Here is a 71,428-nt window from a genome sequence, read left to right on the forward strand (position 1 = left end):
AAAACAAAAAGCAGCAACGCTGATCCCTTCTACGGGCTCCTACCCAGACTGAGCCCAACTCCAAAATCCAAACGTGGATGAGGAGTGGGCAGGGCTGCTTTATGAGGCAATCTCCACCATAGATGGTAGAAAAAAGTAGACAGTGCATGTGACTCCAAAACATGAGGCCTACCCGGAAGTGTCAAAAACTTGCAATATCACAGTGTCCACCAGGGGCTGGCTCCAAAAAGGCTGTGATTCAGTAGATTCCACTTCAAAATGAAACATCAATAAAACTGGATCGGCTGAGTTTCTATGGTTCAGAGTTGTTTTTTCATTGTCATCGTCTGGAAGACAGATTAGGTGTGCCATCTGAAAATATATTAATATTGAATTTTCTATAGAGAATTAAAGTTTTCATAATAAGGGGGCGTGGCTACTTGATTGACAGGTCTGCTCTGGAATGATTGAGAGATCCTTCCAGTGGCTTTCAGCATGTTTATATTAAGGAGCTGACATCAAGATTAAGTTCTCCTATAAGTGTTATTTTCCACAGTTACTCTGTTTGTTGACTAGTTTTAATTAATTGTTGATTCATTGTAACCATGACTAGTTCCTGAAATTAACTACTCAAAAAGACACCCAAAGGATTCTGTCATCCAGATTTTTCTGTAATTTCTGCATTTATATATAATATTAACAATAAATATGATGTGTTGCGTTCCCCCAAAACAAATCATTTTTTTCTGAGGCGTTGTGTTTTGAACATGAAGTTTCGAAAACTTTAAGCAGCACCAGGTTCTATTTCATCCTGTCAGACCTCCAGAGGCGGTGCATAAAGCCCTGAATGATCATCTTTGCACCCTCGCAGGTCGAGAATGTATACAAAAGTCACCTGTGACCTCCCGGTGACCTACGTGCACCTATATAAGTCACGTGACACCGGAAGCCAGTCCCTTTTTCTTTTCTCGCATCGCAGTGGTTCGAGATCAGGACTGGTGAGCGTATGGTCATATATCAGCGTTTTTCTACCGCTTGTTGCTCCCTGCAACAAGCGGTAGAAGTTGCAACATTGTTGCCCTTCAGAGGCTGCTCAAGCGGCTCAGTCGGCCAGCGTGTTTCTGCGTGGGTGCGGGTGCCAACGGCTGGTTTCAATTTCATCTAGTTTCTTCTTCCCCGGAGTGGTGAGTATTGTGTTTTCCAGCAGCTGTGTTCGGCTTGCGTGGGTTAATTGGTGGCTCCAGTACAGCGTGTGTTCGCATGTGTCTGTGACGCCGATGTGTGGCTACTTGCCTTTTCTTTTTAGGTGCGTTCACACCGGACGCGTTGCAAGCGTCATGGGCATCGCTTTTACATTCAGAGTCTATGGTGGACGAGCTTCGACGGACCTAATGCGCATCAGGCGCTTTTCGAACGTCGCTTTCCGAGCGTTTCAAGTGTTGGCGACATGCGTCACGCGTTGCAGGCGTCAACGCCTGAAGTTGGGAAAATTGAACTTTGGAAGCGTCAACGCGCGCATCATCCAATCACAGACGAGCACTCTGAGCGCTGATGCGGGCCAGAAGCTCGTCAAACTGGGCCCGAGAGAGGCGGAAGTACCGCTGAAAGCGAATTTCATCCTCACGCTGGCCCCGCTATCTGGGTCCGGCCCCGGAGGGTGTGAGAAACTCTGTGCTCGCCGGTGGGCCCGCCGCTGGGGTGGCGCGCTGCACCGGGGGGCCCGGGTTTCTGCCGCAGGACCTCCGGAACCGACTCGGTGCAACGCCCGGAGCGGGCCCGCTCCGTAGGACCGCTGGGTGAGACCGCGCGTCTCGGTCCTACTGCGGGTCGCCGGGGAGCCGGTCGGAGAGGCGGGGGCGGCCGACGGTGTGATCCGTGTCGCCCGCCGCCAAAGCCCAACCAGGCCTGGAGGCTGGGCCTCTGGGTCGGGGGAACAGCCGGCCACGGCGCTGGGCGCGGTGCGGGCGGGGGGCCCCCGTGGTGGGTCCAGGGTTCGTGTGTGCTCTGCTTCTCTCCCTGCTTCTCTGCTTCTGACACCTCCGTGCTGGAGCCGCTCACTGCGGCTGGCTCACATTTCGCCGAATTCGTCAGAACAAAATCATAAACGGTTGGTATTCGGACAAACAAACGACACACTCGGGCTGTAAACGACCACTTTGTCGCCTAATTTAAAAAAAAATCTCGATAAAGTTATACATTTGAAGAGTTTAGAGCTAAAGTGAAATCAGCTTTAGCAGATCGATTTCGGCACCCATTCCGCCATTGTCAACATGAAGACAGGACACAAGCTCCTCCCACTCCCGCCACTGAGCTGCCACGAGTCGCGAGCGTTGCAAGCGTCATGTGTAATTTGAACACGTGTCGAATTCCACACTTTACACGCGTCAACTTTGAGGAGTCAGTGACACCCGTGACGCTTGCAACGCGTCCGGTGTGAACGCACCATTTCACTTTCTCCACGTGTGGCGGTTTTTCACTTCTGCTCTGTGTTGTGGATTTCCCTGCGGCTGGTGCGTCTCTGCTCGGCGGTCTGCTGGGGGGTGGGGGGGCGTGTATGGCAGTGCCCCGCAGGTCTCAAGTCACGAGTGGCGTCTTCTGCCCGACCTGATTCGGCGTGCTGCCTGTCGGCTCTGGTCGTGCGTGGCGTTCTCTGCCCGACCCAACTGGATTGCAGCTTCGGGTGTGACGCCAAGATGGACACCCGAGCCTGTAGGGCCTGTCTGGTGCCTCTCCAGCAGGACGATGGTCATGATCTTTGCCCGTCCTGTTTGGGTATTGAGCATCTGTGCCAGGGACTTACGGAGCAGGCTTGCCCCAACTGCTTTATTATGCCCCGAGTGGTGCGCGTTTCCCGCCTTGCCGCTCTGGAGCCACCGACTGATGCGCTGTCTGATTTCATGCCAGCTGCTCAGCCAAAGCGCCCGGCTATGGGGACCCCGGCTGGGGCTGCCCGGAAGAGACGCAAAAAGGGTGAGTTCGACCCGACACTGGTTAACAAGGTGGAGGTTCTGTCTGCGGAGTTGGCACAGATGAAAGGTCTCCTCCTTAATATTCAGCCGCGGTCGGGCGGTGGTGATGCGGATGTTGAGTCAGTGCGGGACACTGTGTCCTTGTGTGAGGAGGACGTGGTCTCTGTGGCAGCGTCTGATTCTCTGTTTCGAACGGACGCTGAGGAGCTGGAGTCTAGGGCCTCGGAGTCTGGGTCTCTCACCTCCGTTGGTCTCCAGGAGTGTGACGAGGCCCTTGGCCCTCAGTGGTCCATGCTGCTCTCGCCCACCTGCATCTGGACATTCTACAGGTCCCGGAAGCATCAGATAGCACTTTCTTCAGGCACCAGAGGGCGCAGCAGGCTTGTGCTGTCCCTCCGTCCTCGGAATATGTCAAGCAGCTGCATGCCTGTTGGACTGATACCAAGGCGCTGTCGCGGTTAACATCTGACAGCAGGGCTCTGGCATCCATGCAGGGTGCACCTCAATATGGCCTGGGCCACATGCCCCCTGTGGAACCGGCCATTGCTTCTTTGATTGTGTCTCCTGAGGAGGCACTTCGGTCTGACCCTCGCTGCCCTAACTCACAGTGTCAGCTGACTGACGAGCTCCTGTGTAGGGCCTATGACACAGGTGTGCGTATGGGACGGATGGGTAATTCCCTGTCCCATTTCATGTTGGGTCTCTCGGCTGCGCTGGAGTCCTCGGCAGCCGGGGACCAGACACTGGGTCTGCTGGATGTGTCGCTGCAGATGTTCGCATTGATGTCGCGTGAGCTGCGTTGCCTTCTCTCCACGCTTACGCTTACATGCCGACAGGTTTGGCTGGCCCAGTCCCCGCTGTCGGAGGCGTGTTGGAGGACCCTAAGGAGCGTTCCAGTTGTTCCTGGTGAACTTTTTGGTGCGGCTGCCACTGAGACGCTTGAACGCACTGCCCAGGCCACTCAGACGAGGCACCGGCTTGTGGGCCTCCACAGACACCGTGCGCCGGCCCGTGGCGCCTCGACGGCGCGTCTGGAATCTGCTAGGCGGTCGGGGGTGTCGCCTGCTGTGGGAGCGCCCCCCCCCCGACAGCGTGCTGCATTTGCCCGGGAGCCACAGAGGTCCGAGAGGGTGCAGTCCTCGCGGTCTCCTCAGCCTGTGCCATCCGGCCAGCGTCCCCCCAGACCCTCCCTGGGTCGGGGGTCATGTAGGTGAGGCCGTGCGGCCGATGGTGGGATTGTTTACCCGGGGGCAGCTGGACTACTGGACCCACAGCACTTCGGGTGCCTGGGTGCTGGCCACACTGTCCCAGGGTTACCGCCTCCAATTCCACCGTCGGCCACCCGTACCCGGTCGGGTCGCGTGGACGGTCATCCACGACCCCGCGAGAGCACGGGTGCTGGATGCTGAAATCATGACCTTACTGGACAAGGGCGCTATTGTGCCCGTGGACCGCCAGCGGGATACGGGGGGCTTTTACTCTCGTTATTTTCTGGTGCCAAGGAAGACCGGCGATCTGTGCCTGGTTTTGGATTTGAGGGGTCTCAATGTTTTTCTGAAATGGCTTCCTTTTCGCATGCTGCGCACACACGAGATGTTGCAGGCGATTTCCCAGGGCGATTGGTTCACATCCATCAACCTGACGGACGCATACTTTCATGTGCCAATTGCGGCACAGCATCAGCGGTTCCTGCAGTTTGCGTTCAGGGGTTGCCACTACCAGTTTCGCGTCCTTCCATTTGGCCTCTCCCTGTCACCCAGGGTGTTGTTCCGTTGTGTCGCTGCTGTGCTGGCTCCGCTGCAGGCAACCGGGCTAAAGATCCTCCCGTACATTGACGATTGGCTGGTGTGCGCCCCCTCTCGGGCTCAGGCTGTACGAGACACCCAGGCTGTTTTAGATTATGCCACACGGCTGGGCCTGCGGGTGAACCTGGCCAAAAGCAGTCTCATGCCTGCGCAACGCACGGTGTTTCTAGGGGCGGAGTTGGGACCAACGGCCGCCCACATGGCTTCATCCGTGAAGTAACATAGTCGAGAATTGGGTTGACATTCCAAGAGGAAGCAGGGTTGGTTTTTTTCAATTGGGGTTACTCTGAGTGTTTTCAAAGTCCCCCAAACTGCAGAGGGGGTGACCTTGGCCACTTGGGAAGGTTGCACGAGTCCGAGACCCAGCACAGTGGTCCACCGTGAGGCGACGATGCATCTACTCGATTTTCAACCTTCTAGCTCAAAGTGTTTGTGAACTGCGATTAAAAAGGGACTAGCTTAACCTCTCAGGCCCTGATGGTTGACCTTTTGTATTTGTGAAGGTCGTACGCGTTTGCCACGCAGCACACTGGTGACACGTGATGACATGATGCGTGTATTCAATTTTCAGCCTTCTGGGTCAAAGCGTTCCCTCCTTTTTCAGATTCAAATAGGGGGACTTTTAACTGCTCCAAGTCAATTTGGGCTACTTTTTGAAAAATACCTCTTTTTGGGCCTCCCGAAGCCCCCCGTGACCCTGGAGACCCCGGGTTCAGACTGCTAGATGGCGTGGGGCCCCTCTGCGAGGATTTAGATGAAACAACTGACTCTGCATAACTTTTAGTATTTATTTTGGCCCGGATAAGCTCAGGGGAGAATGTTTCCCCTGCCCATCCCCCACTCAAGGCTCGAAAGTGAAAAGAAGCAGACTTCATTTTGGGCTACTTTAAAGCCTCACAGAAAGTAGCCTCAAATGACGAAGTAAAAATGGGCTACTCACAAAAGTAGCCCAAAAAGAAGGTGGGTACTTGTAATCGCATTCGACCCAAATGAAGGAGGTTAATTTGGGCCAATTTCTGTCTACAAAAAGTAGCCCAAAATGAAAATTTCGTGCCCCAGGTACTCTGTGGATGTAAATTTGGGCCACTTTGTCCATTGGAGAAGTACCCTTAAATGAAGCCTTCATTTATAGCTACTTTCTACATTGAAAAAGTAGCCCAAAATGAAGACATTTTTGTCTTCCATGAAACAAAGGCTTCAATTTGGGCTACTTTTGAAAATTTGAAAAGTAGCCTAAATTAACCCATTTGTGCCCAAATTTTTTTCAGAGTTATAAGGCATATCATTTTATCAGTTGAGTCCAGTTGAATCAAGTTATGTATTTATTATTTCCATTTTGTTCCTTTTTTTGAAAAAAATTGCATTTTTATGACTGGCAACAATTGTTGCCAGTGGGCACATACCTTGTCACTATGTCAAATGTCACCTATAATACAGGAATGACAATAACAACAAAATAATATAGTCAGAATAAACAATAACAATAAGATGGAGCCTCAGGTTCTCCCTGCATAAAATTCCCAACAACAAACAATTTAGAATGTTTTTTTTTATTCTCATTTTTTTTCACTCAACACCTCAGCAAACAGTTTTTTCTTAGAACGTCTAAAAACACATACTACATAAAATTTCTTGCCATACATTCCATCATCTTTCATACATGTTCTACTTCTTAAAGCACACCACATGTGGTGGAACATCACACTTTCCATGTGCTAATGATGTGCGCCGCCACAGTTCTTGCATTGTTTCTAGTGATGGGTAAATCAGGCCTCCTGAACCACTTTCCGTGGTTTCCATTTTCTGTGGTCACGAGTCTCTTGGTTTTAAAGTGGAGGCTGAAGGACTGACAATGAAGTGTGCTTTCACACAATTCTTGAACATACAGCACCATCTAGTGGCTTCAGACAGTACGGACAGTGGTTCATGAGGCCTCGTTTGCCTCTCACTAGTTGCACCTGCTGCTGTTGAAACTATCAAACCAGTTATCAGCAATGCCTTTGAAGATCTTCTACCCTGCCTAATTGGCTTTGTTCCATGGAGGAGGGTCTGGGCTGTCAGCCTCTGGAAGCAGAGGAGATCCTCCTGCCCACTTTTCCAGGACCTAAGTGAATGACAAAGCAAGCATGACAGATGTAAGAATGCACCATGTTTTAGTTCACATTTGATTTTATTGATGAATCATCAATATCATTCTTTCTCAAGCATCATATGTAGAATACTCGGGAAAAGCAATATCACAGTTTAGTTTTTGATGTTGGTCTGGATATCATCACTGTTGCTCCTGTCGACTGAAGAGCAGTAGCGATGATGACCTCTAGTCAAAGATCACAGACTCGACTGTGATATTGCTAAATAACATCCATCCTACCCCAGGGGTGGGGGTGGGGGGGCATTGGCTATTAAAAGTACTTGTGTGCCAAGAGAAGTGCACCTCCAACATCATCCAACAGCAACATTTTTTAACTTCAGTGAAACACAAGCTAATGTTAGCTAGCAACAAAATGATATATGATAACATATAAAAATCCGAAACACACAGGCCTTGAACACCTGTGACCTTATTTAGCTTGAAAGAGTATTCTAAGAGGACTAAAATGAGACACTGTACATCATTCTACAAATGTAAATAAGTAAATTAGGAGCAATCCTGCAGACAGTGTTTTCCTGTAGTTAGTGACAAGCTATGTGCCCATTGGCAACTTTTGTTGCCGCTCATAAAAATAAGCCCATGAACAAAAAAATATTTATCCTAGATACAATTTTTGGGTTCAGGGTTACTCTAGAGACTCGAATGATTAAATAATTATAAATATGGCTGTTGGAAAATCATTAGAAATGTTTGAAAATTACCTCTTTCCAGGAAGATTTGCGTTGGCCATGTCTTCAGCCGGAAGGAGCAGGAAGCAGATGATGTCATGTGACAGGAAACACTTCGAAATGATTTTTTTAAAAATGAAAACCTTTGTCTAAGTGGTCTACTAGCATTTAAGTGGGAAAAGTTGCATGAGTACCTTTGAGATTTTTTATTGTGAGTCAAAAATAACAGTGACAAACTTTGGCAACAATTGTTGCCAGTGGGGCAAAACGGGTTAAAGACATCAATCTGATCTCTCCCTGCAACAAAGAAGTTTTCATTTTGGACTACTTTATGTTTTTGAAAAGTAGCCCCAAACGACAAGCTTTCTTTTCCTGCCATTGCAAAAGAGGGATGAAAATTTGGGCTACTTTTCAAAATGGAAAAAGTTGCCTAAAATGAAGATTTTAATTTAGGCTACTTTTCAAATTTTCAAAAGTGGCCCAAATTGAAGACATTAATATGAGCTCCGCTTCAAGGAAAGGAAGTCTTCATTTCGGGGTACTTCCTGTGTATAAAAAGTAGCCCAAAATGAAGATTTCGTGCCCCTGGTACTCTGTGGAGGTAAATTTCGGCTACTTTGTCTATTGCGAAGGTACCCTTAAATGAAGCCTTCATTTATGGCTACTTTCCACATTGAAAAGGTAGCCTAAAATGAAGGCATCATTTTTTTATCTTCCATGAAACGAAGGCTTCAATTTGGGCTACTTTTGAAAATTGAAAAGTAGCCTAAATTGAAAACATCAATCTGATCTCTCCTTGCAACAAATGGAAGTTTTCATTTTGAGCTCCTTTTTGTTTTTGAAAAGTAGTCCAAAATGAAAAGCTGGCTTTTCCTGCCATTGAAAAAGAAGGAAGTAAATTTGGGCTACTTTTAAAAATTGGAAAAGTAGCCCAAATTGAAGTCTTCATTTTAGGGAACTTTTTCAATTAGAAAAGTAGCCCGAAATGAGAAGTAACCCAAAATGAAAACTTCAATTTGGTTAGGGTTAGAGAAGATGACTCCCATTGGAAGTCATTTTGGGGTACTTCTCAAGCTGACAAAGTAGCCCCAAATGAAGACATGATGTTTGGAGTTTTTGTGGCCTCAAGTCACCCAACAGAAGGAGGCAAATTTCGGTTACTCCTCAAATTCAAGAAGTAGCCGAAAATGAAGAGGTGACTTGGCTTCTTATCACCGTCAAAGGAGGAGGTAATTATGGGTTACTTTTTCAGTTTAAAAAGTATCCGAAAGTGAAGCAGGTAATTTCGGGGCACTTTCTAAATTGAAAAAGTAGCCAAAAATGAAGCGGTAAAACGTACTGAGCAGGATTACTATTGCAACAACACATCATCAGTAGGGTAAAACTAACCTGTCTCATGACGGTCTAAACCCAGCTCACGTTCCCTATTAGTGGGTGAACAATCCAACGCTTGGTGAATTCTGCTTCACAATATCTTAAGACAAGCTAGATTTTGAAATGCAAAATGTGTTGACTGAGAGCTAATAAGATGATGCGTTGCTCTGACTGCCAGAGAAGCAGGTCTGGGGACAAAAGTCCCCGAACCAAAGCAAGGCACCTCGTATGGTATCGCCCCACGACACCTGGTGTGCCTTGAGTTGCTTTGGGGCACTCTCCCATGGATCCTGTCCATAGTGCCCCAAATTGGGAAAAAGTACCCCTAGGGGCAAGGGAGCATCAGCGTCTACCCACCTGACCCGGTCGGGTCTGGGGACAAAGTTCTAAAGAGTCAACTGAAACGCCCCACTTGGAACCCCCTGCCCCCCCACGGGTCACCCCGAGACCTTTCAGGGCCTTCTGCACGACGGCGTGCAAAGACTCCCGAGTGGGAGGGGGAGTCCCCCAAATTGAAGGAAAGCACCCCTTACGGCGTCCCGGCATCGAAATGTGTGGAAAGTGCCCCAGTGTGAAGAAGAAGTCCCCCAAAGCGGAAAGAAGTGGCCTCTCCGGCGTCCCGGGTCGTCTCGGGAAACCTTCCCCCGAACTGAACCGAACCGAAAGTGCCCCAAAGTGAAGGGGGCGGTCCCTGGGCGGAGCCCGGCGGGGTAGCCCCTTTCGAAACGGGCACCTCGAAGCCTGCCTCCCTGTGGGCTCCCTTCCGTCTTGGAGGGAGGTGGTCCACACCGATGCGTCTCTCACAGGATGGGGCACGACGTGGCAGGGGCGTTCGGCTCAGGGGACGTGGGCCCCGACATTGCGCCTGGACCACATCAACGCGCTGGAGCTATTGGCAGTGCAGTTTGTGTTGGACCACTTCTTACCGGTACTGTGGCACAGACATGTGTTGGTGCATTCCGACAGCACCACTGTGGTTCACCACATCAACCACATGGGCGGGACGTGTTCTTGGAAGTCGGTGTCACTGACGCGGCAGCTTCTGTCCTGGACTGCCCAGCAGTTTCTCAGCTTGAGGGCTGCACACATTCCGGGCACACAGAACTTGGTGGCAGATCTTCTGTCTCGCCAGCGGCCCTGGGCCGGGGAGTGGCGGCTCCACCTGCAGGTGGTTAACCGCTTTTGGGTATTGTTGGGCAGGGCTGCGGTAGATTTGTTTGCGGCCAGGGACAACGCCCATTGTCCTCTGTGGTTTTCTCTCGAGGACGGTGGTCCACTTGGGCAGGATGCGCTGGCGCACGACTGGCCCTGGTCTCCCCTGTATACCTTCCCTCCCATTCCCCTGATCTTTCCAACTCTGATGAGGGTCCTTCACGGGGGTCACCGTCTCCTCCTGGTGGCTCCGTTTTGGCCGGGGAGGGTTTGGTTCCCGTTGCTGCACAGGCTCTGTTGCAGCTCTCCCGTTCCTCTGCCCTCCAGGTGGGATCTCCTGTCACAACTGGGGGGGGCGGTTGGTGCATCCCAGTCTGGAGCGCCTGCAGCTGTGGGTGTGGCCACTGCAGGGCCCGGAGTCTCCTCCGAGTTTGGGGGGGCAGTAGGATGCACTGTTTCCAGTGCTCGTGCCCCTGCTCCACGGTGCTTGTACTTGAATCGGTGGAAACTGTTTGAGGCCTGGTGCCGGGGACGGGGACTTGAGGCCGTTTATTGCCCGGTCGCCTCTGTCTTGGACTTCCTACAGGGCCTGTTGGATCGGGGTCGCTACGGTTGCTCGGTGGGCTCTGACAGGATGTGTCTCTGTTTTTGAAGGGCGCCAGGTGGCTCCATCCCCCGGCACGTCCCATTGCGCCATCGTGGGACCTGACAGTGATGTTGGAGGCCCTGAGGGCTGCTCCGTTTGAACAATTGGGACAGCGGATCTGAAATAGCTTTCTATTAAGACGGCCTTCCTTCTGGCCATGGCGTCAGGTAAGCGTGTTGGGGAACTGCAGGCGTTGTCTGTTCATGAGTCTTGCTTTAAGTGGAATGCTGAGGGCTCTGGTGTTACACTGTGGCCTGATGCCACTTCCCAAGGGGGCTACGGCCAGGGGCGAGATCCATCCCCCTCGAGCTGGCACGATTGGGGCCACCAACAGTGGACGAACCGTTGTGCCCGGTTCGTGCCTTGGTTGTGTATATCCTGGCCACGGCTTCAGTGTGCCGGTCTGGTTGCCTGTTTGTATGCTATGGCAGTCCTCGCAAGGGCCTGGCGCTGTCCAAACAGCGACTCGCTCACTGGGTGGTGGACGCTATTCAACAGGCTTATGTTTCACAGGGCCATCCCCCACCGGATGGTGTGTGGTGTCACTCGACCAGGGAGCTCTCCACCTCGTGGGCTGCGATGCCGGGGGTTCGCCTCCACGTCATCTGTGTGGCTGCATCGTGGACATTGCCGTCTACGTTTTCCCGGTTCTACCGCATGAATGTGGCAGTGCCTCATCCGCTTCAGGGGATCCTGGGGCAACAGTCATCATCTTGAGGTGAGAACTTGTTCTGTGGGGGTTGCTTTCGATTCCTCGAGACTTTGTTAGGTATGTGTCATCCAGTGCTTTATGAACCGCCCCTGGCGACCTGACAGGATGAAATAGAACATAAGTTACGTATGTAACTACGGTTCTATGAATCCTGGATGACTGCCAGAGTGTCAGGTCCCTCTGAGTCCTCGTGTGCTCGCGAGAAGTCTAAGACTTGCCACATCGAAGGACATCGAAGGATCAAAAAGCGATGTCGCTATGACATCATGAGAGAGCGTCTGGAGATGCACGAGGAGGAGGGATGTTAACCTGTTCGGAGCATGGCCCGGTGGGGCCGGCTCTGGTTCTGTGTACGGTGTGTGAGTGGGTGTGTGACTCGGGCTCAGTCTGTTCTGTTGGGTGACCTGCCGCGAGCTGTGGGTGCGTGCGTGTGGTGTGTGAATGGAGGCGGAGCTTCGAGTCTCTCGGAGTCCCGGGTCGCGGTCAGCGGAGCTGCTCCCCAAAGGGGGTGAGGGGCGTTGGTCCCGGTCCAGCTTCCCCGGCAGGGACAGCAGGAGAGAGAGAGAGGCGGAGAGAGAGAGAGAGAGACGGAGTTCTGGCGTCTCCCGACTGGCGGAGGTCCGTGTGTGGATCTACTGCACGGGGTGTGAGGCGAGATCACGCGAGAGGGGACGTAGGGGAAAAGGAAGAGAAAGGCGGGGGGGTGAGAGAATTGAGCAGGCGGGCGAGCGACGCGCGTGCGTGCTCCTGACGGAGGTCTACCGCGCTGGATCGAATCTCGAGTTAGTAAGAGCAGAGCTTGAAAGATGAGCCTGTCTTCCTATCTCACACGCACAGATGCACGGCTCGCCGGCATCTTGCGGGTCTGATCTGTGAGGAGGAAGCGCGTGCTCATGAACGTGCGCACGGGAGCACATGAGGAGAGAGAGAGAGAGAGAGATGGAGAAAGAAAGATACACAGTCACACGATAATGAACAGCTTCAGTCCGTTCGTTAATAAAAGCCAATGCATGAATTACACTCCCATCCGTCTGCCTAAAGCCTGCCCAAGGCTCACTTCTGTGTGGTTTAGAATTTAGCAGTTGAAGCTTGGCGTCTGTGTTGCGGTTGGCGAAATACGGTGATTTCGGTGGGGAGATCAAAGCCGTTGCTCTGATCTCGCTTGGGTTCTGTTGCGTCCAACAGAACCTCGGGCTCTTGGAGGGGTCCACGTGGAGGAAAAGAGGTGTCCGGTTCTCCGGTCCGGGCCCTCAGTTGGTTGTTGGTCGGCTGCGGGGGGAGAAGAACGGAGGAGCTCTGAGCTGTAGCGGTGCGGTCTGGCTGGTGTCTTCAGTCTACTCCAGGGGAGTCCCTGCCGTTCTGCTCCGCTGGGAAAAGGGGCTTCACCGGTGAAGGAGGGGAGATGGCCCCAAAACGTCCCGACCAGCGGGTCAGTTCTGTACCGGGTTTAGTCCGTGGGAGAGACGCACTGCGCACGTCCTACCTAGACAGAAACTTAAGTTGAACTGAAGATGGCGCGTTGTGACTCTGTTTGACTGGCGGGTGGAGCTCCCACCCCCAGGGTCTGTTTGGCCAATCAGATGGTGATCTGGGTCCTCCCTCCTCTGCTCTGGGGAGGAGCCTCACAAGCGCCCTCGTGAGGTTGGCGGTGGTATTGCACCCTTATCTGGTTTCTTTGTTCTGTGAGCCTGAGCACATGGTGAAAGAGGGCAGCCATTTCAGGTTCTGTGGGACAAGATGGCGGTGGCCTCCTGCTGGGGGAAGAAGTTCCTATCCTTTGTTCTAGAGAGCTTCAAAGTCTACTGTGTCTCTGTCACAGCAGGGGTCATGTCTCCTCTGTGAAGGGGGACAACATGACTCCGGGTCATGCCTTAGCTGGATCTGTCCATCAGTGCGTCCCCAACATCCCCCCTTTGGTCCGAAGAGTGGGATTCGGTTCACAGTCTTTGGAGCAACGTACGGGACGAAAAATCCACAGATCCTGTGAAGCATAATGTCCATAAACAGTCCAGAGATCAAACAGTTCAAGGTTCAAACAGTTCATGTCGAGACAGTTCATGTTCAAACAGTTCAAGGTTGAGAGGTAAGCACCTGGGCGGTAAGGCAGAGGGGAACCTGGGCAGGGCTCTACAATTCTTGTTCTAACTAGCTACATACACATACTCGCTTCATTTCAGACAGTTGGATCACATGTTCAAAATGGAAGAGTGAAGGTGTAGAGCAAAGAAAAGAACAAGAAAGGAAACTGGTTGTTAGCCCAAGGTTAGTAGGTTATTTCCGCCCCCCGGGGGGAGTAGGAATAACCCGTGGTTGGTATGCGCATTGCCTTACAACGCACGGTGGTATCAGAATCAGGGCTACAGTCTGGTCTGTAAATTTGGATGGTATTCACCTTATTCAGGAAGTGCTGCTGGATGGCGCCATTTTTGAGAGCAACTTCCGGTTGGCCGTCTTTGCGCTGCAACAACATTGAGTCCTCTCGCTACTTTCGCTACTTTTAACTGTTCTTTTTGGCGATTTGAACATGTTTAGCATCAATTGCGCTGTCCGTGGGAGCCACAACAACTGGGGAAAGATGAAGCTCTCTCTCTCTCGGTATTGTTTGGAGCACGGAAAGTCTAGATCTGAATGCTGCGGACCAGCTTTTAAACTCCACCCGCCTCGTCTAAAGAAGAAGACCTCCGCTGCTGGCTCAAGGCGCTCCATTTGAAAAAGCCCCCAAAGCATCCGGATGTGTTCTCCTGTCATTTTGTGGACCTACATCCCTCACCACTTCATCCCTCACCACTTCATCCCTCTCCAGAGAAACGGCCGGGGCTACAAGGCTGAGTTAAAGAAGCCACGACGGAAGCTGGAGAGACATGCAGGTAACTAATCATATGTTAAATAACAGCTGCTGCTGTTAGAGTTGGGATAATAAACACTGTAAATGATAGCGTAATGATTAGCCTTAGTTTGTGTAGATAATTGTCAAAAATATCAGGTCTCCTCATCGCTATGTAAACACCATAGACATTGAATAAAGTAAACACAGCGATTCTACCAAAGTTCTGTTTCCTCTAAAGACCCAGCTCTGCCATCAGTCAGGTTAAAGATCCTCTCTGTTGTTTTGAAGCGTTGTTATGACTGCGGTTTGGTCAGAATCAGTTTTTTATTGCTCCAGGAATTAGCATTAGCTTGTGTCAGGGTTAATAACAGTAAACCACAGGGGCTGTTTCACAAATGACAACAACCTCCGTTTGCATGTTGGATAACTAGACCGATGCAGAGTGATACAGCAGAGTGTCCTCCCAGGCAGAGACTCAGCCACAACTTCCACAAGCACAATGGTGACTTTGACATGATCTATGTAAAAAAAAAAAACACCCAATAATAGTAAAAGTCAAATATATTAATATTTTCTCATTTGTTCCAAATTAAATGAAGTGGACTTCTGTTGGCTTTTAGTGAAGATTATCTTACTAAAAAGATAAAACTTGAACTGCATTTTTATTGTGACATAAAATGTCATTATTGTCCCAAGAGTAACTGGATTACAGACGTACTGTTTTGTGCAAGCGTCCACACATCACTTTAGAAGATACACTCAACCTTTTAACACACCTTTTACGTCTATATATGTTGTTTCCATCCCAGCAGGTAGGAAACACGTGATCATTGACAGAACATTTGCAAAATATTTAACTGGGGAAAAATATATTTCATATTATTTGGGGACTTGTCTGATACGATGTTTTTGTAACATCATACCTGAAATATACCCATCATTCTTTTTCCTCAGATGCATCAACCAGTGCTTGGAGTGAAAGTCCTGCAGCCAGACGGCGAGCTCCAGGCTGAACCTTCTGCCTCCTGCCTTCCTCTGTCAGACCAGGACCGTGCTGGAAGTCCTGTTCTCTGCCAGCCATTCCAGGGTCATCCAGCGACAGTGTTCAGCACCATCCGAGCTGCATCCAACACTCTGACGCTCTGACCATCTCTCCCTCGTCCACACTGCTCTCCCTCTGGAGAAAGATTGTCATGTTTGAGCTGTAGCATTTTATTTAACTATCATGATGCTGCACCACCTGCTTCACCGTCTTCAGAGTGACTGTGGTTTGAATTCTGTGTTTGGATTGTCTGACAAACTGTCCACAACCTTTTGACCCAAAAAGGACAGTTTTGATTTCACTAGTTCACAATACGTTCCTAGATTTCTCAATAGTCCAGTTGATGTATTTTTTGGTAAACTGTATTCTCTTTTGCAAACGTCTGTTTTTCAATAGGTTCTTCTCGCCCCTAGTTTAATTTCACACAGGCTTTTCTAATTGTCACAGTATCAAAAGTTAATCCAGAGTGTCTGTGATGATCCTGGAGTTGATCATTGGTTCAGTCTTTTTCTTTCTGCCTCTTTTTTGATCCATCTGGATGGTAATGTTTGGTTTTCTTTCATTTTTTCTCTGGTTTTGCTCCCATTTTATATGACTGGAGTTTATTTTAGCTGAGCAGTTCATCATTTTCTGCACTTTTTGTGTTTTTCCTTCACAAATCTTCATTTGAATTTCATTCTGCTTAGAATGTTGGGCACTGCAATTTTTTTGCTCAGATTTTCAGGATGATTGATAAAATTTTATATGACCTGATCAGTGATAGTACTTATGAACTGTCACATGCTTTTTTGTTTACCTTCTATTTAAAGTAAAAAAATAAACCAATACTTTAATCAGATATGCAAAGGTGGGACAATTCAGTTAAATGTTTCAGGCAGTAGTATGTAATACACATAAATTACATTTTTATGGAGTACCTAGGAAAAATATGACACATTACAATTTTGAAGTAACTCACCCAACACTGCAGCATCATAATTTGGCACACCAGATTTAGATTGTGGATTGTGTTCAGCCACACTGTCTTTATTTAGCAGTAACTCATCAACTCAAACACACTTTACAAGACATTCCATTTTACACTGTGTGAATTGTAAAATAAGGAACATTAATTTTATTTGTCATGTAGAACTTTTGTTAACAAAATGTTTATTCTGTTATGCCGTATATGACCTTTGATATTTAAACTGTACCATCTGTTTATTGACTGTTCAAGAATTGTAATTTCAGTAAAATATCACTGCTTTCTGACTGTTTTGTGATCTTTCAATAATTCATTAATACACTACTACATTATGACAGGAAACAATTGACAACAAGGAATAGAGCACATTTAAATCAATAGCTTAGCTTTAAATTTCAGAAAAAGAAGTAGACTCATAAAAAGGCCTTCATTTGAAATACTATTTTTTTTTAATCAAATTTAATTAAACTATAAACAATTTCAAGTCCAAGTACCTTCCATTTGTAAAAGGGGCTGAAACAACTGATTAAATTAATCCAATCTATGGAAGTATTTATTAACTGTGGAGAATACGCTCACTCTTAATCATACCATCAGCTGAAACGGTTTATATCCAAAACTTTGGGAGGAGGAGCCATGAAAGAAAACCATCTCTACCTGACAAAACAAAAAATGTATGTATATTACCATTCTTGATGTGAAAAAACAGCGCCGACTTTACCGCTGTGCAAATACTGATAGGCTTCAGCGCCCTAATAGCCTCATAGCCGAGCCAGCCGCGTCAAGAAACAACATGAAATAGTGGAAAATATCGCCATAAACATGACCTGTGGCCACTTTTCTCATGTGATCCCCCCACTCTGTAATAAGTCGTGGATGAGGCAGACTCGATCCATTTGTGATTTTTAAAGAGGTTTTCGTTTATTCCTACATCATTTTCTCAGCTGTAAACAACGGCAGTAGCGTGTTACCGGAAGTGCTACTCAAAACAGGAAGTCCCGCCCCTTGGAAAATGGGCGGGGCTGAATAAGGTGAATACGCGGTGCGGGAACCACGGCCGTGATGGTGAGTGAGTGTTGGTGGTGTGTTTGGAAGTGTATGCGTGTGTCACCCTCCCAAACCCAACATTCAGTACGGACTTAGACATTACACTTTCTGCTTCATGCTAATTAGGATTTTTTTGTAAAACCCAACTCTTGGCTCTGTTGGCTAACAGAGAACGGACTGGCACTGCCGAGACTCTGCCAGAGGCACCTGTGAACGTTGGATAACTGTGGCGGTGTTAGTTCTGGAAATCTGCTCGACCGGGGTTAGTATGCTAAGCATGGTGGTGTTTCACCTATACTGAGGCTACTAACGGGGGGGAGCTTCTGATTTATGACTATTCACGCAGGTTGTTCTTAAGGGTACTTCACAGTCTTTTAGGCATGCAAGGTGTTATTAAAGCAAGGTGTAAGTTTACAGCGACTAGGGACCCTGAACGGTTACTCGACCCTCATTATTAGTCACTAGGTCAGATGGATGACGTGGGCAGGACTCGTGCATGCATGGTGTTAGTTGAACATGGCAGTCTACTGGACCCTGCTAGTGACCTCATTACTCTACCCGGGTTTGAGGTCCTCCCCCCTCGCCAGGCGGGGAGCTGACCTCTGGTACCCAAGGAGTGAATGGGTTGAAGAGTTTGATCTGGTTTGTGTGGACCCATTTGTATCCTGGGGGCTGTCTGGGCTTCGGGATTCTGATCCGGTCAGCCGCTGGCGCCAGTTTCCCCATGGTCTCAAATGGTCCTGACCACCCGGGGAGGAACGTTCTGTAGGTTCCTCCTGGCTGTGCGTGTCTGACGTAAAACACTTGGCCCGCCTCCTGGTGCTCTCTGCGGGGTGCCGTGCGATCCAAGTCGGCCTTCGCCCCTGGAATGCCGGCCTCCAAGTCTCCTTGGGCCCATGGTTCAGATGTGTTTACGCAGATTGGCCGCGCATTGATGTGTAGTGTGGGCGGTGGCCGCACTGACACCTTCAGGGTGGTACAGGAAGTGCAAGGGAGATGTCATTTCTGTGTCAGTCATCTCAAAGGGAGTAACTCCGGTGGAGTGGTGCAGTGTAGACCGGCTGGTCGTCAGCACCAGGGGGAGTTTCACGTCCCGGTCTTTACCACTTCTCCCAGCATGCTCTCTGTGCCTGCTGGTAATGGTTGGGTTGGTTCTTTCAACCTGACCTGATGACTGAGTGTGGTATGACAGGTGGAAGCGTACTTCCAACCCCCAGATGTCATATCGGGGTGTCATAACCTGTGACACAGAATGTGTGCCTCTGTCTGGGTCTCCAGATGGAGGGAGGCCCCAGCATCTGAACCGGCGGTTCAGGAATAGGGCTGCGGTCATGATGGTTGCGTCATTGGGTGCTGGAAGGCCTTCAACCCGCTTGGTGGAGGAGCAAGTAACGGTGAGGAGGTAGTTGTTACCTCTGGAGGATCTGGGGCCGAGCTCAATCCAGTCAACTTGCAGGTGAGACCACCGAAAGATGACCCCCCTCCCTAGGAGTGGAGCTCGGTTCCGTGGTCGTGAGGGTTGAAAGTGACAACAGATGAGGCGGCTTTGGGCATAAAGCTCGGTGTTGTGGGCCAGTATGCCCTGCTGGGGAGTTTGGAGGGTTGTGCGGGAGCCATGGTGGCCACTCACCGGGGAGCCGTGCGCGTGAGCTAACATGGCACCTCGGTGGTCAGTTGGGACTGCCCACCGGGCGGGTCCCTGACCGTTGGTGTGAACTAACAGGCCCCCCTCCCGTGTCAGGTATGACAGATCACGGGTGAAGGTCTGTAGTTCCCTTGGCCCGTCCTGCAGAACGTGTGGGACTCCATCCGTAGATGTGTTCTCCACACGCCATCGGAGGATTCCGAGCACGGGGTCCTGCTCCTGCATCGTGATCAGGTCGTCGTCGCCCTGGTTCCGTCCCAGGTGGAGGGTCTGCGCGTTGGCACCCCCTCGTGTCTCCCTGGCCTGACGGCGGCTGACGGCGTGGACCACACACGACTGCGGAGCAGGGAGCCACTCATGCTGGAATTCCTAGCGTGTTCCCTGTTCTACTCCCAGCTTGGCTAGGTGTTCTGCCTCATCATCTCCAGCTTTGTCCGGACCTGTGACATGGGAGTGACCTTTGACCTTCTCCGGGTCCACTGTCACTCCTTTGTTGGTCACAAGCTGGTTGCATGTCGAAAACAGTTCTGACTGTTCGACATTTTTGTTCCAGGCATTTCTCATGCCGTTCGCCATCCCGGTGGGGAGGGGCGAGGTGGAACTATGGCGGGCATAGTTCAGGATGGAACAAAATACCAGTTGTGTGATGGACAGTTTCACTGCCTGCTGCAGTGCTGTGAGCACCGCTGCGGTTTCAGCGTACTGACTGGTCTTAGGGCTCAGCTGGAAATGACTTGGCAGGTCACCGTTCTGACCGACCCAAACAATACCCACACCGGCCCTAAGCTGGCTGTCATGGTGGACTGAGCAGCTGTCGACATAGACTCGGGGAAGACCTTGACAGACGTCCTCGTCATGGCGATGATGAGGGGAAGAGAGGGTCTGAGTCGTGACAAGGAGAGGTTTGATGTTAGACTGTTCTGCACAGTCACAATGCTCACGCTCAACCAAGTTTCGGCCCGTGGACATGTTCCGGTTCTGAGCGTACGCGACTTCAATGTCATAGCCTTGAAGTGCCATCATTCCAGAGGCAATACGGCTGTTCGGAGAGCGAGCCAGGAGCTGGCTCGAGACGCGTTCGGTTTCGGCTGTATGGCCCTCAGAGGAGCGGCTCCTCATGAGGATGTCACCCACACAGATGAAGCTGCTGCTGGCGGCGGCGGCGGCGCTCAGGGCATTGTGGGGAAAGATGGTGAACTCCGATGGTGGGTTCAGGTAGCCAAATGGGCAACGGTTCCAGGCGTGCTGGCAGTTGCCGAAGGAAAAGTCGAGTCTGTACTAGTCAGCGGGGTGGACCACCATTTACCCATGGGTTTTAATGCTGGTCAGATTGGTGAGTTGTGGGTCAAGCTGCACTCTCGGTTGAGGTTCTTCTCCGGCGATCGGTCAAGGACTCTCTGCGCTGACTCGTAGGCAGCCGACCGAACTCTGCACTGCCGTGCAAAGGACGGTGGCAGGCTGAGGTCAGTGGGAACAGGCACTGGGTGGAGGTCAGTGACCCCACCGTTATGCGAGTCCCGGGCGAGGGTCGCTTGAAGATCGTGGAAAACACCTCTGAGCGTGTTTCTCCAGTTCCAAGCTGTGAGAACATCCGCTTCTGCAAGCTGTCACTCGATCGCTGGCTGGGAACCGGAGCAAGGCTTTCCAAGTGCCTGCTCAACCGGTTCACCGGGTGTACCTGTGTCTCCTGGCTGGGCTGCCAGGATGTACACAATCATGTCACCTGTCGTACCCGGGGTTGCATCATAAACTGCCTCCTGCTCGACGGCATCATGGCGGCTAACTGATCACCCTGGTCGGTACGGTGAAAGAAGCATCGCTGAGCATGCCGTCCTTGGTTAAGGACGGGGGTTGGTCACTGATGACTGGGACCACTGGCTCAAAATGGTGGAACGAACTGTTGGTTGGCACCCTCGGTGGTTGTTGTGCAGTCACTTGGATCACAACCCGCGTTGGATTCTGGACTAGCAGGTAGGCTGAACAACGGTTCAGCTCAAGAAGAGGTGTGCCACAGATCGTTAGATGAAGGTGACGAAAGCGGGGCAGCGGTTGGAGGAAGGCCTGTGTGTCAGGCATTTTCTGCCTCTGAATGAGTGTCAGGCGAGTGGGGACCCCTGCTGGTCGTGCCGGGGCTGTGACGTCTGTGTCGCGGGCCACATGATACGCCTGCGGGCTGGTTTGGCCGAACGCCAGCTGTTCTGGCTCCGCCGTCAGCGGCTGCAGGTCAGTGCTCGGTAGCGACCACAGATCTTGGTTCACAGCGTGCATTTGGGTCCCAAGACTGAGAAGGAGGTCCACCCTGGTGGGACCAAGGGGACATAGACCATGAATGATGCTCATACGGTGAATGGTTTCTTTCTGTCTGGTGCGCACGGACAGAACACGTACACCGATGGCCTTAATGGAGGTCTGGGTGGAGCCTGCTGAGAGTCGGTGGTGACTGGGTTGCACCTGCTTGAGAGGTGCGTCATGCGGGCACGAAAGTTTCAGCGGGTCCACATCAATGGCAGATTTCTTGGACCGGAGGACCAAGAGTGTCTCGGGAACCGAGGTTCCACTTACATGTACTCCTCCCGCACTGTGGGAGCTGTACAAAGGAGAGCTCACAGGTCTTAGTGAGCATAGGAGAGACGGGTGATCCTGAAAGTGGTTTTGGGTCTCAGCATGTGGTAGCTGGTGACCGAAAGGAGGTACGGTCAGCGATGTCCGCAAGCTGGATTCTGGGAGCGGCATGAGCATCGGTGCCGGACCTCGGGACTCAGTGACAGCGACTCTGCTGTTGGAAGCGGCCTGGTCCATTTCTGGACCAGGTGGAGTCGGACCGCTGATTTGGGCTCGCGGGTGCCCAAGATGGTGATCGATTAGCGGCGCTGGTTGGTCGAGGAGGTCGTGGCCGATGAGTCGTGGTGCTGTGTTCAGTGTGGTGACATCGGTGGGATGCACCAATGATGTCTCTTGGAGCGTGATTTTCACCCAGACCGGTGGTGTTGTGGGTGAAGAATCCTGAGTGAAGCTGGTGAGGCTAACACTGCAGGCTGCCGCATGAGATGGTTTACCAAGAGAAGGCAGGGTTCTCCAGACCACTGCGAAAGTCACTGAACACATGAAAGTTCTTTCAGACCTAGAATGAAGCAGGGCAAGAATGATGACATACACCTCTACCACCATGGTGGTGTAAATGCGCTTGAGATGGTCTCTGCGCTCAAAACAGCTCAGGAAAGTCAGGAACGGTAAGTCTGAGGGCTGGAGATCGGTGGTCTTGGCCCCCCTCTTTGACTTACCGAGCTCCCTTCCCCAACCCACAGGGGGAGCCCTGTAAGCGGCGGGGAGGGAGTCTCGGCCTAGTCAGGCGAGGAGGGGCTGGTGGCCCTGCACCCCCCTCAGGGAGGTCAGGTCCAGGCCCTGTATGGCTGCCTGAGTGCAGGTTTCCACCCACTGCTGCAGCTCTGTTCTCGGGTCGTCCACTAGGGGGAGCCCTTGGTTCTTTTCAGACTCACCTCTCCATGTGTGGCTTGGGTCTGACCCCCCTTTGTTTTGAGGGTTCTGTGGACCTGGTTTCACACCCATTTGACCTGATTTTTCACCCTGCTGTGGCAGTGGGTGTGTATTAGACCCCCCTATGCCAACCGCTTTAGAGGGAGGGAACTCATGACCTTCAGATCTGAGGTTTGTGCTGCCAGTCACCTGGATTCCATGGACTCTGGCGCCACCTACAGGCTTCGTGCCTGTATGGCATTGACACTGCTCCCACACCAACTGCGCACGTCTGTGGAGTTCTGTCATGGTGTGTCCGGCTGTCCTGTAAAACAGAGCGACATTGAATCTCACACGACCGTGTGGGTGATTAACAAACATGGACCAGGGTGCATGATCTTCCTCCAGCTCTGGTTCTGTGCGGCTATCTCTCAGGTGTCTGTAGTCCTCCCCTGGAGGTTCAGACTTCTCATGAAAGATCACGCGGGGATCAGGTATCGCGGAGGCGGGGTCATGGTACACTTCACTGAGAGCCTGATGGAAGTCAGGATGTCGGTCTCTGATGGAGGGTGGAAGTGATTCCATGCACACATGGATGCTTCTGGACTTGTTCTTCCAGAAAAGCTTCAGCTTTTCATGAGTGGAAGGGGAGGGAGAGTCCAGGAAGAACCGCTCGACCTCTCGGAGGTAGTCCTCTATACTAACCTCCGAGTTGCTGCGGTCAAAGCGTTCAATGTCTCTCACCTCTCTCATCCTGACTGGCGGGTGCTCAGACCACGCCCCCTGGGAGAGTTGAAGCTGTCAGAGTCTGCTGGGTCTAACTCTGACCGATCTTGGTGCGGATACAACCGAGGGTCTCTAGGCCGGTGGAAGTGGAGGCTACTTGGGTGGATGGACTCCACAGTAGCTGGGGGTCCAAAGCTGCTGGCACCGCGGGAGGCCTGCAGTGAAGGAGTGGCAGGAATGCCAAGATGCACGCCAAGGTGGCGGGTCCCAGATGGAAGGGGACCGGCTGGACGTGGAAGCTGAGAGACCTCAGCGTAAGAAGCGGGGGAGAAAGCATGATGGTGATGTGGAGCAGAATCACTTACCTCATTGTAATATGCGGTCTGCATCCATGCTGTGTCAAGCCTCCCCGATCGGGTCGCTTCAAGATGACCCTGGTTGGGGTCGGGCTGTCCATCTGACTGGACAGGTTGAAGTTCACATCGCAGGTCTGCTCCTCCCTCCCAAGGAGCACTGAGCTGTGGCTGGACTGGGTTCCCGGTCCTGTCAGCGGAGTGGAGGGCGCTGACCTCGGCTGATGTTTCTGAAAAACCTGCGGTATATTTCTCCTCTGGTGGTAGAGGAGTGATGTGTGACTCTGGGAGCTCCGCAGGGTTGTTCTGGCCCGGCCGGGCCAGGTCCTGCGACTCCGTGACGTCACAGGTCAGCTGATCGTTTTGACGTTGCAGCAGAGAAAGATGCACTTCGGCTTTCTGAGCTTGGAGCTCAGCTTTACGCTGGCAGAGCAGCGTAAGTTCGTCTAAAGTGCTTGTGATGACGCTCAGCTGGGTGCTGTCCAGCTGGGTGAGCTTGTCACCTAGTCTCTGAATCTCTGCGTCGCACTCTTCAATGCTGAAGTCATTGAAGCGTCTTTTCTCTGGCACGGAGAGGCATGAGAGCACCGCCGCTGTTGTGCCATGCAGGGCTGGCTCCAGAGGCGTCTGCTGCGCCTCTGCTCCTGATGTCTGAATGCTCTGATTATCCATGATAATAGAGGCTTACACTCAATATCAGATGAGCTTGCTTGTGCAACACGTGTTAAAGTGCACAGGTGAGCCGTACCTGTGACTTACAAACCTATGAGGTTATGTTAATTGCTCTATTGCAGCCTAATCAGGTTAGTTAGACAAGTCTAACAAAACCTGGTGAGCAATAACTTGACTGTTACTTTCCAGAAGAGTTAAAAATGCATGCGATGCAAATTTAACAAGAAAAACCACTCTCTATACCACTTCACAACCACAACTGACTTTGTTCGGCAATGTTGCAACACGTTCTCTGAAAAACCAAATCCTGCCAGAATAAAGTTAACAGCAACGAGAAACAACAAAGGAACAATTCAGGTTTTGGAGTTTTGTAACAAACTCTAGTTTAAAATAGCCTCATACGGGGCACCAATATGTTGGGGTTTACGATTGGTAATTAGGAATACATTACTAAAGTGTTGATTACTGGAAGCAATGGATTCCTTTAAGTAATTTAGTTTTTTATTAATTTGGGTAAATTTTGATTTACCAATTAATAATTGAAGGTCATTCACAGTGGCTCACCAATAACAATCAACTACGGCGTAATAAACTGTTTAAAGTGAAGCACCAAGTAATTTAACCCAACACCAATTATTATTAATCAGAATAAATGGTTATTTATTCGTTAATAATGTCAAATAATCAGCTATTTGGGAAATGGAGTAGACCACAGAGTGATTTAACCATCAAATTATTGATTAACAAGGTGTTATTAATTAATCAATAATGCCACAAGTTACCAATTACTGGAAATGGGTAAATTACAGAAAATGAGCTGAGGGAAGTTGTGAATTATGCATTAAATAAACCTGTGGGTTATTTAATTGATAATTCCGGGGCACCACCTCGTCAGAGGAACATTCATTACCAATTTTCAGTCTCAAAGATGGAAAGATAATTTAAGCTGGTGGTTAATCTTTGGATAAACAACCGTTAAATTATCAGAGAAGGTGTGAGATCGAGCACAGACTGTTACAACCAGGACATTTGTCACAAGACCACCAAAAAGAGAAGCATGAATCGTTCAGTTCAGTTAATGAGCATTTATTAACAATGTCTATTACTAATTAACACATGATCAACAAAACAGAACATTCAAACTTGCAAGTCGTGTGTGTGCGTGTGTGAGAGAGAGATAGTGAGAGCGTCTGGAGACGCACAGGAAGAGGCGTTAACCCGTTCGCATGAGGAGAGAGAGAGAGAGAGATGGAGAAAGAAAGATACACAGTCACACGATAATGAACAGCTTCAGTCCGTTCATTAATAAAAGCCAATGCATGAATTACACTCCTATCCGTCTGCCTAAAGCCTGCCCAAGGCTCACCTCTGTGTGGTTGAGGATTTAGGAGTTGAAGCTTGGCGTCTGTGTTGCGGTTGGAGAAAAACGGTGATTTCGGTGGGGAGATCAAAGCCGTCGCTCTGATCTCGCTCGGGTTCTGTTGCGTCCAACAGAACCTCGGGCTCTTGGAGGGGTCCACGTGGAGGAAAAGAGGTGTCCGGTTCTCCGGTCCGGGCCCTCAGTTGGTTCTTGGCCGGCTGCGCGGGGAGGAGAACGGAGGAGCTCTGAGCTGTAGTGGTGCGGTCCATCTGGTGTCTTCGGTCTACTCCAGGGGAGTCCCTGTCGTTCTGCTCCGCTGGGAAAAGGGGTTCACCGGTGAAGGAGGGGAGATGGCCCCGAAACGTCCCGACCAGCGGGTCAGTTCGGTACCGGGTTTAGTCCGTGGGAGAGACGCACTGCGCACGTCCTACCTAGACAGAAACTTAAGTTGAACTGAAGATGGCACGTTGTGACTCTGTTTGACTGGCGGGTGGAGCTCCCACCCCCAGGGTCTGTTTGGCCAATCAGACGGTGATCTGGGTCCTCCCTCCTCTGCTCTGGGGAGGAGCCTCACAAGCGCCCTCGTGAGGTTGGCGGTGGTATTGCACCCTTATCTGGTTTCTTTGTTCTGTGAGCCTGAGCACATGGTGAAAGAGGGCAGCCATTTCAGGTTCTGTGGGACAAGATGGCGGTGGCCTCCTGCTGGGGGAAGAAGTTCCTCCCCTTTGTTCTAGAGAGCTTCAAAGTCTGCCGTGTCTCTGTCACAGCAGGGGTCATGTCTCCTCTGTGAAGGGGGACAGTATTCGCAGACAACATGACTCCGGGTCATGCCTTAGCTGGATCTGTCCATCAGTGCGTCCCCAACACACCTCCTTCTTAAAACCCAAAAAGTCAGAAGGACCGTGAGGCCTGTGAGGTAAATGGGAAGAAGGTAAGTCAAAAACAAGCAGAAAAACTCGACGGTGGTTGAGAAACATGTTTTTAATAAAAACTCTGAGACAGCAAACACTGGAAAGGCAAGATGGCCGCAAATCGCGCGACAGCGAGTTATTCAAAGAGCTCCAAGGGACACTACGAGCGGACCGAACGGCCGGTGTTATGGCTTAACTGGTTCCAATGTTAACAATTTCTGTGTAAACAAAACAACAGATGTTAAAATAAGAATCACAAATGACTCTAAACTCATAAATTTGCTGTAAATGTAGATAACCGTTGTTTGCTAGAGCCATTACAAGTTTCATTCGGTATTTCAACATCTGTTGATCACAACTTAACATGGGCACCAGTTAATAAGAAACATCAGCGGAGCTGAGCCCGGTGCTTTATTCCGGGATGTGCCGGTGGGACGGCACTCTGGTTGGGGGAGGAGCTCTCTGAACAGCGTATCATGGAAATGTTGGAACATTTTTTGAGCAGATAAACAGACTGCTCGGCACTGAGGACTGCTGGCTGCAAAGCTAAAGACCCGGAAGTTCTGCAAGAGATTTTGTGCGCATGTCATAGGATGAAGTACAATCCGCTTCACCCAGAACGCTTGTAAACACGGACTGATCGTGGATGGATTTGTATGCCGTCCATGTATACGACTACGTTTAATAAGATTGTTTTCAATCAGATTGAAAAAACACCCATTGGGCAAATGCCATCATCAGTAGCCTTTCATGACCTAATCTTCAAGTGAATTTTCATGTGGTGCAGCAAAGAAGAACGATAACCGAAACTTTTCCCACATGTTTCACAAGTATACGGCTTCTCACCTGTGTGAGATGTCATGTGGACCACCAAATGACTGTGCCGCCTGAAAGTTTTCTCACATGTTTCACAAGGATACGGCTTCTCACCTGTGTGAGATCTCATGTGGAGCAATAAAGCACTCTGATAAATGAAACTTTTCCCACATGTTTCACAAGGATATAGCTTCTCACCTGTGTGAGATCTTTTGTGATACAATAAAGCGCTGTGACGACTGAAACTTTTTCCACATGTTTCACAAGGATACGGCTTCTCACCTGTGTGAGATATCTTGTGGAGCAACAAATGACTGCATTGACTGAAACTTTTTCCACATGTTTCACAAGGATATGGCTTCTCACCTGTGTGAGATCTCATGTGGCACAACAACTGACTCCGGGTAATGAAACTTTTCCCACATGTTTCACAAGGATATTGCTTCTCACCTGTGTGAGATCTCATGTGGACCACCAAATAACTCCGTGTATTGAAACTTTTCCCACATGTTTCACAAGGATACGGCTTCTCACCTGTGTGAGATCTCATGTGGACCAACAAATAACTCCGTGTATTGAAACTTTTCCCACATGTTTCACAAGGATATGGCTTCTCACCTGTGTGAGATCTCATGTGGACCACCAAATGACTGCACCGACTGAAACTTTTCCCACATGTTTCACAAGGATATGGCTTCTCGCCTGTGTGACATCTCTTGTGGACCAACAAAGTACTCTGACAAGTGAAACTTTTCCCACATGTTTCACAAGTTTTCTTCTTGTCAGTGACCACTCCTGCCTTTGGATGTAATTTTGTTTTTTTGCGGACAGGTTCACCACATGTTTCCTCACAAAGCTTTTCACCTTCAGCCTGCTTCTCTGAAACAGGAACATCAATCAGTTTGTTCTCATGGTGGACTTCAGAGTCCTGAGAGAGGAGCTGCTCAGTGTCCCGTACTTCTTCTGGTTCTCTCAGGTCACTTTCGCTCTCAATCTTAAGAATAAGCTGCTCTCCCTCTTGGCTGGTACCCAGAACCTCCTGTTCCTCCATCTGTGGAGGTTCTGGTTCTTGTTCCTGTTTGATCTTTGAAGGTTCTGGTTCTTCTTCTTCCTGTTTTATCTGTGGAGGCTCTGGTTCTTCTTCTTCCGGTTTGATCTGTGGAGGTTCTGGTTCTTCTTCTTCCGGTTTGATCTGTGGAGGTTCTGGTTCTTCTTCTTCCTGTTTGATCTGTGGAGGTTCTGGTGGAGGTTCTGGTTGTTCTTCTTCCTGTTTGATCTCTGGAGGTTGTGGTTCTTCTTCTTCCTGTTTGATCTGTGGAGGTTCTGGTTCTCCCTGCTGTTGACAGCAGCTTGCTTCCTGTTCGACCTGCTCCTCTCTGCAGTCGTGGGGCTGCTGCAGCTCTGCAGAGACAAAAAAATACAACATCAAAGATCAGTTTCAAGACTTCTACAGTTCTATCTTTGAAGAAACAAACGGGGATTGAAGCAGTGGAACGGAACACTTTGACTCACGTTTCAAAAAGTGTACAGTTGTTAAATGACTGCTTGAGGAGCACCCTCAGCTGTTGATTGATTACTTTTTTCGTGAATTTTTTTCTGGGTGGTGTGTTCACTAGGGTTGGGCGATATGGACCTCAAATGTTATCAATGTGTATTTTGATAGATATCGTGATAACGGTCTACATGCGATATAATTTTGCTCTGAAGAATATTATGAATAAAACTACCAAACAGACCCAAATAAGACTTGTTTATATTAGAAATATTCATTTTTTGATCAACAACAGGTAAAAAAATGTAGCAGAAATTATAAATGTCAATTTTTAAAATTACTGACCCTTTGACCTGTAAGGAACATACAACTTATATTTTATGCAACACATGGCTGAAATTATATTTTGGTAAGTGCAAAACAAATGAGGACAGACTTATTTAGACGAACAGTCTAAACTCCAGCAACAAAATAAAAATGAAAAGAAAAACAAAAATATTGCATCTAGCACGTAATAACAAGCTTTTTCCCCACTTAAATTTAGACAATATAAAATCGATTTAACTCTTGAGTCTTTGTCACACTTTTGAAATTAGGGAAGTACCTGTTGCCAAAGATTTATCATTTATGCTGAACTGTAGTTAAAAAAACAACAACAAAGTTTTAAAGACTGTTTTGGCTGCCATTGCTTTTAGATAAGTATAAAGTGTTAAATTATTCTGTACAAAACAAATGAGGTCAACATTATTGAGCTAATCAAATAATTAAAACCAGCTAAAGTACAGTAACTGTTGCGAAAAGGCAACTGACAACCGGGGAAAGACCAGGTGACCGCAAGGACAGACTGCTGACAGGAGGGAATAGACCCCACTGGGGCTAACAAGGGCTTAGCTACCCATCTTAGCATGAGCCAGCACTAACAGTGCAGCGGCTCCACCCCAGCACTGCTACAAAAGGTTCGAAAAGAAGAATACCCCCTAAGTCTGCGAGAACAGGGGCGCAAGATGACTCACTGATGGACCATACGGCAAATGACCCAGGAATGAAAGCGACAACGAAACCAATAATCAGCACACCAATTGATGGAGCAGCAATACTGACTGGACAAAAACTTTGACGCTGCCAGTGCGGGCGGACTAAAGTGAAATCAGAGAAGGGCCTGAGGATTCATCAAGGCAGGAAAAAGTGTCTGGTCGAGCTGGACAAGGGGCCTCGCATTGACCATCACTTGCTGAGAGGGCGGCCAGATCAGTCGAATGAAGCCCAGCGGCAGGTCAACCACCACAGACTGCAGGGCACCAATACCTTGGTCGAAATCGAACCAAGCACGGACGAGCCAGCCAACAAGAGTCCAGAGCCCAGCCATCCACGGCCGGCAGCAGAAAGGGGAAAAGGGGAGAGGAAACCTCAGGTCACAGGGCCGAATTCCAGTCAGAAGAGAGAGTGGCACACCATCAATGCAGACCTAGTCTGTCTCTTGGAGGCACAGAAAGGAAGTGCAGAGCAAAAACAGAACAAGATAGCAGATATCATATACAACTATGGGGCAGACAGATTTGGAGTCATCACCAAGAACCACATAAGGCTGATTAAGTCATCAATCATTAATAAGTCCCAATGAATGAGTTGGGAAAGCACCTAATATACCTAAGATACCTAGTCGGATGAGCAACGGTATAAACCAGTGGTTTCAAAGTGTGAGGCACGCCTCCCCTGGGGGCCGCCAGAGGTTTTCACCGGAGGCGCAGCACACCTTTTGGGGTGGGCTTCCGTAGTAGCCGCGCAGTGTGTCCTGTGAGATCCCCCCGCCCGCCCGTACGAGTAAGCTGACAAAGCGGGGCCACCATGCTTACTTCTCTTTGGGGAGGCTCGCTATTCCACACTTTGAAAACCCCTGGTATAAACCAATACCAATTCCTTATGACATGCCAAAAATTCATCCACCTCAGCACCAAATAGAAACTGGATCCCCCTTATGGAGTGAAGTGGCAAGCACAGTGAAGCGGGCAAGATCAGCATCAGCCCCAGGGCCAAATGGCATCCCCTACAAACTATACAAGAACATCCCAGATATCCTCAGACATCTCTGGAAGTTGATGCGAGTGATTTGGGAGAAGGGAAAAGTGTCTAAAGCATAGCGAAGAGCAGGAGGGATATTAATCCCCAAAGAAGAAAACTCCTCTACCATCAATTAATTTCATCAGATAAATCTCTTAAATGTAGTGGGAAAGATATTCTTTGGTGTGGTGGCCCAACGGCTCACTGCATTTCTATAGAAGTACAATCTAATAAGGGTGGGACGAGACACAAATTTCACGGGACGAGATGTCTCGCGAGATTGAGTCCACAAGATCGAGACGACACGAGACGGGGGGTGGGGGGGGGGGGGGTGGGGGGGGGGGGGTGCTGAGGTGTGGGGGGGGCAGCGCGGTACTCATATGCGGCGTCGGAGCATGGAGTGTCGGGTCGGAGTGCCCCTTGTACGGCCACGTTGCCCTCCGCTCTACACTGCGCTCGAGGCGGCCGCCTAGTTCCCCTATCCCCATTCAAACCGCGGCGCACAGACGACGCCATGACTGCATTTGCACTTCATGCCACTAGGTGCGCTGTTTGCATGTTCAACCTTATTTTACACAGACACCACAGAGGAAGAAGGGCACCACAGCCGCTGCAGGCTCTTTCTGCATGCTGTTAGAAAAAGAGTGTGAGCCGGTAAGACGTGGTAAAATGTTCATTGATGCGATGCACCGTTTTTTCAATAAAAGAGAAGAACTGAACGACCGTTTCCGCACATTTTCTTTACGTCGTATCAATTAAACTGTATCACAAGTAGTTTGTGTACTCAAAAGACCAAGATTCCTTGCAGATAGAACATGCGCAGAACAGTATTTCATGTCCTTCTCGACCGGGTTTTTAAATATGAATATGAGCACATTCAGGGTTTTGCACGTGTTTATATGGCTGTGCGCCATGTAATGTATCATTCCGTCAATATTCCAGTTAATAAAGAGTTTTTGCCTTTATATAAACGTACTTAATCTCGCGGCATTCGATCTCGCGAGATCTCGCGGCATTGCGATCTCGCGAGATCTCGTGACACGAGATCTCGTCCCATCCCTACAATCTAATCGATACAGCAGTGCAGAAAGCAGGAATAAGAGGCTTTTCAGGCTGTATGGAACATGCTAATATCATCTGGCATTAAATGCCAAGAGGGATAATAATAATCTATATTTTGTATTCCTTGACCTTGCAAATGCTTTTGGCTCAGTTCCCCATGAGATGCTCTGGGAGGCATTCAAGTTTTTACATGTCCCGGAAAATATCACAAGGCTGGCCAAGGCATACTTTCAAGACCTCCAGGTCTGTGTGATGATGCAGGTTGGATGTACTGGATGGCAGCTGCTGGAGAAAGGCATCATGGCAGGGTGTACCATCATAGGACCCTTTCCCACTGGCCAAAAAACCCGTTTAAACTCGCTAAGTCGTGGCAGTGGGAAAAGGTTTGACCCGGGATTTCGACCCGGGTCGTTCACCCTGCAATCGACCCGGTAAATTCCCAGGTCAGCTTTCTACCGGCTTTCAGTGGGAGGAACTTACATGATGACGTCGACGCAGCGCGGCTATTAGTTAGCGCGCTAGTTGTTGTTTCTGGACACAGCGTGAGATTTCCTTCGTACAGACGACCCAGAAATGGCAAGATAGCGAGACCAGAGAGCTTCCCCTGATCCGTGGGGAAGAGGAGATTGTCTACAGGTAACAGGGACTGTTTTCCGCTGCATTGTTTACTTTCGTTTTGCTCCGTCGCGCTGATGATGTCATCAACGTGGGACACCATCAGTGCGGGAAAACGCAGCGATGCGGCTCGCCAGCAGGAGGTGAGACGCGGGTCAGCAGGTGGTGGGAAAGGCGTCTAAAAAGGCGATAGTTAGCGGGTCGCAGACACGGGTCGACCCGCTAGTTGCAGTGGGAAAGGGGTATTACTTTCACCTTCACCATGGAGATGGAACACATCATCCGAGCGATTGGACAGTGGGCTCCGACTACCTCCAAAAAGAGTGTTTAAGGATACATGACTACACTAACAACTACGAAAGCATGCACCAAACGGCTCTTGAAAAAGCTCCAAGAAAACATCACATGGGCCAGGATGGAAATCAGACCCCGCAAATCCCGGAGCATTTCCATCACGAAAGGTCAGCTCTCTGATGAGAGTTTCAGCTTCGAGGGAGAAGCAATAACAACGGTACAAGAGAAGTCCATCAAAAGTCTTGGAAGGTGGTACAATGCTGAACTCAAAGACACTCAGCAAGTGCAGGAGCTAAGAAAGAATACAAATCAAGGGCCTCAAGAAGATTGACAGAACCACTCTGCCTGGATAGCTGAAGTTCTGCTGCTTTCGATTTGGCTTACTGCCCCGACTTATGTGGCCAATTGTCATGTACGAAGTGAGTCTTTTGCAGGCCAAACGGCTTGAAAGACTGGTGAACACACAGGTGAGGAAGTGGCTTGGGCTGCTGAGGTGACTGAGTAGCATTGCGCTGCATTCGAGGGCAACCCTGGTATTGCTCATTTCCAGTCTGGTCGAAGAATACAAGAGTGCTCAAACAAGACTGGAAATGACACTCGCAGAATCTCGGGACCCTGTGGTAAGGGCAGTTGCACCAACTCTGGCCACAGGGAGAAAATGGACTCCAGCTGCTGCAGTGGCTGATGCAAAATCCGCCCTCCAGCATCGAGATATTGTGGGCCACATCCAACAAGGCAGAGGGGGTTTTGGCCTGGGAGGATCAAGATTGACATGGCAAAAGGTTAACCCTGGAGAACGCCGACTCCTGGTGATAAAGGAGGTGCGTAAGCAAGAGGAAGCAAATAGGTTTGCCAGAGCCATTTCCCAGGGCCAGCAAGGCTGCTGGACAAGATGGGATGATGTTGAGAGGAGAAAGATCACCTGGACTGAGCTGTGGGGAATGGAGTCAAATGTGTTGAGCTTCATCATCAGAGCAACATCCTCCCTACTCCTACCAACTTACATCTCCGGATGGGCCAAGACCCAGCCTATCCTCTGTGCTCAGTACCAGCTTCACTCAAGCACATCTTGGTAGGGTGCAAGACCAGTCTGACTCAGGGCAGGTATACCTGGCGGCATAACCAAGTTTTGAGGTGCTTAGCAATGGAGCTAGAGGCCAAGAGAATATCCATCAACACCATGCCTCTCCACCCCCAGGACCAGTGCAAGCGGACCATATCGTTTGTACAGGAGGGAGAGAAACAGACACCAAACACTTGCCCTCCTGAGCCACCCACATTAGTTTGACGGTGTGCACCGTCAAACTAATGTGGGGTTCTGTTGCTTGGCTACTCCACATGTCCGTCATGGAAGCGAAAAACTCCACGTCTTTCAAGCTGGCCCGCAGTTTCTCATGGCAGTCCTCATACATTATTGGTAATGCAGTTTGTGAGAAATATTTCTGTGAGGGCATTGTGTATCGTGAGTCAAATTTGCAAACGAGGTAGTTGAATCCTTCCTTTCCAACGGCGTATATCGGCACCATGTCTTTGGCTACATGATACGACACCACGTCGGTCAGTTCTAGGGCTGGGCGATATGGCAAAAAAAATGATCACGATTTTTTTTTTCATATTATTCAATCTCAATTATAATCACGATATGTTATATTGATTTTAAACCAGTTTTAAAGCATCTGCACTGAAAACTACAACTATAGAATAGTTTAACATTCTATTAACAAACCAAGCAAATAGCAATGCAAATCAAATCACATCAGGAAAATATAAGAACAATCTCACTTAACAGTGCAGTAAATGGAAAAAAAAAATCTACCACCAAGATAATAAAATCCTGCGATGCACCGTTTTTTTTTCAGTAAAAGAGAAGAACTGAACGATCGTTAGTTAAAGTGCGACAGTTTACAGCCCTGAGGATTTTTGTTGCTATAAAAGATGAAAAAACTAAAGAAACCGCCTGGGGATAATGAAGGTGCTTTGGAATGTAAACATTATTTTCAAGTTATGATGCTAAATATGCTGCTGCCATCATTAATGCTTGCATCAAATGTACAAAATATAAATAATCTAGATTGGACAGATTAGACTTAAAATGTAACAGTACAAAACTACAATAATACAAAAAAATAGACAAAATTAATCGTTTTTCTCCTCTTAGAATGTTGCTCGTATGGTGCAGTGGCCTGAAAAGACGACACTGGCTACGTTTACGTGCAGTCAATATTCGTGTTAAGATAAATATTCTGGTTTCTGAAACATTTGGAAAAACCCCAGGAGATCCTCATTCAAACCGCGGCGCACAGACGACGCCGTGACTGCATTTGCACTTCATGCCACTAGGTGTGCTGTTTGCATGTTCAACTTTATTTTACACAGACACCACAGAGGAAGAAGGGCGCTGCAGCGCTGCAGGCTCTCTCTGCATGCTGTTAGAAGAAGAGTGTTAGCGGCAAGACGTGGTGATATGTTCAATGATGCGATGCACCGTTTTTTCAGTAAAAGAGAAGAACTGAACGATCGTTAGTTAAACTGTATTACCAGTAGTTCCTGGGCTCAAAAGACCAGATTCCTTGCGGATCAGTGTGCTAGCAGCGGTGTGCTAGCAGCGGTGTGCTAGCAGCGCTGTGGCGTGGAGCAGCCTTTCCTGTCAACAGCAGCCTCATCTTCAGAGGATAACACCGAGGCATGGCTGACTTCCTCTGCTTCGCTGCCCTCAGCTCCACGTTCAGCTCCATCTCTGTTTACTTCTCAGACAACTTACAGGCGGAAGTTCAGCAGGAAAAAGTCGATTGTGATTGGCTGTGGTCACGCACATTTCTACCATGTCTGATAGAGTAAATGTGCTCACAGCTGATCACCGTGATCGACTGGAAATTAATCTTGATCACCAATCACGATCATATAATCGCCCAGGCCTAGTCAGTTCTTGCCATCGTTTACTTTTCTTGTCGTAAAGAACACCTTTGGCAAATGATTCTCGTATTTTGGGCTGGTTGAGTCTAAGCTTCGTACTAGAAGAGTCCGTCTCTCGCTTTATGATACTCTTCTCGTACGCAACTCTGTGTCTCTGTTTAAGATGGTGGAAGAGATTTGATGTGTTCCCACCTTTAGCGATCACCGTCGCTTTACAAACTTTGCAAAATATAGTCTTTTGTTGTCCACGTCTTCCTTCCTGAAGCCAAAAAAAATGTCCATATAACAGAGAAGACTACTACATTCACACCTTTCCATACCTGCTCTGTGGAGCTGGATCTGAGGGTTCCAGATGACGGCCAGCAGTCTGCAGCGACCATCAGACTCCTCCTGGTACTGGACCAGAGTCTGTTCAAACACGCTGGAGATTTCCACAGCAGCAGCAGCAGTCAGTCTCTGGCTGGTCAGGTCTCTCAGAGAGTGGTGGGGATTTTCACTTCCACCATCAGGAACACCCTCCTCAACAGGATCCTCCTCCTCTTTCATGAGTGGAGCTTCATGTTCCTCCTGCTCCACAGTGGACGCCGTCCTCTGGTCACCAATGTGCTGCTGGGGCCTCTCTGCAGGGAAACCAGATCAAGTCACTGAGGTGATGGATGGATGAGACAGGACCGCAAACACTTAAAGGAGCCATATCATGCTTTGCCCAGCCTGCCAAAGACCTCTACAGTCAATAATAAGCTATTTTAGCACCCCTAGCACTACAGAGTGCTTTTATATCACGAAATATTAGTAATTATTTATCGGGCTGCAACAACAAATCGACAAAATCAATGATCCAAGCGTTGATGATGAATTTCATCATTGATTCATCGTATCACGTGATTTGTGCGTCACACGCCGTCACCTGTTGCGCTTTGTCAATGCTGGCAGACTAAAAAAAATTAATAAACACACACACACCTGCAGAGCGCATCAACAGAGCAGATGGAGGCAGAGTGCATGCAGTAAAATCAACCAATGAAACGGAGAAACCAGCTGGACCGAAGCGCACAGCGCTCACCAGTCGCACTGTCCGAGTGAAGGTCACTCTGCTCCTGAACCAGTCCGTATGGGCCCACAGCTCTCACCCTCTACTGCCATGCCAGGGGCGCGTCACTGCTGGAGTGTGTTTCAAACTGTGGTCCCCGGACCCCCTTGCAGTCCATGAGCCATAGCTTGGGGTGTTTTTATGTACATTTATTGGTTTAAAGAAGCACTTTGACAAACATATACATGTGATGCATTGCTTTATTTAATTTGTGCACCGCTGGAAAACAGAGACTGAATCATGATTAAAGCAAAGTCAAAACGAGATTAAACTGGACTGTAATCGGGGCTAAACAGGGTCTAAACTAAGCTTAAACCAGGGCTATGTGGGTTTAAACCAGGACTAATTTATGCCCAAACCAGCACAATACTGGGAATAAACTAGGCTAAACTGTTCTACACTAGTTATATAGTAACAATAATGAAAAACCATTTGGTCAATTTATATTTATTTATTTATTTATTTAAAAAAATTTCTTGGAATCACTCTTCAAAATGCTTTCATTTAAAAATGAAAAAAATAATGGATACATTCAGTCATAGACTTTGAAATGTGATGAAATCAAATATTGTGAAACCTTTTCTGGAGAAGTCACACAGGCTCTATCATTTTTTACCCAACCAATAAGGCACAATTTGGTGTAGATGTTCATATAAAGTTTAAATTATTTTGAATCCGAATAAAAGTAGCTAATTTATTGTTGTATTATCTCTTGAGGTTTCTCGCCACTGGGGATTCCTACCGGACCATTGCCAACAGCTTCAGGGTCGGCATCTCCACAGTCTCCACTATCATCCCAGATGTGGTGACTCGGGCCCGGTCGATATTATCGGCCGATATGAGCCCTTTTCAAAATACTCATCATCGGCAGGGTTTTTGCCGACAGAACGCCGATATATTCTTAATTTCTCATAAAACAGTAAATGGCGTGTGAAGTGTTGGGAGTCATGCAGAACAATGTCCTTGCACCGTTTGTCCACCAGAGGGAGCTCTGACTCCTTTCATATCCTTCATCCTCACTGCCGTTTTCTCAGTAGTAGGAGTAAATTACAATCAGGAAACATCCTCCTTTGGGAGGATGATGTTTGTTCATTCCTGCCGCTGCTAAGTTGTCCACATGTAGTCATTCAGTAGTTAGAATGAGTGTTTTTTTTTCACCTGAATGATTAACTGACGGAGTGTCGGAGCTTGTGCCGCCGGGAGCGCTCGTTTCTACCCCCGCGCATTCCAGGCAGGCGGTGTTGGTCTATCTATAATCTATACCGTATGTTATATTGTATGTCATTGATGGGGGGGGGGGGGGGGATGATTACCATTACTGTCTGTGTTCAGCAACCGTCATGATGTCATGTCACTCTTAGTTTTACTTTGGCAGAAACTACTACAGCGTGACACAGGCTGCAACAGCATCTCACTGTGTGTTGTTACGCAGTAATATTAGTGTCGGACTATTTGTGACCATTATATAATGAAAATGCAGCTCTGTCAAAGACAACATGCTTTTGTACCTGAAAATTCCTCTCTGTTGTAAAGTTAAACAAATACTAAAGGCCAAAATATTGTAAAACAGTAAAATATTCTGCCTGCAATTCATATTTTTGTTGTTATAAGTGTTAAGGGACCAAAACAGAAGTTATTTTATTCATTAAATAATTTGTAAATTAATCGGTTGATATATCAGATATCAGAATTTTTTTTTCTGTCAAATATCAGAATCAGCATTGGCCTAAAAAAAGCCATATCGGTCGGGCCCTAGTGGTGAAGCCATTTGGGATTGCCTAGCGGAGGAGTTTCTGGCCGTGCCTGGAGCAGCAGAGTGGAGGTCCATTGCTGAGGAGTCTGAGGAGCGTTGGAACTTCCCACTGTGCTGTGGTGCTCTGGATGGGAAGCATGTGAAGCTGAGGGCACCTCTTCACTCTGGCTCTCTCTTCTTCAGCCACAAGGGGGAGCACTCCATTGTCCTCCTTGCTGTCCTGGATGCCAGGTACCAGTTCCGCATCATAGATGTTGGAGGTTATGGTCAAACCAGCGACGGGGGGATCTTGGCCAACTCCACCTTTGGTCAGGCCCTTCGCGAAGGCACGCTGCCCCTGCCTCAGGATCTGCACCTGCCAGGAGCTGACCAGACAGCTCCAGACGAGGCAGAAACCTGATGCGGCCCTTTCCAGGACGTGGTGGTCTTAGCCGAGAGCAGCGCGTCTTCAACTCCCGCCTGTCCCGAGCTCGGCTGGTGGAGGAGGACGCATTAGGATCTGGTCAGCACAGTGGAGAGCTTTTCGAGGGGCTCTTGAAATCCTCCCTGAAGTTGCAGAGAAGTGTGTGAAGGCCACCTGCCTTCTCCACAACTTCATGAGGCCGACTGCACTTCACCGTTTACCAGCGCAGAGCGGAGCAGCAGCCCAGGAAGAGCCTCTTCAATCCGTGGGACGGATGGGAGCCAACAACGCCACCAGAGACGCCACATCTGCCAGGGAGGCGTTCATGGCTCACTTCTGTGAAGAGGGAGCTGCACCATGGCAGCCAGGAGAAGAGTTCTGTCCTCCACAGGACTGACACACAACGGCTCTTTTAAGAGCCGCCCACTTAAGAGCCACAACCTTGAAAAAGAAAAGACATGCAGCCGGACAACAAAAGTCCAGATCAATGTTTCTACATTTGTGCTGTGAATCTGTCTTCTTTCTGTTTGCAGATAACTGCTCTGAGTGAGGACTTCACTGCTGCTGCAGCTTCCACTCCATCACTTTATTCCAGTTACAAATTAGAAGATTGTCTTAACAGGTTAAGGTGAAAACAATAAAACATGAATTCCATACTTTTGTTTCTGCTTTTGATTTGACATTTTTTAATTCTATAAATGTAGTAATGTTTTACTTGGGAGAATATTTATATTAGCTTTTTCAACCATGTATGTCAACTTGTTCTGTGCTTATAAATAAGACTCCAAAATAACAGGGAAAAACGTATTTAATAAAACAATCAAACGTACATTGATTTATAAAATAAAAACTTGATATAATTAAAAATGATTTACAGGTTCACAGAGACAGGAACAGAAAAGTCCTTGATTGGAGAAGGTGCGGTGGAACAGCCTCAGGGAGAGCAGAAGGTCTGCTTCCTCTTCTACGAAGGACGCCTCCTCTTTTGGTTAATAAACCAATTTATTCTGTAGGCTCCAGTGATTCCACATTTGACAGAACTTTGCTGTTTTCATATAATAATTTATGAATTTGAAACTTTACAAATTCCTTGGACTGCGGAGGCACCTTCTGCAGAAGAGGAAGGAGAGAAAGGAGGAACATCTCCTCCTCCGAGAGCGGCCTGGGCGGTGCAGCAGGAGGCGCCTCGGCTCTGGACCTCAGGGTCTCCAGCATCTCCTCCTCCCACTCTGAGGGCCCGGAGTCGAGGAGCCTCTTCCTGCCTCTCTTCCTCGGACCTTCAAAGAAAAAGTAAAATGACAATGCTGACAGCAAAAACACGTTTCACTGAAAAGTTTTCACACAAACACTACTTGAGACAATTATTAACAATTAACTTTTGTACAAAATATTAAACTAACATTATCTGTAAAATCGATCTTTAGCTTTAAATATTTTAAATATGGAGCCAAATATATTCATCAAAGGTTTGGAGAAATTTATGTAAATTACACACCCTAAATTACAAAAACTAAGTACATTTTTTCAGTGAAAACTTTCCACACCTGGTGGTGGAGCAGCAGAGGAAGGGCCAGCCTGCCTAGATGTCTGTGCAGCAGAGGAGCCAGCTGTAGAAGAAGAAGCAGGGTTGTGTTTGGTGTGAACAGCTTTGAGATTTGTTGAAGAAGTGTGTGAGAAACATGCAATCTGAGGTGTTGGCTGTGAAACGTGAAGATTGGTTTGTTTTGCTCCTGACGGGAGGCGGTCGGCTCAGAGAACACTCTGCCTGCTGTCTCTTAAGTGTAGCTTTTCTAGTTTCATATGAGACCCAGCATGTCGGGTGGAGCAGACGGATTTTGCATTGTGTTGCGTTTTGTGTCTGGAGGTGCGGGTGAGGGGGGCGTGTCGAATCGTTGCATCTGGATTTTAAAGTTGTTATAAAACAAACACTCGGTTGTCAAAGTGCAGCTGGAGCCTCAGTTTGTGGGATTAAGGTTTCTTGATTGAGACACAATAGAAAGAAATCATCCTCACAGCATCTTTTATACTGGTTGAAGTGGAGCAGACGGCTGCTCGACCCGGTACAGGGTCCGTCGGGCCGAACCGGTTAAATGACTTCCGTGATGAACAGTCCATTCTGCCTGGCTTTTAACTCTGACATGTAAGTTAACAGATTTACGCACCTTAGACTTTACAAGAAAGTTGTCCATGTTGTCTCAGTGCTCCCACAAAGCTGGAAACAAAATATTTGTATGAATCCAGGCTCTTGTTCGCCTTCATTGCTGCTTTTGTGTACGCAGAAGAACTGTCGATTAGATAACACACAACTGTATTTATCTATGAAACCTGATCAAACTAATCAAATAGACAGACTCAGTGACTGTATCAGAGAAATTAAAACCTGGATGACTACGAACTATCTCCGTCTGAATCCTGGCAAAACAGAGGTCATTATACTAGGCCCCCATAAACTGAGAGAGTGTCTATCCAAACAGATTATTACCTTAGATAACGTCAGTGTATCCTCCTCCTCTACTGTGAGGAACCTCGGGGTCTTATTTGATCAGGATATCTCATTTAAAGCACACATCAACCTGGCTTGTAAAACAGCATATTTCCACTTGCGCAACATAGCTAAAATAAGAAACATTCTACCTAGAAGCGATGCAGAAAAACTCATCCATGCATTTGTTTCTGCGAGATTGGACTACTGCAACTCCCTTCTCGCAGCCTGCTCAAAAAGTGTATTAAAAAACTTTCAGTTGGTTCAAAATGCAGCCGCCAGATTATTAACTGGAACTAGAAGACGTGAACACATTACTCCCGTTCTAAAATCTCTTCACTGGCTTCCAGTCGAGTTTAGAGTTAGATTTAAAATCCTTCTCCTCACTTACAAAATCCTAAATGGGATGGCTCCAACCTATCTCCAAGATGCTTTAACGCCTTATCAACCAATCAGAGCACTTCGCTCTCAAAATGCAGGGTTACTGGTGACTCCTAGAGTCTCTAAATGGACACTAGGTGGAAGAGCCTTTAGCTATCAGGCACCATTTTTATGGAACCAGCTTCCAAGTGGTGTCAAAGAGGCAGACACAGTCTCCACATTTAAGGTTAGGCTCAAGACGTTTCTCTTCGATGCAGCCTATGATCAGGTCAGCTAGGGATTCTAAACTAAACTAAACTAAACTAAACTAAACTAAACTAAAACAAACCAAACCAAACTAAAGTAAACCAAACTAAACTAAACTAAACTAAACTAAACTAAAACAAACCAAACCAAACTACAGTAAACCAAACTAAACTAAACTAAACTAAAACAAACCAAACTAAAGTAAACCAAACCAAACTACAGTAAACCAAACTAAACCAAACTAAACCAAACCAAACCAAACCAAACTAAACTAAACTAAACTAAACTAAACTAAACTAAACTAAACTAAACTAAACTAAATTAAATTAAACTAAACCAAACCAAATTACACTAAACAAAATTAAACTAAACCAAACTAAATTAAACTAAACTAAACTATACTAACTAAATACTAGTTTAAACAGTTAAGTATCCACAAAGCTGCCCCAGGAGCTAGAATGCTGTGGGAAGTACGGTGCACTGAGCCCTGTCCTCTAATGTCTGAATGTTATTCCCTTTAGTCCGTTCATTGCTTTTCACCTGCTGTCCCCCCCTTCGAGGGGGAGTCTTCTCCAGTTTCAGTTGCTGACTCCACTATTACGAAGGCCTATGAACAAGCTCCGTCCGGACCGGGAGGACACCCCTGTCGGTCCTGCCCGTGGACTGGCTTCGGTTCTACTGCTGGGATCCGTGGTTCTTGTGCTGGACCGTCCAACGAACTGTCCTCAACATTGTCCTAGGCTTTACTTCTTATTGTCTCATGCTAGCTGTTGCCAAAGCTGTCCGTCCCTGGGAGAGGGATCCCTCCATACTGTGGTTCTCCCCAAGATTTCTTCTTTTCCCACTGGGTTTCTGGAGTTTTTTCTTGCCGGATGTGAGGGTCGAAGGCGGTGGTTGCTTCGTTCTGTCTCGTTACTGTAAATATTGACATATTACCATTATGCTTATTCACTGTTTTTACTTTTACCGACAAATGTAACATCTTGAAGCCCTCTGAGGCAGCTGTTGTTGTGATACTGGGCTATACAAAAATAAATTGATTGATTGATTGATTGATTGATAACAGTAAATGTCGGCGTTCTCCAGGTTGGGGGGTTCTTCAGTGTCAGCCATACATGGCTGAAGAGGCGGCTGGCATTAAGTACGGGTCCTGCTGCAGCCTGAAATCCGCAGTTTCTCCCGGTATTGGTCTTTGTGTGTTACGTCAAGATTGTTCACTTGATCTGACAACACAACAACATCGCTACTCTCCTTATCAGTCGACAATTTCAACGTGAAAGAACACCGAACGCGTGCTACTGTATATGAATGAAATTGTGTATCACTGGTTGTTTTCACTCCGATATGGCGGAGGTCCTCCGGTTGCCAACTCCCGGGTCACGTGACTGCAGACACTCTATAATGTATGTATCTGTGATGCCTAGATGCCGCCATCCTGTGGAAGTTGTCGGTGAAGCAGCAGTGCATGAAAGTCTGAAGATAAGAGATTCTCCTAAAGAACCCACCCAACATGATGTATTATCCATCCATCCATCCATCCATTTTCTACCGCTTATCCGGGGCTGGGTCGCGGGGGCAGCAGTCTCAGCAGGGATGCCCAAACTTCCCTGTCCCAAGACAGGGAAGTTTGGGCATATAGTTTTACAGAAGTTTAAAATCAATCAATCAATACTCAAGAAGAAACATTTTATGCTCTTATCTCTCAATATAACCCAAGATAAGCCACCTTTTGTCATTTTATTAAATTTTATTATAAAATCTGTTTGCATTTATTGTCTGTTATATTTTTCATGTAATTTCTATTTAGTACTTCCTAACTCCCAAAACTTATTTTCTTTTCTTTATAAGTTAACATTCTGAATAATAAAGGCTTATCCTTCAGGAAAAGACAGAATACTGTTTCAGAACATGTTTCTGATCAGAACCCATCACACGTTCAGAGAAATTGAGCTTTAGTTTGTGTTTGATCTAAATAAAGTCAGTTCGTCAGTCAGCTCAGACTGAGCCTCAATAAAAACCTTCTTCAGCGTTTCCTCTGCTTCTGATCCAGATGTTGTTTCATCCTGAAGCTTTCTGCTTTAAAGTCACTTTGAAGCAGAAGAAACAGCTGCAGCCTCATTTCTGTCTGCTGGCTTCTGGAGAACAGGATCCATCCTCCAGCTGCACGTTCAGGAGTTGATCCTGTGCCACGTGGAACGTTTGTTACATGTTCCTGGGGGGACCGGATTGAGTGTGGCACCCACTGAGACTGAGGCAGGCTGCCGCAATATGCATGTGCTTGATGTAATAAAGTTACAACTGAGAAATTACAGTTGATCGTCCATTGTGCGCATATAAGGAGAAGAAACAGAAGGAACCAGATGCGGACTTTTCTCTACCTGTTGTGGGGAAGTCCCTCTGAGCTCCCCCGCTGACTCCCAGCAGTCTGTCCTGGACATCCAGCTCCTCCTTACACGGAACCATCCTTTCTTCCAACGCAGTGAAGATTTCTGCAGCAGCAGCTTTTATCCTCTCAGTAATGAACTCTCTGAAAACCTGAACAGAAGTCCGAGTCGCTGAAGCAGATGAATTGTTTCCTCTCACGGAAAAATACAGCCGTGACTTGGAGGCGGACTCTTCTTCTTCTTCTTCTTTAGCTGTTATACGGCAGACGCGGCTATATCAGCGCATTACCGCCACCCTCCTGATAAATGAGTGAATGAACTCTCACAGTTATGGCTCACAAAACTAACAGTGAAAAACTGTAGCATGCAAGCTACAGGGGGAAATAAATAAATAAATAAATAAAACCTAGATTCTATTCATTAACCCCGTCCTCCTAAGATATTCAAATAAATACTTAACAACTGCATGGTCAGATGACTTGTCTAAAATTTCCTTCACTCTGAAGATCACCTTCTCATCCTCAACCTTACTTTTAAAAACTCTTCTCTCTCTTTCATAGGTTCTGCATCTAATCAGAACGTGCTCTATGGTTTCTGCTTCATGACACTCATCACATTCTCCAGAGTTGTGTTTCCCCATTAACTGCAGTGTTTTGTTCAGACCAGTGTGTCCTATTCTCAATCTTGTGAATTCTTCTTCTTTCCTCAACCCTATTCTCTGACATCCCAAACCAACCTTTGGATTCAAATTATAATAAGCCCTCCCCTTGGACTCTTCATCTCATCTGTCCTGCCACAAATTCCTCGTGTGTTTTTTAATTATCGACTTGACCTCCGATTTAGACAGTTTACAATGGATGGAGACAGTACTTCCTCTTAAAGCCCACTTTGCACACTTATCCGCCAGCTCATTCCCATCCAGGCCCAAATGAGCTGGAACCCAAACAAATCTGATGTGAGTTCCTAAATTTTGAATAGACTGGAGAAGAACCAATATTTCACCAACAAGTTCACTTCGTTCGCTGACATTACCTGATTTAAAGTTTTCTAATGCTGACAACGAATCTGTGCAGACTATTGCTCTGAGTGGTTTAACCTGCTCCACCCATTGTAGTGCCATAATAATTGCTACCAGCTCAGACGTATATACAGATACAAAGTCAGACACTCTTGCAGACACCCTAACATCAAATTCTGGTATTACACATGCCGCAGCAACAGCCCCCGACTCTGGATCTTTTGATCCATCAGTGAATATCTGTAAATATCCATAATAATTATTTATATATCTCATTGCCAATTGGCCACTGTCTCCCTTAAAACTCTTAACTTTCTCGTGCAATGAAGTATCAACATCTGGAGCTGGTAACAACCATGGTGGGTGCGGCTGACACATGATCGATGGACTTAACTCGAGATTTGCAATACCAGCTTTTACTGCTTTTCCTAGCACCCCTGTACCAAAAGTCTCTCTCTTAATTTTCGAGTTCTCCCATGTTGGTACAAGTACACTCTTAGTTGGATGATCATCCTTATGTCCTTTTAAATTCACATAATATGCCAATGTCAGCTGCAGACGCCTCAACTCAAACGGCATTTCCCCAACTTCCACCTGAAGCGCACACACTGGAGATGATCTCAGTGCTCCAGAACAAAGTCTAAGTGCTGTACTTTGAATCACATCTAGCTTCTGTAGTTCAGATTTTGCTGCAGACCCATAAGCTATACAGCCATAATCAATGACAGATCTAATTAATCCAACATATAACCTTTTCATTGAAATCATATCTGCCCCCCATTCCTTACTACTTAAACACCTAATGATGTTTATAGCCTTCTTGCATTTATTAATCAGCTTCCCAATATGGTTTTGCCAAGTCAACTTGGAGTCAAATTGCATACCTAGAAACCGCACACAATTAACTCTTTCTAGATCTTTACCATACAGTTGAAATTTGACACTTTCCTGAATTTTCCTAAATAAGAAAAACATAACTTTAGTTTTTTCCTCAGAAAACCTGAATCCCCATTTACCCGCCCACACCTCAACAGCATCAACAGCTTTTTGCAAACCATTCACAATAGATGAGACATTCTTTCCTCTTTTCCAGATGGCCCCATCATCTGCAAATAATGATTTTCCAATAGAATAATCCAGTTCTTCAAATATGTCATTTATCATTATTGAAAAAAGGATAGGAGATGTAACACTGCCTTGAGGCACTCCATTTTCTACTGTCAGACATTCTGAGAAGCTACTATTAATTTTAATTTGGATCTCTCTATCGCTGAGAAAGTTTTTAATGCATTTATACATCTTTCCATCTATTCCAATCCTTCGAATTTTAATTAGCACACCTTCTTTCCAAAGCATATCATATGCTTTTTCTACATCGAAAAAAACCGCTGCAACTACTTCCTTACATCCGTGTGCCTTTCTTATGTCACTCTCTAATTTTATAATGGGATCCATTGTTGACCTGCCCTTCCTGAACCCACTCTGAAACGGGGAAACTAGATTGTGTGATTCAACATAAAAACTCATTCTTTCCACAACCATCCTCTCCATTATCTTACCAAGGTGTGACGTTAATGCGATTGGCCTGTAATTTGACGCTGTCGTTGGGTCTTTTCCTGGCTTTCTAACTGGAATAACCACAGCCATTTTCCAACATTTTGGAACTCTACCACACTCCCACACTTTATTAAATAATATCAATAATATATCAAGCGCATCGTCGCTAATATGTTTCAACATTGCATAACTTATTCTGTATTTCCCTGGGGCTGTAATTTTTGCTTTGTTTATGGCCTTTTTAAGCTCCCTCAAAGAAAACAACATGTTCAGGCTACTATTTGAGTCTTCTACATTTTCCAAGAGATGCTGATATTGTTTCTTCGTCTCCTCTCTTTTTGTTCTCTCATCATTTGTCAGGTTAAAACTACTGTGTACTTTAGCAAAAGTCCTCGCCATTAGTGCTGCCTTCTCTGCATCTTTCACGGCAACATTCGGAGGCGGACTCTTCTTCTTCTCGTGGTTTTCATCCGGAGGCTCACAAACAGCGCTCCGCTTCACACTGACTCCTGCTGGACACAGGGGGAACTGCAGGCCGCCCCTCAGTTTGGAAAGAAAAGAGAATGCTTTGTTTTAGGTTTTCTGTTTTTTTGTTTGTTTGTTTATTGTTTCATCAAGCTAATCATAAAAGACTCAGCAAATAGAAGGAGACAGGAACTGTTGAAACAGAAAGATCATAGCAAAAACTATAATCACAAAACGATTCAGGCAGAATGGATTCAGCCTAAACTCTGATGATGAATGAAGACTAGTGTCCCAGCTGTTTTGAGGACAAGAGTGGATCTGAAGTGTAATGTTTAACAGTTTGTCACTTCCGTTATATTTCCCTGTCAGCTGCGCTCTCTTCTTTATTTTGGTCCAGAGACCTGGTGGAACTTCTCAGATAACTGCAGATTGGAAGCATTGTTCAATTAATGTTTTGCTACATCCAGGAAATAATAATCATAATCATAATCCTGCAGTCCAGACCCCGGTGTCATTATCCATTAACTCATCAGGGCTTTCTGGAGAATTGAATTTAATTCATATTAGAATTTAAAAAACAAAAACAAAAACAAAGGTTGAATGATTGTAAAAATCATTCAACCTTTTTTTTCTTTTTTCTTTTTCTTTTTTGGGGGGGTTATTCCTTAATAACTTCATGCTAAAGAGCAATTCTACTTTCCTGATCACCTTTTATTCTTGATGTGTTTTCTTTCTTCCTTCTGCCTTCGTTTATGTATTGATTTCTATGTGTTTAGAGTTTTTCTCCCTGAACTGTTGGCTGCAGTGATTAGAGGGGCTGGTGTCCATGCTGGGTGCGGGGGGTGCGGGGGATGCGGGGGATGCGGGAGCCCCCCCGTCACGCCGCGGCGGTGCTCAGTGTTTCGCCGCTCGGCGGAAGTGTGTGAGCTGTGAGCTCCGGCAGCTTGACGGGAAAGTGTTCCGTGTTTTCTGCGGAAAACAGCGCCGAGGAGCGGGAGAGACAGAGCCGATGAGGCCGCGGTTCCCCGGGCTGCCCTGCTGCCTTCGGCCCGGCGTCGGTGTGGATCAGCGGGGCTGAAGCCCACATCTGTCCGGGGGAACGGCGATCCCGGCCGGAGGAGCGGACCCGGCTGCACACGGTAAGAGGCTCCGGTCACCGGGCAGCGGAGCTCAGCCTCCAGATGTGGAGATCCCCCGGCCGGCCTCCGTCCACGGGTCCTCCGACCCGCCTGACGGAGCTCCGCTTCCTCCGGGAGGCTGCAGGCGCAACATGTAGCTGAGGTAGGCCCGCCGCGCACCGCCCCGGCCCGGCGGCGGCAGCCCCGAGGCCGGGGGCTGGCTGCCATCCGGACCAAGACCATGTCCTCCCCCCGGACCTCCAGACCTCCAGACCACATCCTCCCCCCAGACCTTCAGACCAGCAGACCCCCAGACCTCCAGACCACATCCTCCCCCAGACCTCCGGACCACATTCTCCCCCCCAGACCTCCAGACCACATCCTCCCCCAGACCTCCGGACCACATTCTCCCCCCCAGACCTCCAGACCACATCCTCCCCCAGACCTCCAGACCCCCAGACCACATCCTCCCCCCAGACCTCCAGACCCCCAGACCACATCCTCCCCAGACCTCCGGACCACATTCTCCCCCCCAGACCTCCAGACCCCCAGACCACATCCTCCCCCCAGACCTCCAGACCCCCAGACCACATCCTCCCCCCAGACCTCCAGACCCCCAGACCACATCCTCCCCCAGACCTCCAGACCTCCAGACCACATCCTCCCCCCCCAGACCTCCAGACCAGCAGACCACCAGACCACATCCTTCCCCCGGACCACCAGACCACCAGACTACTAGACCACCCCAGACCCCCAGACCCCCTGCTGGTCTACAGAGGCTGTAGTTAACAGCCGCTCCGAAGGTTCTTCTGCTCTCGTCGTTCTCTGAGCAGGTAGAGAGAAACCAGGTTCCTTCACACTCGGTGAATGGGAGCTTTGATCAGAGTCCTGCTCCGTCCCGAGCGCCGTCCACCTGTTGGACGTCCGGACTGTCAGAGTCCTGCTGCAGGAGACTGGCTCAGCTCTGATTGTCCAGTGAGAATGGAATGCTTTCCCAGCTCTTCAGCAGTCCTCACGGTGCTGACGCTATTGATCATCGCCAGTCTGTTCAGAAAGCCCAGGCGGGACTTCCTCACTGTCAGCGTGTGAGACGTGCAGATCACGGGACTGTCCAGGACCGGGGTTGGACACGTCTGCACTTCACAATAACTGGACATCATGTTTCACCATTTTGATCGAGGTAGAAGACAGAAATGGGGAGAAAAACATTCAAAACTGCTTAAAAAGCTGAAATGTAATTGTAACTTCAAAACACGCTGGGAGAGCTGTCCTCCAGGTCCTCAGGAACGTAGACTTCAGGTCTACTCTGGCACTCCTGTGATCTGAACGGCTGGTCTTCTCCCACAGTCTGAACTGACAGAGTTCGACTCACATTACGACCCTAACTTTCAGTCAGATCGTCTTTCCCATGAAGACAACCCTTCATGGGTGTTCACAGAGCGCCGTCACGCAAACCAGCAGCCACAACACCCGGCGAAGGTTTTCAGTGCGAGGCGAGACGAGCCGGCCAGGTGGAAGGAACCGCACGACCTGCCGCGGCAGCAGCCGCGCTCCCGCGTTTGACTTCCTGTGCCGTGCTGGGAGGAAGTTACAGTTGTGCTCTGTGTGTGTGTGTGTGTGTGTGTGTGTGTGTGTGTGTGTGTGTGTGTGTGTGTGTGTGTGTGTGTGTGTGTGTGTGTGTGTGTGTGTGCAGGCCATGTGAGGGGCGGCGCCGCTTGGCCCGGACGCCGGAGGCCACCCGGCACGCAGGCAGCATGTAGACGCAGCCGCCGGGCCGACGAGGGAGCCGGCGGCTCTGGCACGGTGCGGGGGGATGGAGGCCGGCCGTGGAAAGCAGCGCACGTGCGGCGGCGTGTGAAGCTGACGGAGGACGCTGATTGGATCCCGTAGATGCAGAGCGGGCGGGCCGGCTGTGATCCTGCGACGCGGGACTGACTGAGTCAAAGGCCAGCGGCCGCAGCGGAGATGTAAGAGGCGGCGTCCGCAGCTCTCCGTCCCGACGCCCGGCGACCGCCATGTCCGCCTGAGACCGCCCGCCTTCTGGACCCGCTCCCCGGTTCCACTGACTGCTGGTCCTCCGCCATGCGCCGGAACAGAGCCTTCTCCGAGCCGGAGTACTCCGCCGAGTACTCGGCCGACTGCTCGGTGACGCTGCCGTCCGACCCGGGGCAGGCGGTGGGGCGCGCCCACGAGGTGACGGTGCGCAGCTCGGGCTGCTGCCTCTGCCTGCCCCGCTTCATGCGCCTCACCTTCGCCCCCGAGTCCCTGGAGAACCTGTACCAGACCTACTTCAGGCGGCAGAGACACGAGACGCTGCTGGTGCTGGTGGTGTTCGCCGCGCTCTTCGACAGCTACGTCATCGTCATGTGCACGGTGGTCTACACCGCCGACAAGCTGGCGTCCGTTCTGGTGGCGTCGGCGGGCCTGGCGGCGGACGTGGCGCTCTACCTGCTGTGCCGCTTCGGCCTGCTGCCGGACCGCGTCTCCAGGCGGGTGGTGCCCTACGCCCTGTGGGTGCTGATAGCGGCGCAGATATTCTGCTACCTGGGCCTGAACTACGCCCGCTTCCACCAGGCCAGCGACACGGTGGGCTGGCAGGCCTTCTTCAGCTTCTCCTTCTTCCTGACGCTGCCGCTGCGGCTGACGCCCATCGTGCTGATCGCCGCCGTGTCCTGCGGCGTGCACACCCTGGTGCTGGGGGTCACCATCGCCCAGCAGCAGCAGGAGGACATCCAGGGAGCGGCGCTGGGCCGGCAGGTAGGCGCTCCGGCAGCTCTCCGGGCGAATCGCATCGGTGGTTTTTGACCTTGACCTCAGGTGTGACGTCTCTTTTAATTCCCACTGCCAGCTCTGGATGTGTGCCTCAGAGACCGTTTCGGCTTGAAAGGTTTGAAATGACATTATTTTGCTGATGTTATCATAAAAAACAAACCTGGAGCTGAAGGCTTCAGCAGGTCTAACTGTAATATTTACAGTTCTGGGAATTTAATTTTCTACTAAAATCAAAGGAGCAACACAAGTTTTCAGGTTGACTAGATGATAGTTTTTTAATAGAACTGAGCTTCAACATTCAGTATTCAGGAGAACATAAAGCCGGAGCTGCTTCAGTTAATGAGCCAGTGTGAGGGCAGGAAGGAGGCTGAAGCACACAGTGATGAGTGGCACCAGTAACCATGTCGGGTCGGACTGCTGCAGCGCTCCAGATGAACGTGAATGGTGCTTTTTTTTTCCTTTAGGTTCCCATTAAACAAGCCACGTGCTGACAGGGAAACGTTTCCCTGGTTCCTTCAGCCGTCACATGCTGAAGTGAAGCAGCAGTGGTGTGTGTGCTGGCAGCAGGCTGCTCCGCGTATCGATCAGTCGGTCGTGGTTAATACGGCGACGGTGACGACGTTAGCAGGACTTGAGGGAATGACTGAACTCTTCTGTGTCCGGGAACTTTATTTCCTCAGAACGGAGCATTTCACTTCAGGATTTAAGCCCTCAGGGGTAAAATCAGAGTTGACATGTCCAGAATTAGAGAAGAGCCGTAGCAACATCCGGTCAACATGTCGCGTTCAACTACACCATGCTAGAGTTGTTTTATTGTTGTCATGTTTCCTTGGTATTTATTCTCGTTGTAAATTAAAATACGGTCATTTTAAGAGTGCAGAGAATCATAATATATCAGGGTTCAGTCTTTAGTGAACTCCATATTGACCAGATAATGATCACATGATTTAGACCTTATTGGTGGAAGGTGGGTGTGTTGGAGGTTTTCAGTGTGATGGACTCTTTCCAGTCCGTCTTCTCTGGTGCCTGTGTAAGATTGTAAATGGACCCCCATAGAATATGGACCCGGGGGTCCATATTCCGCAGCGGAATATGGACCCCCCCTATGGAAAATGGACCCCCCTCCAAATTTAGGGAATGGTTAATTTTTTTTAATTATTTTTGGAGTGTATATATTTATATATATACATATATATATATATATACACACACACACACACACACACACACACACACACACACACACACACACACACACACACACACACACACACACAGTCTCGTATTTCTATCCTTGTGGGGACCTTCCATTGACTCCCATTCATGTCTAGCCCCTAACCCTGACCCTTACCCTAACCCTAACCCACACCACAACAAAGCCTAACCCTAAAGAAATGTTTTTGCACTTTTACTTTTTTCAGTAACAACAACATGGTCAAGAAAACACTGTTTCTCCTACTTAGGACCGAAAAAAGGTCCCCACAAGGCACGTCGTTCCACGTTTTGCTATCCTTGTGGGGACATTTGGCCCCCACAAGGATAGAAATACGAGAACACACACACACACACACACACACACACACACACACACACATAATGAAAACAAAACATTAAAAAAAAACATTTATTGAGGTATATAACAAGTATTATACATAGCTTAAATGTATACCAATATCACAGAGATTATAGTGAAGAAATATCACACTGAATGGCAAATTACAAAGAAAAAAAAAACAAGAAAGGGCTGGATGTCCTCATCCCAGTCGTCCTGCTGCTCACTGATGTACTTTACAACGGCACTGCAAAGTCTCTGGCTGAATCGCTCAGCCTGGCCGTTGGACTGTGGGTGGTCGGCGGTCGTCTTGCGGTGGTCGATCTTGAGACGTCTGCAGAGCTCTTCGTTGACACAGTTGCAGGACTCGCGGCCCTGGTCTGTGATGAGGACTTTGACGTTGGAGTAGCGGTAGACCAAGACCTTGTAGGGTCTGGCCTCCGCTTCAGGCCACTTGGTGAGGCAGTCGGTTATCGCAGCGATATACCGATGACCGCTGGCTGATGGGGGGGGGTGGCCCAACCAGGTCCATCCCAAAGGGAGTGAAACTGGTGTCTGGAGGAGCGATGGGGTGGAGGACTGCGGGGACCTTGCAAGGATGGTTGCTGCGCTGACAGTCATCACAGGAAGCTGTATGAAAAAAAGAAGAATAGCTATAATGCACAACAACAACTACATAAATTGACATAGAAAATGGACCCGGGGACTTTAAAACATAAAATACCAGGGGGGACACGTCCCATGTCATAGAGAATGGACCCATCTGCAGTTACTACATAAGTTGACATATTTAAAAAGTGGATCCATAGATAAGTATAAATCTCTTACCGATAAAGTTTGCGATGTTGTTGTACTGAGGCCCAGGCCAGAAGTAGCAGCTCCTGATGAGGGACGTGGTCTTGTTGACACCCTGGTGACCTGCTGTAGGGCGACATGACAAACCTGGAGGATGGCCTCCTTCTCCGTAACCCTGATGACACCAAGGTGCTTCTGGATCTTGGGGTGAACGTAGTGAAGAGTGCCATCCAGTAGTACATACTTGTTGAACTTCTTTTTGAACTCATTAAAATTAAGAATTACTTATATTGGGGCAGCTTCAACTGTTGTCATATAACGGGTCTTTGTCATTCAGTGTGTTATATTTTAAAAGTTCAAACAAGAGCTAATATATCCCACAATAAAGACATTTTGTTTTCAAAATGTTGTTTTGTTTCTGTTATATGTTTGTATAATTCAAAACTTTAAAAAAAATTAAAATTAAAATTAAAAAATGATTAATTCCCTAAATTTGGAGGGGGGGTCCATTATCCATAGGGGGGGTCCATATTCCGCTGCGGAATCTGGACCCTGGGTCCATTTTCCAGGGGGTCCATATTCCATACTACACCTGCAGCGGTTCATGAGCCTCAGTCCATGGACTGGTCCATTGTTTTGAGTTTTAGGTGATGGTTTTCTACTTGAACTCTTCTGCTGGTTCATGGATTCTGACGACCTTCAGTGTTTTCAGGGCCCAGCTCTTTGAGACAGCAGCTGTGCAACTCTTTTCAATCATCACAAAAGTAATTTTGTTGGTTTTAAATGTGATCATGAGTGAAAACACTGGAGCCGGCCTGGTTCGGCCTGGCTCTGCTCTGCTCTGCTCTGCTCTGCTTGGCTCGGCTCTGCCCGGCCCGGCCCGGCCCGGCCCGGCTCAGCCCGGCTCTGCTCGGCTCTGCCCGGCCCGGCCCGGCCCGGCCCGGCTCGGCTCTGCTCGGACCGGCCCGGCCCGGCCCGGCTCAGCTCGGCTCTGCTCGGCCCGGCCCGGCCCGGCCCGGCTCAGCCCGGCTCTGCTCGGCCCGGCTTGGCTCAACTCTGCCGTTACACAACAGCACTCCAGGCCACTCTCATCCGACATCGACGTTTGGGGATGGATTCCAGCTCCGGCGCCCGGCTGTCGATACTAACGGCCTCGTGGCTGCGTTCGGCTTTAGACAGTTATTCAGTGGACGTCTGTAAAAGTTCCTCTGAACTCTGCTGTCACAACGAAACAAGCATGACAGTTTTCACCACACAGGAAAGCGCTGCTTTCAACAGCTGGAGTCTGATATTTTCTCGTAGAGTCTGAGCTGATCAGTAAGCCGCTGGACATTATTCATGGGACCATAATAACATTTAATGTCACAGTAATCTTCGTTAACATAATTTCAGTGAGCAGTATTATCTCAGTATCCATCAAAAGATGGTCTTCAGTGTCCTGCCAGAGGTGGACACGTCAGCCTTCTTCGTGACATTATTGCCTGATCCTGTGGCTCCAGATGTTCCTGTCCAGCGATTGATTAATCAGACGACTGTTCAGATTACGTTTCCTGCAATTTTTCTGTTGTGCCATGCATTTTCAAGCGATATTTTCTTGAAATGAATAGTGATGCAAAATATGTTTTCCTTGGAGACATTTAGATGGATGTGTCTCCCGTCTGAAAACTAGCCTCCATGCTAGCTTCCAGACGGACGGCTGCAGCTTCCAGACGGACGGCTGCAGCTTCCAGACGGACGGCTGAGGCTTCCAGACGGACGGCTGAGGCTTCCAGACGGACGGCTGCAGCTTCCAGACGGACGGCTGCAGCTTCCAGACGGACGGCTGCAGCTTCCAGACGGACGGCTGCAGCGTACAGCCTGAAGCTGTCCTCTCCTGCTGCACACACACCGGCTGTGTGGTCGGTGTCGTCCTGTCGGGTGACTCTGGTGTTGGGAGAGCAGCTGTGATCACTCAGACCAGATTCCTTCTCTGCGTTCCAGCTGCTGGCCAACGTGGTGATCTACGTCTGTGCCATCACGGTGGGGATCATGTCGTACTACATGGCGGACCGGAAGCATCGAAAAGCCTTCCTGGAGGCCAGGCAGTCCCTGGAGGTCAAGCTCAACCTGGAGGAGCAGAGCCAGCAGCAGGTCAGAGGTCACCCGCTCGCCCTGAGGCTTCTTCTAGAAGCTGGTCTTCCTCTGTGGTAGATTCAGTGTTTTCTCCCTCCGTCTGGGATCACTGACATCCATACGCACAGGTGAGAACATCTATGAGCAAAAGAGACAGTTTCACCTTTTTTCCACTCAACTTTATTTACAAAGCGCTTTAAAAACAGCCGCTGCTGTGACAAAGTGCTGAACATGAAGCCCTGAAAGCACGAGCAGCCAGCAATAAAACAATAAAAGCACAATAAAATGGCGGCATGGAAACAGCAGCAGAGCGTCCAGCCTAGAGGTGATCAGGGCAGTCCCCAGCCTGGACGGTGGAGCCGGGGACGGGGAGCGCCGTCTCTGAGGCTGGAGCTCCAGACGGAGGCTCGTCTGCAGCCACAAAACACACCCAGCTGAAAACAGAATGCAAAGGTTTGTGGCACGTGGAAATACTTTTCATTTAACAGAGGAGGAGGATAGACATTCTGAGAAATATTAGGATTTTATCCATTTTAAATGCTTACTTTTGACGGCATTTTTATAATCTGAGATATTTCATCTGTTTGGACTCTTGTTCTATTTCAAGTAGTTTAAATTGTTTTAGTTCTTTTAGCCAATTCAGCTCTTTTACCTTCGTCTATTTTGACTCTATAACTATTTTAAGAGTTTTTTCCTGTTGAATGTTTTTGCTGTTTTTAGCCCTTTAGCCTGTTGTTACATATGGAAATGCAGAAGTGCCGCAGTAAAGAGCCGTATTTGTATTTCTGAGCTGTGTCCCGTTATTTCGACATAGTTTTAACACATTCTGACTTCCAGCGTCAGTAACGCTTTAGTCATTAACTCTTTAACTCTTCATCATGGGAACTTTCTCATGATGAGGAGAAACAGCTCAGTAGTATCCTCCTGTCTATTCCCAGAAACACTCTGACCCTTGCGTGAAGCCGGGTGTTTCCGTGCTCTCTGCAGTCCTGCTCTGCAGCGTCAACATCTCCACATCAGACGAACTGGGATTTATTCACAGACATGGTGTGATTGTTCCCCAACTCTTCCCTACCTCGTGACATGAAGCCTTTTCAGAAAATGACCAAAAATAGCAAAGACATTAACATCATCTACTTGTTTGCATTTATCACGTTTACATCGTCTCCATGGAAACCAAAGCAGGAAGTTAGTGTTTCTCCCGGTGCAGGGGTTTGTTTGTGTGGCTCCAGCAGCTGCAGGGCTCAGTTTGATGTTCCAGGACATGTTGTGGGGTTGATAAACACAGCTCAGCTGCAGCCAGATGAGTCTTTAGGACGCTTCAGAGGACGAGCTGGACGAGCTGGACGAGCGGGACCAGTGGGACCAGCGGGACCAGCGTCTGGCCTCGTTCGGTCCCGGCTCAGCAGCAGTCGGCTCACCCTCAAATGTGTGGCCGCTGGCTGCTGCGCTCAGTCCTATTTCTGGAACAAACACTCCACACAGGAGGGGGGGGGGGGGGTGGGGGCTGATGGAGAGGCAGAGAAAAGGACGCACGAGGGCCGATAACACCACGAGTGGAAGGAACTCCAGAATACTAATGGAGGAGCACAGGAGGATGCTGGGAGACCAGGGCCTGCAACCAGCCGAGGAGCATCCGGCTGCTGCCAGTTGCCGTGGCAACAGGTCTCCTGAGACCGTGTCGGCTGTAATCACAGAGTCGACCCACTTGTGTGTGTGTGTGTGTGTGTGTGTGTGTGTGTGTGTGTGTGTGTGTGGAATCAGCTCTCTGTCCACTTGGCTTCTTCCACGCTTTAGGGTCACTTCAGCTCGGCTGCAGGTGAGAAACAAAGCGCTCGGCGTGGTGCGGAGGCTGCACGCCTCCTGGTGACACTCTCTCACCTCTCGCACTGCTCCGGGAAGCCATTGGAGGGTTTCTGCTGGCGATGTAGGAAAACAACGTGACGGAGACGTTTCTGTCGGTTTGAGGTGAAGAGGACAGAAGGATGCGCTGTTCGTCTCTCCAGAGCTAATGCTGTCCTGCGTGTCTTCTGGCCCGACAGGAGCGCCTGCTGCTCTCCATCCTGCCGAAGCACATCGCTGATGAGATGCTGCAGGACATGAAGAAGGAGCCCAGTCAGAAGGAGATGCAGCAGTTCAACACCATGTACATGTACAGGCACGAGAACGTCAGGTAACCCCGCCCCCGCCCCCGCCCCAGGTAGCCCCGGGCCGTCCGCCTGACGGGACGCGGACGCCTGACGGTGTGTGGTTTGTGTGTGTGTTGTCGTCCGTCAGCATTTTGTTTGCAGACATCGTGGGCTTCACGCAGCTGTCGTCGTCCTGCAGCGCTCAGGAGCTGGTCAAACTGCTCAACGAGCTGTTCGCTCGCTTCGACAAGCTCGCCGCAGTGAGTCCGCCCGAAAACACTGACCTCCTCCGGGACACGTCCCTCTTCCATCGCACCCACACGACTCCTCTGAGGACGCTCCGCTGTTTCCACTGCTGAATAAACACACCAGTGTCTCTGCACCATTAAAACCTGACCTGCAGCTCATTTGTTTAGCCTGAAGACAAACAGCAGTGCAGCATCAACAGGCGGCGCCTTTATAGGCGGTTTGAGCTCCAGGACTCTGACCCAGCGGTGCAGCGCTCTCTGGATGCCTCAGTGCTGCTCGCTTACGCCTCTCACCTGAAGCACAGGTTCTAATAACGTAATAAAGCATACTCATGCTCGATTATAAACAGTTAAAGTTATTAGACTACATGTTAATCTTCTGTGGATAAAGACATTACTTTCTGGTTGGTTATTATATAATGAAATACATGTAACGATTTTTGTTTTGCCATTGTTACACCTGAAGCGGTAGTCGAGACAGAGGAATTGCGGTGTGAGGCTTTCCTGGAGTTAAAAGAACAGACAGCGGAACTATCAAAACTGGAATTAAAAGAAGACAATTACAAGTGATAAAATTATGAATATGAAGGAAAAATGGAAACTGAGGCTGTAGCAGGAAAAGCAGCTGTTGTGAAGTATGTTGTGCTGTAATACAGCTCCACCGTGTGTGAGGTTGTATGTGTACTGACTGAGGATGTAGGTACAGTGCTTTGGTGTCAGGGTGTTGGTACTGTGGTAGTGTATCGGGTTCTAGGTACAGTGTTTTGGCGTTCTCAGAACTGGATTCAGAGAGAGTCTAACACCAGAGCTGCTAGAGGAAGACCACCGGCCCTCCTCTGGCGGCCTTACCGCGGTCCGCTCTGAAGAGCGAGTGGTCCAGAGCGGACCTCGTCAGGTCCAGAGATGGCATCTCGTTGAAGTTCTCTCTCCAGCCCTGTTTCACAGGAAGACGGTATGTGGCAGCGCCGCATGTCCCTCTGCATCGAGATCCGAGTGGAGGACGTCCATTTTATTTTCCAAAGCAAACAGAGTGACTGTGAGGGTTAGCCTCCCGATGCTAACGGCGCTGGAGCCTTCATCTGGCTGTAATAAGGTCATCGGAGCTGTTTGCCTTGACATGACTCAACATGACTAAACAGAGGTAACGGGACTCGGAGAGCTCCGCTGCGTCACACACCGAGGGGCGCCATCTTGGTTTCATATGTGTGATTGATGCAGTATTTTATTTATTTTGCAGCTTGCACAGCTTACAATGACCACCAGACATATTGATCAGCTGATGGAAATGGAGAGACTTTGTTGTTTTTGCTGTCAAAAAAAAAAAAAAACATGAAAACAAACCTTCACTGGATGCAATCAGTCAGCAGATGATAACAGCAAAGGAATGGAAGGAGGCACAGAGAAAGATGGACTCATCCAGTTGTACACTGTCCACGGCTGACTGAAGTGCAGTTTGTATTTAATAATAGTTAAAAGTTATTGAGGAAGTGAAGCTCTACTACATGTTGCTGAGTCAATGCTTGATGTTCAGGTGTAGTCTGGCTGTTGGTCCCCCGCCTGCTGTTTCGGTCCTTGTTGAGACTGAACTGACCGAACGTCTTGTGCTCCGTCAGAAATACCACCAGCTGAGGATCAAGATCCTGGGAGACTGCTACTACTGCATCTGCGGGCTGCCCGACTACCGGGACGACCACGCCGCCTGCTCCATCATGATGGGCCTGGCCATGGTGGAGGCCATCTCGTGAGTGCAGGCGCAGCTGGAGGGCCGGGGTCGGGGGGTCGGGGGGCGTCGGGGGGGGGGGTCGGGGGCTGTGATGGGCTGGTATTGACTGGGCGGCGCCGCAGGGCGGACAGACGCTGGCTGACAATGAGAGGTCATTAAGATGGAATCGATAGTGATGCAACGTTCTGGTGTGGCGGGATGGATCTGCTGTTCCTCACTGCTGCTGCTGTGTCCTGGCAGCAGCAACACAAACAACAGCAACACAAACAGCAACACAAACAACAGCACCACAAACAGCACCAGAACTACAAAAAGAGCAACAATGAGACAAACAGCACCACAAACAGCACTACATGCAACAACAACACCACCAACAGTGAAAACAACAAACAGCAGGAACATTAACAGTAATACAACAAAGCACCATAATGACAGCAGCAGCAGCAGTACAGTGCAGTTCTGCCTCCTGGCTGAGTGCTCCTCTCGCCCTTGTGGTCCTCCAGGTACGTCCGGGAGAAGACCCAGACGGATGTGGACATGCGGGTGGGGGTCCACAGCGGCACCGTCCTGGGCGGAGTCCTGGGTCAGAAGCGCTGGCAGTACGACGTCTGGTCCACAGACGTGACGGTGGCCAACAAGATGGAGGCCGGAGGGATCCCGGGGTGAGCCGCCTGCGCCTGGTCCTCCACCGGTCCTCCACCGGTCCTCCACCGGTCCTCCACCGGTCCTCCACCGGTCCTACACCGGTCCTACACCGGTCCTCCACCGGTCCTCCACCGGTCCTCCACCGGTCCTCCACCGGTCCTCCACCGGTCCTCCACCGGTCCACTGGTCCACATGTCCTCAGCTGTACATCAGCCCGTCAGCAGGGGGTCTCTGGGAGAAGAGCGGTTATCTAGAACACAGTCAGAACCTTGTCAACCCAGCAAGGTCAGAGAAATGAGGGCAGGTGTAGGTTCAGGTGTAAATCGATCGTGTGTGTGTGTGTGTGTGTGTGTTTGTGTGTGTGTGTGTGTGTGTGTGTGTGTTTGTGTGTGTGTGTGTGTGTGTGTGTGTGTGTGTGTGTGTGTGTGTGTGTGTGTGTGTGTGTGTGTGTGTGTGTGTGTGTGTGTGTGTGTGTGTGTGTGTGTGTGTGTGTGTGTGTGTGTGTGTGTGTGTGTGTGTGTGTCAGGCGTGTGCACATCTCCCAGAGCACCCTGGAGTGTCTCCACGGAGAGTTTGACGTGGAGCCGGGGAACGGCGGCGACCGCTGCGACTACCTGAGGGAGCGAGGCATCGACACCTACCTGGTGGTCGTCCCCAAGGGGCCGCTGGGAAAGAGCGGCATCAACGGGGTGGTGAGTCACTCTCACACACACCACACACACTCACAGCGGTGTGTGATCGCTGAAGCTGTGACTGGTCGTCCGGTCGGTCTGGTCACGCCCCTCACCCCGGGCTTCCTGTGGGCCCGCCTCCCTCCAGAAGCTGTCCGTCACCTCGTCCAATGGGAACTCGCCGCTGCTGATCAACACCACGGAGTGCAACGGCAGCGTGAACACGGCGTGCACCACGCCGGAGGAGCCGGAGGAGCTGGACACCAGGGTGAGCCGGGTCCACCCTCACACCTCCACCTTCACATCTCGAACACACACACACACACACACACACACACACACACACACACAGGGGCTGTCTGAGGCTGGTTTGGTTAGTGAAGCTGAGTGTGTGTGGTTCCAGGTGGTGAACCCGTCCTTCCCCAACCCCCGCCGGAGGCTGCGGCTGCGCGACCTGGCGGAGCGGGTGATCGACGCCCAGGAGAACGAGCAGGAGCTCAACAAGCTGCTGAACGAGGCGCTGCTGGAGAGGGAGACGGTGCAGGCGTGAGTGTCTCCGTCCCGCCGGCCCGTCTCCGTCAGCTCCACCCTGTTATGGTTGTGTCTCTTATGATATAGTTAGATTTGTTTTGAAGGAACTAAAACATTACCACAAACCCTTTGTGAGAGTCAAAGCAGTGTGAATGTCTTAAGTTTACAGTGAGTCTGTTGCCACTTTATTTACCCAGGCAGCCCTGTCAACTCAATCAGGTTATTGCATTTTGTTCTGCTCTGGTCACGTAAAATAAAACATGATATAAATATATATATATATAACTAACTGCATTAGGTTCAATTCTTAAAGCTCGTGTCCGGAGTTTTGGAAGACAGAGGGTTTTTTTAATCCAACGTCTGGAGGTTCCGCCCTCCCTCTGCTTTCATGGGCGACCAAGCCACGCCCCTTTAATTGTGCACGCGAATTATCTGTCGGGTGAAAATGAGAGCCTCTGAGTCCTACAGCATCCTCCATGTTGAGCTGTTTACGGTGGATGTTCAGCAGACAGTGGATATATCCGAGGTGAGCGTAAAGTCTCTCTGACTGCTCCACACGTTGATTGACAGCATGACAAGGCGGAAGCTCGAACTCTATTGGCTGAAGCTGACCAGCTCTTTTTCGGATAACATGGGGGTCTATGAGATGAAGGCGGAGCTCATAAATACATTTTTATATTGCTTTATGCTAATATTATATTGTACTATTGAACCAGACTGACACATTAAAGGGGCACAGCGCAGTTTTAAATATTAAATTATCAATTATTGACACCCACACACGTTTTCACCTTTGCCTAACGGGCAGCAAGAGCTATTTTTGCAAGATCGCAGACGCTCCTATTTTCCTGTGCAGGGCACTGAAGGCACAGCAATATGAGTGATTCGGGTACGAATCGCTCTGAGCCTGACGTAATGCGCCTCCCGCTGGCCTGGTAATCCTAAATTTCGATTTGTCCGCCATTACTCCGCCAGACGCTTAGCAGCAACAACTGAGCAGTACTGAGGATGGAGCTTCCAGACAGTAAGAACAGACTGGCTTCTCGCACTGCCACAGCTCCAGCACAGACCCACCAGGCAGAAGAAACGTACATTTTAATCGAGCGCTGCTAAAAGAGCGAGGAAGGAGTTCCCCTCTTCTGTGCACGTACATGGGCACAAGCCACAGACAGGAGCTTTTCACTAAGCTACAGTTACGATTAAGGCCTGCAGGGGTCAGTGTTTCGCATAAAACGAGCAAACTGCACTGTGCTCCTTTAAAGGTCTAATGGACGATTTTCTCGAAAAAGTCGAAGCCAAACGTCTGTTACTCGCCTTTTGAAAACGCACATGCCCCAGACCATCCTACCTGCTCTGCTGCTCCTACGAGCCGCTTGACGGCGTGACGCAAGCATTTCTCCAGCGTGATGGACATGTCGGAGGACCAGTAGTTGACACTGGCATCACGCCATTCATTGGCTGAAACATTGTCCATTATACCTTTAAGCTCTGCTAAAAAATGATACATACATTGGAAACGAACGAAAACTCCGGACACAAGCTTTAATGTAAATATCCATATTTTTACTCATGCACCAGATAAAGCTGTAGTTTCTACTGTTTGTAGCACTGAATGTGTTCCATATCCAAGTAAAATTGACACTGTGTGATGTCCTTAAAGGGACTTAAGGCAAGATTTGTGAAAAACTTCACATGCATTTCCAGCTTATTCAATGCTAACGGGCCGTGAAGCATTAAAAACCTAAAATAACAGGCCAATCCGCGTATCTGTCTGTTGCCTTATACAGGCTGTGTGCCACAGAATTTGTTGCTGTTCGGGGTCCGAATTTCCCGCACAGTTGTGGGGATGTGACGTAAATTGACGCTGTATGCGCGTTGCCGAACAGGAAGAACATGGCCGCCGTGGACACGGACTCAAACACTGCTGGGATCAGGGGCGGGCAGTGTTGCCAACTTGGTGACTTTCTCGCTAAATCTGGCGACTTTCCAAAGCCTCTTGGCGACTTTTTTTGTCAAAAGCGACTAGCGACAAATTTAGCGACTTTTTCTGGTGCTCTGGAGACGTGACAGGACGTCTCCGCTGTCCTCAGCCAGCAGCGGGTGCTGCGTGAGCCCCTCCCCCGTCCCAAAGCACTCACAGGCGGCCGGTCTCAGCAGCGCCCCCTGCTGCAGTCAGAGCAGAGAGGAGACCCACACCACTCCTCCACACTTCGAATGAATCACGCATGCGCAAATACACCGCTGCTCACTCGCTGACAAACCAAGAATCAACAGAAGAAAGTTAATTTGTAGTTCTATTTGTAGTTTTATTTGTCCGCTCTCCCGGTATATTATACATTTGCTCCCGGTCTGTGAATCCAAGCACGAGCCGAGCCGCCCCCCTCCCCCGCGCTCTTCATACAATCGGATTACTGCATCCACTCAAAGCCCACAAAAAACACCACCAAGAAAAAAAAGGACTTTATCAGCGTTATCTTGTGAGTCAAAAAAAAAAAAAGACCGAAGCCGCAGGCACCCGAATAAATATTGGATATGCGTTTGATTGACGGAGGGAACTTCAGCTGCATTTCGGAGTGAAAACAGATGCTGACAAAAATCACATAATATGCGCTGTGGTCCTGCAGTAAACCGCGACGTAGTAAACAGCATGAGCATCCCTGGTGCAGCGCTGTGAAGCCGGACATTCTGTAAAATGTTTGTGTGCGCTCCCGTGCCGCCTTGGCTGGTGGCTGCAGTTCCCCGCAGCACCTATCGCGGCAGCACTGAGGTACATTTTGAAAAGTTGCCTTTAGTCCCTTTAACTGAAAAAAACTCTGTCAAAAGTGAATCGAATCGAAAATCGTGAATCGAATCGAATCATTTTTGGAAATTCTAATCAATACCCAGCCCTGTTTACAGAGTGTGTGTGTGTGTGTGTGTGTGTGTGTGTGTGTGTGTGTGTGTGTGTGTGTGTGTGTGTGTGTGTGTGTGTGTGTGTGTGTGTGTGTGTGTGTGTGTGTGTGTGTGTGTGTGTGTGTGTGTGTGTGTGTGTGTGTGTGTGTGCAGGCTGAAGGGGAAACGCACCAACAGGCTGTCTCTGCGCTTCGAGGACCCGGAGCTGGAGACTCGGTACTCGGTGGAGAAGGAGAAGCAGAGCGGCGCCGCCTTCTGCTGCTCCTGCGTGGTGCTGCTCTTCACGGCCGTCATGGAGGCCCTGGTGGACCCCCGGTCAGCCCCCGCCCGGCCGCCGCGAGCCGCCCCGCCCGCCCGCCGCCCTCCTCACGCCTGCGGTGTGTTTGTCGTTGGACAGGCTGGTGGCGAACTACGTCAGCTTGGCGGTGGGAGAGGTCCTCCTGCTGCTGCTCACCGTCTGCTCTCTGGCCGCCATCTTTCCCAGGGTGAGGCTCGCCGCACGCTGCGCCGCTCCGGACGGCCTGTGGAAGTGTGGAAGTCACACACTATTTTCAAGCCCTGTATTTAGGGATCAAATGTGCAACTGCAGGTGATGAGATATCCTCCAGCAGCAGCATGAGGGCGAGAACTTTCAAATTAAAGTACAAGTACATGAAAATGTAATCCAACTCAATCCTGGTGGTGTGACAGCCAGTGAAACAGACTGACTCACTGACTCTCTGCTGCAGCTTTTTGAAAACTGCTGCTCTCAATAATCCAGAAGCTGCAGTTATTCACGGCAGCTCCCCGACCGGCCAGATTTGGTCCACGGGTCACGTGTTTGACCCCAGTGCTGATGATTTCTTAGTTTTGAATACGTGAGCACATTAAGGACCTTTTGTGTTTTTACATCACGTAATATTTCATACGTTCTAGGACGTCCGTAACTCACTTCTCGGTGCTGCTGAAGATTCTCTGCTCGGCTCCTGAAGCGGCTGCAGGTCTTTACTACCACCTCAGAGCCATCCAGAGCCATCACTGCTGCCACTGCTTCACAACTAAAGGCTTGGAAAGAGCATGTTTGGAGTTTTTTGGAGGAGTTTCTGATCCTGTACAACATTCAGAGTTCAAAACCAGACAATCCGATCCTGAACCAATCAGATCGATCAGAAACTGCCGGTGTTCAAACCTGCCCACGTCTGTGGAGTTCAGTGTAGAGTTAGTGAGTGAGTGAGTGAGTGTGTGTGTGTGTGTGTGTGTGTGTGTGTGTGTGTGTGTGTGTGTGTGTGTGCGTGCGTGCGTGCGTGAGCAAGCACAGAGCCATCTGAATTTCCCTCGTCATGGAAATTCAGATGTGCTGACGTGCAGCAGGCAGATATTGACTTCTTATGTCATCTGTTCCACTGGAGACACACACACACACACACACACCAGCCTCTCACAGCGTATCAATATCAGCGCTCACTGAACAAACAGAAGCTTGTGTTCCTCCTCCATGTTTCTCGGCTGTATCACATCAGAAGAGGCGTTTTGTGGTGAATCAAACTGTAACTGGTGAATAATAACACACACACACACACACACACACACACACACACACACACACACACACACACACCGGACCAGCTCCGCCATGTCTGCTGGATCCTCACGGTGGTGAAGGGAAGCGACGGCGTGCTGACAGGAAGTGAGGACGGACTGGCCCTCCCCCCGGTCCGGCAGACACCTGCGGGCCTGCGAGGCAGCGTATTGAACAGCAACGCCACAGCAGGGCCTTCTCCGGCTGATCGGCAGTTCATTTAAAGTTAAACGTAAAGGACCTGTTTTTGTCATGAGACGGTGTAAAAGCGTGACGTCTCTGGTCGGCGATCCTGACCTTTAAGGCCAGTCGTCTCTTCAGCTCCTCAGTGTCGGTTGTCGCAGTATGGAGTGGAATCAATCATTTCTGTTTCATTACTTATTTCATAACTTATATTTAAATTATTATATGATTCGTCACTCTTGGTTCAAAAGGGATGAAATAAAGGTTCTAGTAAAATTAGGAAAAATAGCTAAAACCACAAGAAATGAGGAAAAAAATGATAGAAAATCTTAAAAACCTGAAATGTCTCCAATTTCTAACATAGGAAAATGAAATATGGCAGAAAAAAGCTTACACAACTGTTTAAAAAGAGATAAAACGGCTAAAATGTCATAACTGTCAACAGAAAAAGCTTGAAAATAACAAAACTGTTAAAATCTGGTACAAATATAGGTTCAGTGTAATAAAATGTTCACTATTCTGAAGTGTAGATAAAACTTCATATATTCATCTTAAGATCTAGTTTTTGTTTGTTCATCAAAACCAAGAATGAAACTTCAAAAAAACAACAAAAAAAAAAAGTAAATTTAAGAAATTTGTCAGCATAGCTTTTTTGTTTTAGTAAAATGAAAAAAAAAGGAAAACTAGAAAAGGGAGAAAAACATAAAAATGAAATGAATGGAAAAAAAATAAGAAGGGGGAAATCTGCTAGCAGAGATGAAACTGCTGTGACTAATGGAAACCTCAGGTTCTATCAGCTGGTGAGACGGAGTCCTGCTTCCCTGTGTTCTCAGGTGTTTCCTAAGAAGCTGGTGTCCTTCTCCACCTGGATCGACCACACCCGCTGGGCTCGCAACACCTGGGCCATGGCGGCCATCTTCATCCTCACCACGGCGGACATCGTGGACATGGTGCGTTCTCCTTCACCGCTCTGTAAAAACACAGATCTGATCCTCCAAAGCCGCATCCTCAGCTCACACGTCTAATCAAACGAATATTGAAGTGCATACGTGAGCATATTTAGAGATGGAACATCAGTGTGTCTCATGCAGGACTGATACAGCTCTGCTTCATTCATCGTGTAATTTATTCTCACGAATCAATGATCTCATTATTCGTTGGTACAACGAAAATGTGTAGAATTGAGTGTGACTCGGAGAATCTTCAGATTCTCATGTATATTCATGCTGACTGTAGATGTCAGGAAATTAAAGTTTTGATAAGAGTGGAAAATAAAACATTCAGGGTTATTTCCAGTGACCATCATGCTGGTTCTGACAGGAAGCAGTGGGGGAGCAGAAAGGTCCTAATGTTATGGCTGACCAGAGTGTGTTTGAGGAAGCACTTCAGGAGAATGACTCTGCTGGTCTGTCTTCTGTCCAGCTGAGCTGTCTGCCTCGGGTCCCGGTCTCTGGCAGCACCACAGCGGCTCCCTCCTCCTCCTCCTCCTCCTCTTCCTCCTCCTCGTCCAGCCTGGAAGGATGCTGGAACAACCCCAAGTATTACAGCTACATTGCCGTGCTGGCGCTCATGGCCACCACCATGCTGGTCCAGGTCAGCCACATGGTCAAGCTCACGCTCATGCTGCTCATCACCGTGGCAACCGGCGTCGTCAACATCTACAGCTGGAGGCACATCTTCGACCGCTACGACCTGGCTCGCTTCCAGGACTACAGGTGAGTGACCTTCAGGTGGTTTCCAGGTGTCTGGAACCTCCCGCCAGGTGTGACGCCTGTCCGTCTGGTCCGTCTGGTCCGCAGGTCCTACCTGGTTCCCTCCAAGTTCACCATGACCACCATGATCTTCGTCATGATGGTCAGCTTCTACTATTTCTCCAGACATGTAAGTCCTGTCCAGGTCTGCTTCACAGGGCGCTGTAGAGCGGTTGACTTGTCTTCTTAAAGACACAGAGGGTATGTGAGGAGCTGTCACCTGCAGCTCTACATCTCTATAGTGACTCTACAGCTGCTCTATAGTGACTCTACAGCTCCTCTATAGTGGCTCTACATCTCCTCTATAGTGACTCTACATCTCCTCTATAGTGACTCTACAGTTCCTCTATAGTGACTCTACATCTCCTCTATAGTGACTCTACAGTTCCTCTATAGTGACTCTACAGTTCCTCTATAGTGACTCTACATCTCCTCTATAGTGACTCTACAGCTCCTCTATAGTGACTCTACAGTTCCTCTATAGTGACTCTACAGCTCCTCTATAGTGACTCTACAGCTCCTCTATAGTGACTCTACATCTCCTCTATAGTGACTCTACAGTTCCTCTATAGTGACTCTACATCTCCTCTATAGTGACTCTACAGCTCCTCTATAGTGACTCTACAGTTCCTCTATAGTGACTCTACAGTTCCTCTATAGTGACTCTACATCTCCTCTATAGTGACTCTACAGTTCCTCTATAGTGACTCTACATCTCCTCTATAGTGACTCTACAGCTCCTCTATAGTGACTCTACAGTTCCTCTATAGTGACTCTACAGTTCCTCTATAGTGACTCTACATCTCCTCTATAGTGACTCTACAGCTCCTCTATAGTGACTCTACAGTTCCTCTATAGTGACTCTACATCTCCTCTATAGTGACTCTACAGCTCCTCTATAGTGACTCTACATCTCCTCTATAGTGACTCTACATCTCCTCTATAGTGACTCTACAGCTCCTCTATAGTGACTCTACAGCTCCTCTATAGTGACTCTACAGCTCCTCTATAGTGACTCTACATCTCCTCTATAGTGACTCTACATCTCCTCCATAGTGACTCTACATCTCCTCTATAGTGACTCTACAGTTCCTCTATAGTGACTCTACATCTCCTCTATAGTGACTCTACATCTCCTCTATAGTGACTCTACAGTTCCTCTATAGTGGCTCTACATCTCCTCTATAGTGACTCTACATCTCCTCTATAGTGACTCTACATCTCCTCTATAGTGACTCCACAGCTCCTCTATAGTGACTCTACATCTCCTCTATAGTGACTCTACATCTCCTCTATAGTGACTCTACAGCTCCTCTTTAGTGACTCTACAGCTGCTCTATAGTGACTCTACATCTCCTCTATAGTGACTCTACATCTCCTCTATAGTGGCTCTACATCTCCTCTATAGTGACTCTACAGTTCCTCTATAGTGACTCTACATCTCCTCTATAGTGACTCTACAGCTCCTCTTTAGTGACTCTACAGCTGCTCTATAGTGACTCTACATCTCCTCTATAGTGACTCTACAGTTCCTCTATAGTGGCTCTACATCTCCTCTATAGTGACTCTACAGTTCCTCTATAGTGGCTCTACATCTCCTCTATAGTGACTCTACATCTCCTCTATAGTGACTCTACATCTCCTCTATAGTGACTCTACAGCTCCTCTATAGTGACTCTACATCTCCTCTATAGTGACTCTACAGCTCCTCTATAGTGACTCTACAGCTCCTCTTTAGTGACTCTACAGCTGCTCTATAGTGACTCTACATCTCCTCTATAGTGACTCTACAGCTCCTCTATAGTGACTCTACAGCTCCTCTATAGTGACTCTACATCTCCTCTATAGTGACTCTACAGCTGCTCTATAGTGACTCTACATCTCCTCTATAGTGACTCTACAGCTCCTCTATAGTGACTCTACAGCTGCTCTATAGTGACTCTACAGCTCCTCTATAGTGACTCTACATCTCCTCTATAGTGACTCTACATCTCCTCTATAGTGACTCTACATCTCCTCTATAGTGACTCTACATCTCCTCTATAGTGACTCTACAGTTCCTCTATAGTGACTCTACAGCTGCTCTATAGTGACTCTACAGCTCCTCTATCGTGACTCTACAGCTGCTCTATAGTGACTCTACATCTCCTCTATAGTGACTCTACAGCTCCTCTATAGTGACTCTACATCTCCTCTATAGTGACTCTACATCTCCTCTATAGTGACTCTACAGTTCCTCTATAGTGACTCTACATCTCCTCTATAGTGACTCTACATCTCCTCTATAGTGACTCTACATCTCCTCTATAGTGACTCTACAGTTCCTCTATAGTGACTCTACATCTCCTCTATAGTGACTCTACATCTCCTCTATAGTGACTCTACATCTCCTCTATAGTGACTCTACAGTTCCTCTATAGTGACTCTACAGTTCCTCTATAGTGACTCTACAGCTGCTCTATAGTGACTCTACATCTCCCCTATAGTGACTCTATGTAGCGTGGCACATGACGAAGTTGCACTCCACTTCACATTTAATTTAAATTTGTTTTATTTTGGGTCTGTAAAGAGCAAAAATATGTATTTTAACACCACAGTTGATACATTCACTGACTTCCATGTGTGGTCCCGTTCTAGGAGTGTAATTGCCAGACTATGCCTGTCCCTGAACACACCGTGTAGCGAACGCGCCCTCTACTGGTCAGAGTTACGGCTGATGCACACTGGATGCGGTCCGGATGCGGTCCGGTATACTGTGATTCACACCGCCTGCGGTGTCTCTGCAGTCCGCTGGAGAAGGTTGCCAGATCTGTCGCTATCCCCCATAAACAATATGAAACACATTTTACTCAACAGAAAGCAGCCCAAACCGCCATCTCGGTTGAAAATGCACGTTAAAACCGTATTTGTATGATAAAAAACACGTCATAAACACATAATCATTTCATCAACCTGTCCAACGTGTTCAAAAAAGAAGCTTGATTTGGCAGAAACCCGCCCAATCTGGCAACACAGAGCTGCTCCAGTCACAGAGCTGTTTTGTGCCATTTTGGTGTCATTTGGCTTTCCTGCAGTGATGAAGTACAAAACCGTTCATTCTTCTAAAGCGTATAATGACTACATCACGTTGTTTGTTCTGTATTCTACCAGAAGAAGTAAAAAAATAGAATATTTAGGCAAAAACACGACACAGATTTTATTTTGAAGTCACTTATTTTGGAACACATATCGCGTTTCCTTC

General features: G+C 48.7%; 2 protein-coding genes across 2 annotated transcripts in view; one reads left to right on the forward strand and one right to left on the reverse strand.

The window, feature by feature from the left end:
- Positions 1–26,606: 26,606 nt before the first annotated feature.
- On the reverse strand, positions 26,607–28,395 carry LOC115396921 (zinc finger protein 239-like). The gene has a single exon (XM_030103007.1). The coding sequence runs from the start codon at positions 28,343–28,345 to the stop codon at positions 27,227–27,229; it is 1,119 nt and encodes a 372-aa protein (XP_029958867.1). The 5' UTR covers positions 28,346–28,395; the 3' UTR covers positions 26,607–27,226.
- A 20,056-nt stretch (positions 28,396–48,451) lies between these two features.
- adcy3a (adenylate cyclase 3a) overlaps positions 48,452–71,428 on the forward strand; it is a 29,186-nt gene continuing 6,209 nt past the window's right edge. Inside the window, exons 1-15 of the mRNA XM_030103517.1 lie at positions 48,452–48,646; positions 50,319–51,382; positions 55,725–55,874; positions 57,899–58,029; positions 58,134–58,245; positions 59,847–59,974; positions 60,460–60,618; positions 61,128–61,293; positions 61,421–61,540; positions 61,676–61,818; positions 64,849–65,010; positions 65,093–65,180; positions 67,270–67,386; positions 67,859–68,151; positions 68,236–68,317. Of these exons, the coding sequence (XP_029959377.1) occupies positions 50,708–51,382; positions 55,725–55,874; positions 57,899–58,029; positions 58,134–58,245; positions 59,847–59,974; positions 60,460–60,618; positions 61,128–61,293; positions 61,421–61,540; positions 61,676–61,818; positions 64,849–65,010; positions 65,093–65,180; positions 67,270–67,386; positions 67,859–68,151; positions 68,236–68,317 (2,526 nt within the window). The 5' untranslated portion in view covers positions 48,452–48,646; positions 50,319–50,707. The remainder of the gene's footprint in view (positions 48,647–50,318; positions 51,383–55,724; positions 55,875–57,898; positions 58,030–58,133; positions 58,246–59,846; positions 59,975–60,459; positions 60,619–61,127; positions 61,294–61,420; positions 61,541–61,675; positions 61,819–64,848; positions 65,011–65,092; positions 65,181–67,269; positions 67,387–67,858; positions 68,152–68,235; positions 68,318–71,428) is intronic.

This window comes from Salarias fasciatus, chromosome 11 (assembly GCF_902148845.1).
Source record: "Salarias fasciatus chromosome 11, fSalaFa1.1, whole genome shotgun sequence".
NCBI lineage: Eukaryota > Metazoa > Chordata > Actinopteri > Blenniiformes > Blenniidae > Salarias > Salarias fasciatus.

Bases quoted from the DNA above. Each gene is read 5' to 3' on its own strand.
- LOC115396921 (XM_030103007.1), bottom strand. From the start codon at position 28,345: ATGGAGGAACAGGAGGTTCTGGGTACCAGCCAAGAGGGAGAGCAGCTT.